At 40.3% G+C, this 60,948-nt stretch overlaps 3 protein-coding genes and 1 long non-coding RNA gene across 17 annotated transcripts; all 4 read right to left on the bottom strand.

The window, feature by feature from the left end:
• Window positions 1–4,612: 4,612 nt before the first annotated feature.
• On the bottom strand, window positions 4,613–39,569 carry LOC116336018 (von Willebrand factor A domain-containing protein 5A-like). Of its 5 annotated transcripts, none has more exons than XM_039598114.1 (24): window positions 39,434–39,551; window positions 34,769–34,859; window positions 34,558–34,605; window positions 34,192–34,394; window positions 33,880–34,102; window positions 33,122–33,288; window positions 32,924–33,038; window positions 15,354–15,529; window positions 15,185–15,273; window positions 14,116–14,260; window positions 13,539–13,618; window positions 13,273–13,387; window positions 12,992–13,150; window positions 12,805–12,908; window positions 11,869–12,089; window positions 11,470–11,511; window positions 9,322–9,357; window positions 8,634–8,666; window positions 7,826–7,855; window positions 7,043–7,063; window positions 6,666–6,692; window positions 5,676–5,830; window positions 5,181–5,304; window positions 4,613–5,090 (listed from the first exon to the last, which is right to left on the bottom strand). In XM_039598114.1, exons 2-24 carry the CDS (start codon window positions 34,797–34,799, stop codon window positions 5,011–5,013), a joined length of 2,424 nt encoding a protein of 807 aa, XP_039454048.1. In that variant the 5' UTR covers window positions 34,800–34,859; window positions 39,434–39,551; the 3' UTR covers window positions 4,613–5,010. The 5 variants fall into 5 exon arrangements, with proteins under 5 accessions (XP_039454048.1, XP_039454047.1, XP_039454049.1 ...); XM_039598113.1 differs by having other exon boundaries at window positions 4,614–5,090; window positions 34,769–34,863; window positions 39,434–39,556; XM_039598115.1 differs by lacking the exon at window positions 34,769–34,859 and having other exon boundaries at window positions 4,614–5,090; window positions 39,434–39,569.
• Window positions 18,301–21,713, bottom strand: LOC120432838. 5 transcript variants are annotated; one of them, XM_039598122.1, is made up of 3 exons: window positions 18,979–21,713; window positions 18,817–18,880; window positions 18,301–18,535 (listed from the first exon to the last, which is right to left on the bottom strand). In XM_039598122.1, exon 1 carries the CDS (start codon window positions 21,630–21,632, stop codon window positions 19,473–19,475), a length of 2,160 nt encoding a protein of 719 aa, XP_039454056.1. In that variant the 5' UTR covers window positions 21,633–21,713; the 3' UTR covers window positions 18,301–18,535; window positions 18,817–18,880; window positions 18,979–19,472. The 5 variants fall into 5 exon arrangements, with proteins under 5 accessions (XP_039454056.1, XP_039454055.1, XP_039454054.1 ...); XM_039598121.1 differs by having other exon boundaries at window positions 18,974–21,713; XM_039598120.1 differs by having other exon boundaries at window positions 18,301–18,880.
• A 1,569-nt stretch (window positions 39,570–41,138) lies between the features above and the next one.
• On the bottom strand, window positions 41,139–44,439 carry LOC120432840. Its single transcript, XR_005608125.1, has 3 exons — window positions 44,238–44,439; window positions 43,958–44,145; window positions 41,139–41,832 (listed from the first exon to the last, which is right to left on the bottom strand). It is a non-coding gene; the product is annotated as an uncharacterized LOC120432840 (long non-coding RNA).
• Window positions 44,440–47,085: 2,646 nt separating this feature from the next.
• Window positions 47,086–60,364, bottom strand: LOC116336019 (von Willebrand factor A domain-containing protein 5A-like). 6 transcript variants are annotated; one of them, XM_039598110.1, is made up of 22 exons: window positions 60,168–60,354; window positions 59,532–59,579; window positions 59,206–59,408; window positions 58,894–59,116; window positions 57,520–57,686; window positions 57,322–57,436; window positions 57,010–57,185; window positions 56,817–56,905; window positions 56,529–56,673; window positions 56,127–56,206; window positions 55,937–56,051; window positions 55,683–55,841; window positions 55,482–55,585; window positions 55,143–55,351; window positions 54,994–55,062; window positions 53,354–53,407; window positions 51,433–51,468; window positions 51,132–51,185; window positions 49,967–50,002; window positions 47,806–47,951; window positions 47,509–47,632; window positions 47,086–47,399 (listed from the first exon to the last, which is right to left on the bottom strand). In XM_039598110.1, the coding sequence occupies exons 2-22, from the start codon at window positions 59,569–59,571 to the stop codon at window positions 47,320–47,322; spliced, it is 2,424 nt and encodes an 807-aa protein (XP_039454044.1). In that variant the 5' UTR covers window positions 59,572–59,579; window positions 60,168–60,354; the 3' UTR covers window positions 47,086–47,319. The 6 variants fall into 6 exon arrangements, 4 of the variants coding, with proteins under 4 accessions (XP_039454044.1, XP_039454043.1, XP_039454046.1 ...); XM_039598109.1 differs by having other exon boundaries at window positions 51,433–51,471; window positions 60,168–60,353; XM_039598112.1 differs by lacking the exon at window positions 53,354–53,407 and having other exon boundaries at window positions 60,168–60,353.
• Window positions 60,365–60,948: the final 584 nt, after the last annotated feature.

The raw sequence follows: 60,948 nt of genomic DNA on the forward strand, positions 1-60,948 counted from the left end.
CTGACATAGCAAAAAGCTGCAGCCACGCTGAGCCTCTATTTCAGCCCACATTGAAAGTTCGGACTTCAAAGTTTTTAAATTTTAATTACAGGCCAGTAAATCCAGAGTTATGATAATATATATAAGCCATGCTTTTTTCTAAATACTGTCATCACGTTTTTGTGTGTGTGTGTTTTAAGCGTTTTCTAAGGACAGCGCGAAAACAGTAAAGAAAGGGAAAAAAGCCACCTCTTTCCTATCGGTGGAAAAATGTACCATGTCGACCAATTAGACAAAAGTCAACACGTGGGATTTGGTTGTTTAGGAAGAGGGGAGAGTTTTGGGAGTGAGGCAGAGCGAGCGAGTGAGAGAGAGAGAGAGAGAGAGTTTTTAGATGTGGGAGATTTGTGACGTTTAGTGTGGAGTGTATACTTAGTGTATTGTGTTGTCTTGTGTATCTGTTATGTTGTGTAGTCATTTTGTTTTGTGTGTCAGTGAGGGCACTAATGAATGTCACAAAGGCAGATTTGCAATGTAAACACTGTCACTAAGTAGAAAACCAGCGGAGTGATACACCTCCTGTTGTCAGGCCTGCAGGTTTATCCCTGTGCTGCTCTTCTGTCTTTTGGTGGACAAACTTTTTTTTTACTGGCACACATCATTTGTGGGACATCTTATTGCGAAACCTGATTGTTCTCTCATTTTAGTTTTAGTAATATTTTTAAATGGTTGTACAAAATGAAAAAAGCGGCAGGTGCATCAGCTGCATTTTTAGATAAATAGTTGTATATGTTTACAAAATGTACAATTTATATTTGCATTTCAAGTTATTAAAATGTACTCAACATGTTTGTGGGTTTTGTTTTTACAGTAAAAAATACTACTAGGATTGTAAGTTTTTTGTGTGATTTCAGATCAGTAATACTAATGCAGTGTGTCAGTGAAAAAACAACTAAATTCAGTTGAGCTTAAAAGAATGAAGCCAAACAAGGCAAGGGGGAAAAAAATAAAATGAATCAATCTGAGGGTGAAATACAAACGTAAACTCAAAAGGAGTCAAAAGTGGCCGGTTGTATTTCAGACCTCAGTGTTAATGAGGTTAATCCAACAAATCATGAAAAATTAGGTTTCAATTTTTGTTCATGACGGTGCAGATTTCTGACATTTTGTGTAATTTAAGCTGTAACAATGTGATTGTTTTCTAACAAAAAACAGTGTGAAACTTAAGTTAGACTTGTGTTTGTAAATGAACCGCCCCATGTTGTGTAGCTTTCTGGATTTTATACTTATTGGGCTACATATTTATTTATTATACAGGCTATACAGTACATAAAATCAAAACTCACATGTTTTATGTAACTAAAGTGTGTAATTATGTGGGCTACAGACAATAATTAAGTTATAGACTATATTTATATGAAAAATGTGTATACTTACTGCATTTGAATCATTTTAACCATATGTAACCACCTGCATATGTGTTCGGGGGGGGGGGGGGCTTTGATTTTGCCACCCCATTTGATTTCTTTGCCACCCTCATGCAAATTTCTCTAGATCCGCCCCTGCCTGTACACAGAGGGAAAACAACGTTAGGAGGAAGCTCTAGGAAATCACAAGAGATACTCAAAAGGCTAGGCTACACTGACGCTAGGTAGTGTGACGATCCAGCGAAAAATAAATAGGGACAACAAAAATGTCTAATTAGTTAAATATTTTATTGTATACTGTTCTGCTTGTGTGTGTATGTAAGACTGTTTTTTATTTTCATTTTATTGTTTCTGTTTAGTGAATCACAGACTTTTAAATTCTCCTGGTATATATGTTTTAATAATAATGAATAATATTTTAAACTTCTTTACTTAGGTAAATTATTTTGAAGGAACAGTCATTACATGAATACACACAGTAACAATAAACAATAGTATTTTACCTGACATCCTCTGCAATGTGTTCACCAAATCTTTCCTTGATGTGTTTCACGACAGTTTGGTTGTCCCAGGTCTTCTGGAATTCACAAACACTGAGGATGTGCCATGTTTGTGTAACCATAATTTTGAACCTTGTTTGCACACTACTCCCCATGATGGAGTTTGAAGTAGTATTACATCTTTGTTGAAATGGTCATGCTGCTGTGCCATAGCTCTGAAATATAAATATAACTATTAGATACCATAAACAACATCAAGTGATGACTAATAATACTGAGACGCAGGCAGCAGAACACTATCCAACCCCCTACACAGAATGCTTTCATAGACAAAATTGTTGTAGTTAGGCAAACATAAGTGGTTATTTTCATACTGTGTTGTGTTGTATTATATAAAATTATATAGTATCTTCCTTGGTGGGGTGATAATGAGTCTGTTATTAACTAAGATTGGAAACTTTGCCATTATAGAAATATGTTACACTAAGGTATTGCAGTATATAGAAGCCAGACTTACTAAGGCTTTGCGACAGCGAGTAAAAAAAAGAATAAAATAAAATACTGTTGTTATTTAAAAAGACAACGCAGTGACAAGATTGCGTGCAAGAGACGTAGAAATTTTTGCAACTGACCCTGTGACATGTGCATTTCTGGGAGTTCGTTTCTTAATGTACAAAATATTGAATGGGGTAAATCTGCTACACTGATGTGAGGGAAAGAGGGATGTTAAGTGACTATCCAATCCATCCACGCTGGTACCGGTTAATACCTTGCCCAAGGATATTTGGTATGCAGACTGGAGCAGAAAAATTAGTACGTAACCTGCTCTACCTCCTAAGCAACAGCCGTCCCCCCCATCTCCATGAAATTGTATTTATTAAGTGTTTACTGGTGATGTTTTACCTGGTTCTATCTGGAACTGAGTAGACCAAAGGACGTTATCTTTGTACCTATACACACCTAAATCAGCACTGAGATGTAACTTTCATTAAAATACAGCCAGACTAACACCAGAATAAAAACAAAATAAAACAAAGATAAAAGAAAAAAACCATAGAAATATTATATTTAGAAAAAACTTTGAAAGATATTTTTTATTGTTATGCGGGCAATCTGTATATTTTCAGATATTATTCTGACGGGGAATAAAATGGAAAAGACCCACCATGTGGAGACACTACGATCTATGAAGAAGGCTAATTTCGATCAAATATTCTGATGCGTCATCTTAACCTTCATAAAACACGTGGAATAAATGCCTACCTGTTACGACACTGACGTTGGTCCAGCAAATACTTTCCTACTGCTGTTTGTGACGTAAACGCGCTCGTTTCCAAAACAGTCGCAGTAAAAGGTCCAGCCGAAGACAGAGGTGTCCATTTGTGCTCCGCAGACAGCTGTGGAAAAAACACAGTGCTGAGGGCTGAGACAGTCAGGTGGGCGAGGCTTCAGCAGCCACCTGAAGCAAACAAGTGCATCTACCAGCTGCTGCTCACCACTGTGTCTTTAAGAGCCTCTCGTTTATCAGCGCAGTTAATATCAATTAAAGTCAGTGAGCAGAGAGGAAGCAACAGCCGCATAACAGCAACACAGTGCGGTGATAGAAAAAGTCACTGTGCCTTACATGAAGTTTTTCATGTACAAGAAAGGTAAATTTAAGGATGCAAATCCTGAAAGAGGAGCCACTTCATCAAAATCCTCAGAGGCCCACACTTCCTTCCATTTGTCTAACTGATCAAATTAAAGACATGCAGACGCTGAGGCCACAACTGGATCTAGCAGCCAGCATCCAGAAGCTGCAGGGGGCAGAACCTTTGCTATTGTTGAGCACTTGGTAGTGTTGCCCTACAAAGATACCGCATCCTCACTTCATCATGTATGTGCTCTCTTTGGTGCTCACATTGTTTGAAAATGTACATTTGAAAGACACAATTTAAAAAAATATCTATTTATTTTAAAACCAAATGCTTAGTTTTCTATTGAAGTGTTTGTGTTACATTTTCCACTGTGCAGAGTGGAGGAAATTGATGAAGACAAATAAATATGACATCATTTCATCCTTCCCTTTGTATTAATTTTCATGGTCAACCCCCTTATTTCCATGGAAAAAAGAAAATCAAAGTGTTAACACCCACCTAAAATCCCTCTTCCTTTACTTTTTACTGCCTGCTGAGAAACTCAGTTCAGATTAGCACCCATGGTCTCAGCTGTTTTCAGAGCAGGTTGCTATGATTCCTGGCTGTATGGAATATGCAGCATAACTTCTGGTGTCCATACCAAACTGACTGTATACAGGCACTAGGATGATGCAAAGAGTAAAACGGATGATGTAGTAAATCTGCATCTGTGTATTAATCATAAAGTCCAAGGATGTTTTATTGCACACTGTAACCCAACAGTTTATTTCTTGGCTTACACGCTCACACACACACACACACTTAAATTGGCATTAATCTTAACTGACCAACTGTAGCAACTCAGTATTACCACTCACTCAGGCTTACAGCCAGATATACAGATTTTTATCTATCACCCTCGATGAATCACTACTGTATCGTGGTGGGGGACTTTGCAGGGGCAAATAAGTCCTAGGTGAGAGACCAGACAAAGAGCAATTCAGAAGACACTGGCTACAAGACTAAGTGAAGAGTTCACCTCTAAATGCCACCATTTAAAGAGAAAATGAAGTGTTCATTCAGAAAAACACATACTGAAACTCTCCTCTCTTAAAGACTTTAATGCAGAGAACCAAGTTTGTGTTACCAAATCATGTGTTTTATTAGTGTTGAGTCAGCAACATTTGACAGGAGGTTATGTTAGTGAGAATGAAACAAGTCAATCACATCTAGTGGAAGAGAAAGAATGAACACACCTTCTGATTGAGCTTCTACAGTAGCTGTCAGAAAGTATATTTGGAGTATTCAGATAATTCTGCAGACACGTGTTACAGTGTTAAATCCAATGTTAAATACCAATTTGGATTCAAGGAAAATAATGATTTTATAACAATTAAAGGGTCAGACTAAAGACAGCAACACAGTATAGTGTAAGTCAGTATCCTTCTGCTTAACAGTGCTGAAGGTGAGGTCACTTTAAGAAATCCCTCAGAGTCCCAGAGCTTCTTTCTTCACGCTGCAACCCAGCAGGACATTTCCAGCATCCACACACTCTGACACACACGGTGCTAAAAACACAAAACACACAATGATTATAGAAATTGATATGGGGGGAAAAGCTGACTATATCATTTTATTTTCATTGTGATGATTACTACCTTTGTGAGCTTGGAGCCATGAGGCAGCCTTCACAGCCAGAAGCTCCCACTCGTCCTTTGCATCCATCTTGAAACCATGAAGCCAGATCAGAGCCAGGATGGTGGCCCACACTTCACTGCTGGCCTAATTCATCAAGTGAAAGACAATCAGATAAAACAGGAAACATGAAAATCATCATCTTAATTTCTGCAAATAATATAAATGTAACATAAGACAGTGATATACTTTAAGAACTTTTGATGATGAAAATGATTTTTGCTGCTTTGTGGTTACTGGACAATATCAGACTTTAGTGCAGCTCAGTGGTTGCTCATGAGTGTGAGTGTCTGATATACAGATGCTTATGTTCATGCAGCAAGAAGTTAGTTTGACTTCATTTCCATTTGTTTTATGTTGTGTTGTAATTGTAGTTTTCATTCAGATCATGCTATGGAATTTGTTATACAATATCTTACATTTGTGTTACTATTTCAACAGCCAAAGCAACAGCCCACCTTTTCAGGCTTTGACTTTTCCACCTCCTCGTCGGTCTTTCCCAGTGCAGCAGCCAGAGCTGGATCAAGCAGCCAGCAGCCAGACGCCTCCTGCAGGGAGACTAACTGCAGCAAAGGGTCTCTGGGTGGCTGTTCGGGCACAGCAGCTGGAAAATCTAAGATGAAATAAAGACAAAACCTGATTATGGTGCTAGATGAGACAACATAAAGTGTATATGACTAACCAATGCACAAACCATTACACCTGAAACTGTTATAAATAAAGCCTTATTTGATTCATTTGAATATCTGTCAAAAATTTAACTGTCACAGTCTGGCTGAGGCAGACTAGCACGGACACCCGGAGACACGACGTGGACTAGCAGACGACCTGAGAAGGAAAGACTTAAAACACACAGACCAAATACACACAGGAGGACAATGAGGGAAGTGACACATGGGGGAAACAGCTGACACACATGAACATAACGACGTCACAGGGGAAGAGTAAAACTAAACACATTGACCATAGAAACACAAGACCTCTTCAAAATAAAACAGGAAACATAATGGGACGCAGACATGAGAACATGAACATGACAACAAAAGACATGCAGCATGAAACACATCAATAGTGAGGGAAACTTAAGTACAGGGGTAGAAAACACAAATGAATTTAGAAAACCCAGTGAATTTAAACATAAAACATAAACATCAAAATAAACTGAAACTCAAAACGCTGGGTCAAAAGACCCAGGATCATGACAATAACGTTAAATATAATTACCAAAGCCATTCATGTGACAAATTGTGTATTTACAACAGCCTAAAAACGGACAACACCACACACCCCAGCATTAGACTTTGTGAACTGAACAGGCGGAAGTTAGTCGGACTTTAATGAATAACTTTTGAAAGTAATCAACCTGAGGTTTCTGTAAAAATGTTTCCACTGTCTCTTACTGTATTTACACACATCTTTGTTTCTTTTCTGTTTAGTGTTTCACTTACCTTGTGAAGCTTCTGACGAAAAACGTTCTAGATAAAAAAAAAGAGAAGAAATAAAGACATTACAACAAATCTTTATTATTATGAACTTGTTAAAATGTAAAGTTTTTAAAAATGCAACTTTTTACACACTGACTTAGAGCACATTACAAGTGTTTAAAATGAGTGAGTCATTTAAAACTATAATTAAAATCACAAAAAGATACAACTTTGAATATCAATGTTGGAACTGTATCCTCGCCCAGAAATTAAAATTCATGGTTTAAAAAAAACCAAAAAAAAAAAAAAACCAGAGTATGTATACATGTATACATTTGCGTCTGTGTTTTTGAGAATGCATGAAGATAAAGATGTTGTTCTGCCATTTAATTTTTACTTACTTTTATGCAGACGATCACCAACTGTGAAGTAAAAACAAAAAAGAAAGAAAGAAAAGGGAGTCAAGATATTTGATAAGAATTTGTTAAAAAGAACAATTAATGGACTGACTGTTACTAATTTATTTGGATGAAATACAAATACTGAAAATAGTATTTAAAATGTCCGATATCTTCCTCCATTCAGTCTGGTTGTTCCGTTTTCATGTCCTAACTCTTCAGTCATTACACAACTTGTTACTCTCACCTCCCTGACTCGTCTGCCAGTAGTTTCCTCACCACTCCTCGCCTGCATCCTGTTCTCTGATTGGTTGCTGAAGTATTTCTACCAGTTGCTCACCATCCTCGATTTGCACAATTGCCTATTTCCATTGTTTTCTAGTCTTAAGCTTTTTCCTGTTAGTTCTTTTCCTATTACTTGTCCATCCTGTCGGCCACATGTTTGATTTAGCAGTTAAGACGAGATGATTTGAAAACAAAATATAAATGAAGCTACCGGATTCTGATTTTACTGCAGTACCTTACAGCTCATTATAAGTAGTCTTTCAAGTCTATGTGGTGTTCAATAATATTCGGAATATATCAAAATGTTGTAAAAGTTCAACCTTCTTCAGTCACCACTTTAAGATACTCTCTGTTAATATGTTAATAATGGCAAACAAAAAAATACAGACGAAGCATTTTACTTTCAACATTTCAAATGTTCAAAGAGAAATGTGTTTGTTTGTTTACATTTATTTTTAAACATATGTGCTGTTCTGTCATCCAGCTTTTACTTATACTTACCCCACTGACTAAACTTCTGCAAGGTACCAACTGTGAAGTCAAGAGTTAAAAAAAATAAATTAGGGTTAAAACATTTAAGAAGAATTTGCTAAAATAACAACAAAAGTACAGATTTTTAATATTACTGTGGTGATACATAAATACAACACAAATATTACAAACAGTATTTTAGGTTTATCTTAGCAGTTTAGTTTTTACATCCTGCGAGGACCTGTAACTCATTCAGAAATTACATTCTCAAATACATTAAGAAGGCAAGTGGAGATAATGTCCCCAACTAATAAAAGCAAAATAGTTTACATAAAATGTAAAACACAATTTCATTTATTTGGACTTTTGACGTATCATAATCTTATTTGTGTTATTTTATAGCTCTGAAGTCCTGAATGTTGTAAACTGTAGGAAATAGTAAACACAGGCAAATCCTTCTATGAATAAGTGTAATCAAACTTTTGACACATAATGCAAATTTTTCTTCTACTCTCACTTATTGTTGCACACTCGTAGTATACAATAAATAATCTAAAATACTGGATTCTGATATTATGTGGTGCCTCAAAACTCATAAAAAAAATGTAAAATGTAAATCTGTTCAATTAAATTATAAATTTTGCAAAATGTTGTACGAACCTGATTTTCTGTATGTATGTAGCATACATCCTGTCTACCAAGGCAAGTACTGCAGCTACACTACATACAGTATTTAATATATAAAACTTCAAGTTAAAACAGAAATATGTTGGTTTCTGTGCCTTTATTTGCATGGCTGTGTATGTGTGTGTTGATTTGTTATTCAAATTTTACTTACTTATGGGCAATGGAGCACTCTTCTTCTTTATGCCTACAATGAAGTCAAGCCAAAAAAAAGGAAAAAGTCAGATTTTTCTGGTATTTGAAGTATAACAGCACTAAGTTGATGTTATTTTGGTGATATAACACAAAGGCAAATACTACAGTTGGGTTTTAGAGCTTCCTCTTTTCAGTCTGGCTGTTCTGTTTTCATCTCCTAACTCTTGTGTCATTTCAAGACTTTTCCCTTTCACAGTTCTCTCATCTCTAATTGGTCACTGCAGTATTTATACGACTTGCTCATTACACTTTTTTGGGGTCAGATTTGTCAGATTACCAAGTTCTATTGTTCAACAGTATTTCGTTTTCTTCCCCGAGTTTATCTTGATTCCTTGAATCATGTGTTTAGTAGTATATATCATGTTTTGTTTAACTGCCATCCCTTTTAAGGAGTCATACTTTCGGATCCACTGAGCTGACTCTAGTATATTCTGCTCTTCACTATATCAAAAAATTGGTATTCAAAATAAAACAAAAACCTGCAGACTGTTATAATATAACACAGTACACTCTTATGCTTTTCTACTCTTAACATTTTCATTGTGCTGATTTCACTCACAGTCAGGTAGATGTTTAAATCTGAGGGACACAAGCACACCTCCATGCACACACAGTTCCCATCACCTTTCACTCAGCTTTTTACTTACATGCTTTATATGTAACATAGGATTCTGAACAGGAATCTAATGAAATTGTAAGATGAAAAAAGGAGATAGAGTATGAGTTCAGGACAGGTTAGTATCTATAGACATGCATAGATGTATCTTGTACTACCATTAATGTTTTTTACTTTCTAATGCTACTGACATGTGCATTAGAAATGTGCTTTGAACCATCTCTGATGTTGTCCTAATCATGATAATATTCCTTTTATTTATGATCAGTCATCTTTATCTTCAGAGTTGTGGGTGACACTTTTAGTGTTTGCTTTAAAAAAACAAAAACCTCACAGGGTGTTGGAAGATTTCTCTGCACAAGAGGTCCAAGAGGAGCATTGCTTTCAGCTTAATGACGCTTTCATTTACTGCATCGGTTCATTCTAGTTTGTTCGAAGTAGCTCTCAAGTGGATCAAGTACTCTTGCGCTGTTCGGCAAAAATTTGCTGAACCACAACATTAAACCTAGGAAGGAACAAAGTGCAGCCATGTCCTTTAGTGCAGGAGCTTCAGAGATGGCAGTCAGGTGGACTGGGTGAGGACACAAGCCCTTCTTTGAAATGACCTCCGAGGTGCGTCTCCCCGAATGAACTTTTACTGGAATAGATCTGCGGACCAACATCCTTCAGAGGCCTGAGAACAGCCTGTAGGCATTCATTGTGTTCTTCTTTAATGCGTCCATTATTACGCTTTTATTAGGTTCCCCTAGATACACGCAAAGTCTCAAGTTGCCCTTATGTTTTCTTGCCACCACTAGAGGACTCAGCCATTCAGATGTGTCCACTGGTACAATAATGCCTGCTTGGAGCAGATGTTTCAGTTCGGCTGACACCTCTTTGCATATGCTGAGTAGCAGATGCCTCAGTTTTTACTTCATTGTTAACCTGAACTTTGTGAATGAACCCTTTAACACATCCAAGATGGCAGAAGCAGAATCAATGTTGTTCCCCATGCATGTCTGTTTAAACTTTTCCATCTATAATATTAATTTTGAGTGCTTTATATGATCTTTAACTATGTAGAATAATCCTGGCACTTTTTTGTCATCATTTGTCAGCACTCTCTTCTTCATCTGCCTAAATAAATACTGATCCATATGCGATGGGTTATGGTACACATCCATTTTTAAAAGTCCCCCATTACTGATGGTGTGGCAGAGGTGTGGCCTGTGGCTCAGCTGCAGCTGCAGGGGAGGGGTGGGGCAGTGAGCTCAAGGCGGAGGTGCCAGGGAGGCTGGAGGGACAGGTGGTGATGATTGTCCTATGGAGGCTTTTCCTTTTTATAGTGAAGCCGGAGACCAGAGAAGGAGGAGTGTGTGCAGGAAGCCAACTGGAAAGTTGGTGGACGGGGTGCCGAACTGTAAAAACTATATGTGTGCAACTTCAATAAACACTCCTGAAAGTGGTCCCAGTAACAGTGTGTTGGGTCCCAGTCTTTACAGATGGAAATCTCAGTCCAAGTCTAGCCGCCCTAAGATTTGATTTTCAGCCAGGTGTCACCCACACACCTATACCAGTGGCCCAGTGGTGTTCCAGGGCAGAATGACAGACACTTCTTTTACACTTCCTCAATATAAAAATGGGCCGCAGTGGGTGAAAGTGGGGGACCCATGTTTCTTCCTGTAGTAGTGACGCTTGTATGCGAATCCATAATGACATCTTTCACCTTAAAAAAAAATCCAAGGAGTTCTGGATGCGGTGTGGCTGTGGTGTTTAGAGCTGTCTACCAACGGGTTGAAGACCAAAGCCAGAAACTATGAGGCTGAGTTGATTATACAGATAGTGGGTCTTAAAGATACACCTGTTTATGTATCTTCTTTGAACCCTACAGGTTCTACCGGGTATCACCTGCAATATGAGGTCAATGAGCTTTCTGGGATTTCTTTATCTGGATGACTAAGCATGCATCAAGATCTTTTTAATAAAATTCAAAATAATAAAAACCTAATTTAAAAAAAGATTGCTGATTTTTATAAAACACACAACCCTTTTGTGTCTCTCTGCACTTTACATTACCATTGTGGTGATGTCATTCACACTCACCTATATGTACAATATAAATCTATTAAATCTCAGAGACACAAGCATGCCTCCATGCAAAAAATAGTTTCCACTGCCATTCATTCAGGTTTGTACTTACGTGTTCTATATGCTGCGGATGATATAAAGCAATCCATTGCCACTATATAGGATGAAAAAGAGGCGATATCATTGGCAGGCAGATGTGTGTTGTACTTCCATTCAGCTTTTTACTTTCTAACGCTCTGTGGCGAACACAGTAGCCCGTAGGCATCTACTGCCTCATTAACTTGTTCACCAATAAGTTGTGCTTTGGTGTTCCCTGGACTAACTCTGATATTCTCCTCATAGCATCATACTAGTATTCCTTTCGTTGATGCTCAGCTATTTTTAGCTTCAGATGTTGGTGACAGTTTTAGTTTTGCTTTTTAAAAAAATAAACTGGACGGGGTTTCTCATTGTTATTCTGATTCAGTAAAAGGACTAGCTGTTAGAATCCCTGACAATGAAAAAAACTCACAGGCTGTTGGAATATTTCTCTGGACAAGAGGTCCTTGGATCGCCTCTCTGTTGTCTTTGTTGACAGCAATGAAGGCAGTGAAAGAACTGCTCACTCCTGATTGGACACTGAGCTGCACCACCTTCTCCTTCATTCCTCCATGTTGCTCTTCTCTGTTTTCTCTCTCCTCCATCTCCAGGGAACGAATCAGAGTCCGAGCACCCAACCTGTGGACTGTTAGTCTGCAGATAAGAAGGAAAACACACAGAATTCTAATGCTTGTCATTGTGAATACCATATTATTATAGTATATTAGTTTACCAGTAATTTTAATTTGCTTTTAACACCAATGTGTCCTCTTCAGGGTCACACAGTGATGAACATGTAAAAAGGCAGCTGATGCAGTCAAAGCAGTCCCTCAGTTGCAGTTTAGAGTCCGGACTGGAATCTTTCTTTTTGGCTGATTAATAAGTGGGAACCAAGTGAATCGTACAGCGATCTGATAAAAAAAACGATTAGCTTCTCTGATAGTGCCGTATGTTTACATTTGTTCTCATCTTGTCGGATACTGGAAGTTATTAATTGACTCAGTCAAAGGACATTTACTAAAATCTCCCCAAAAAACAGTGGTTCCATTGGAGCATATGCTAGAACATCTATAACCATAAAGATATCTTGAAAAAGTTCAGAGTAAATATTTCAAGCCTTTTTTGCTTTAGCTCATGAAAATCAGAAAACCAGTAGTTTGTGACACTGAACTCTCGCCTCCAGCCACGCACCAACTACAGGAGGAGAGAGGTTAATCAGCAGAGCTGTGCTGTTCTTCACAGGTGGCACTGCACCTGAAACCATTCTGCTCCACCTCTCCATCCTACCAACCACACACTGTGCTGCAATTAGTTTCAATTCATGGTCATGACCCACAGAGCACTGTGCTCTACATTAAACATGTTTTACCCAGTGTCCTCTGCAGGTCTGAGACTGAAGTGCAGCTGGTTCTCAGAGCGATGACCTGCCAGGCTGTACTTCAGCATCACACAGCCCTCTGCTGCCTCTGAGCTCTGACACAGAATTACAGTGTTAGAAGTCACGTTAATTACTGTCATCAAATACCTAAACAGCAACATGAGGCTGCTGCTCCTACCTGTCCAGTGAGCTGGGCATAAATCAGTGACCTCTGACCCTGGAAAAGTGCTGTGATTGGTGCAGAGAGGACAGTGACAGACACTTCCTTTGGTAAATCCCATGTGACTGAGATGTTGACCACAGCCGGCTGCAGAGCAAATCGCAGCGACTGCATCACCTGACAACAACAAGAATTAGAAAAAAATTATTCATTTTTGTTTTTTTGAAATTATGTCTTCTGTCCAAATATCAACACCATGTTGCCTTTTTAATAATTATTATTATGACTTAATGTCTTACTTTTGGTTGCATCCTGTCAGTCCCCGTGATGAACTGAGCGTGACCTCCTCCTTCCTTGGCCATCCCATTGATGAGAGCAGAGCTGGCCCCTTCCCCAATCCCAAAAGAGAAACACCTGCAATACAACAGTTTTCGTTGTGTACATGGACATTCTGGAAACTGTGTAGATATAGTTGTGTTTTTTTTGGTTTGTGAGAATACAACAGCTGTTTTTAAAACACCAGGCTTGGTACGCAGCACATGTCATCATCATTTTGCTGTTTCACCTGTGGGAGCCTGAGTTCTTCTTCACCAGATCGATCACTTCTTTGGTGTTCTCCACCTCTCCATCAGTAAAGACAAACAGCTAGAGAGGAGAGTTTACAGACAAGGTCAAATTACACAAGCTGAAAGTAACACATATACACCAATCAGACATAACATTATGACCACCTGCCTAATATTGTGCTGGTCCCTCTTTTTTCTACCAAAATAGCCCTGACCCATCAAGGCATTGAGTCCACTAGATCCCTGAAGGTGACGTGATATCTTTAAGATCCTTTAAGTCCTGTAAGTTGGGAGGTCGCGCCTCTGTGGATCGGACTTGTTTGTCCCACAAATGCTCAATTGGATTGAGATCTGTCAAATTTGGAGACCATATTTTAACCATATTTGCTTTGTGGCAGACCAGGAACACCCAACAATGGTTGCAAATATCATGGTGAATACATAATCAGTGTTATTTAATTTACCTATCAGTTTATTAATATAAACTCACAAACTCTCTGTGTGTGTGTGTGTGTGTGTGTGTGTGTGTGTGTGTGTGTGTGTGTGTGTGTGTGTGTGTGTGTGTGTGTGTGTTACCTGTCTAGGCTGATTTTGAATGCAGGGCTGGCTGTAAATATGTTTGAGGGGCTCCAGGATCTCCGTTCCTCCAAGATCAGCCTTCATCTCCTCAACTTTCTTCAGAGCCTCCTCCATGGTCTTCTGGCTGTACTCCACACTCTTACTGCCATGAGATACACATAAGTGTCACAGTACTGGCTCTCTGACCCAGTGTTTGTGTTTCAGTTCTTGGTTTAATATTCTTTTATTGTTATTCCTGGTTTTGGTTATCTTTCGTTTGTGCTTAGTGATCTTAGTTCTTCCTCCCTTTGTATGTTTCTTGGTCTGTGTTTAGTCTCTGCCCCCATGTTTTCTCTGTGCCTGTCCTAGTCCCCAGTCGCATGTCTAATCACCCTTGTCTCCTTGTTCCCTCTGTTACCGAGTCAGTCATCTCTGTGTGAAGCCCGTGTCTCTGAGTCTGTGTCTTTGCTTATGTGCCGTGTTACCTCTTTCCTGCCGTGTTTAGTCTGTGTCCTATGTCAGTGTATCCTGCTTTGCTTCCTGTGTCTTGTTATGTCGGATTAGCCCCACCTGTGCTTCTCTCTTGTTTTCCCGTTCCCTCGTTACTCCCCGGTGTATATAAGCCGTATTTTTCTCTGTTAGTTGTCGTTTCCTCCGCATTAGCTGTGTGTCATGTTTGTTATGTCATGCACTCCCAGTTTAGGTCATTCTTCCTAGTCTGAGTTTTTGTTTTGTTTCTAGTGCTTATATATTGTGTTTCTCAGTTTGCTTTTGCCTGTAAGTTAAATACTCCATCTTAGAGTCCTGTGTTTGGGTCCAACCACTACCTGCCACACAGCAAGCCTTGACAATAAGTGATTGATGGCTGTTTAGCACTGCCAAATTCTACACTGTAATTTAATGAGTTTCACTCATGCGCTTTCAAAACTGCCTTTTAGAACCATAACATAACAGCAGCTCACCTAAATGAGCTGTAAGTATTCTAGAAATGAATTATCTGGTGTAACTAGGGCAGATATCTTATTACACACTTACACACAAATGGCATCATTGACTGAAGCACAGTTTTATGGACTGAGTCACTCACGAGAAGATGTGTTCATAACTAGACCCAAAACTGTAAATGTTGAAATAGCAGCCCATTGGTAAGCTCTTCAACAGGAGCAGCAGAGTATCCTTCAGGGAAGAGGGAGAAGATGATGAGGCCACTGTGTCAGAGGAAAGGTTTTATAACTCTAACACCACATCATAAATACCCTGGCACTGCTGATCCGAGATTCCCCCTGCTCACTGTTATTGGTAGCACAGTCCATACTTCCAGATCGATCCACTAAGAACACAAACTCTCCACATGAAGCAGTTGAAGACATCACAGACTGGGGGAACTCAGGGTACAGACTCACCATCACCACTGGATCACCCATCAGAGAGCCTGAAAAACACGAAAAGGACAGAAAAATGTCAAGTTTACAATTTTTAATATATTCCACTGTTGGGGTACCTGACAGTGTTTTCAGTATTGTACCTTTATTTTGTGTTCTCATCTTGGTTTACGACTGTGGGGGTTTTGGTTTCTGTTTTACATTTCTATTCCTCCAGTTTATCTTGGTTTGTGATTTTGTAGTCTTAAGCTTTGGTTCCAGACTCCCTCTGTTCTGTGTCCAGTCTGTGTCTGCCCCGGTCCCACATCTATGTGTTCCCTCTGTTGCAGTCCCAGATTGTGAGTCTGTGTCTGTAAGTTCAGTCAGGGTTTCCTGTTTTACTTTGAAGGTCCGTGTCTTATGTTAATGTGTCTTGTTTTGCTTCCTGTGTCTTGTTAGGCCTGATTTGTCCCAGCTGTGTCTCTCCCTCCTGTCTTCCATTCCCTGATTGCCCCCTCTGCGGGGGGGGTTGAGGGTGAAATGAGAATGCAGTCATCTTTGGTGACATTATTTTTGACTTTCTCTAATTCACACAAGGTCAAAATTATGCGAACAGGCTCAGATATGACCAGTTTAACCCTCTGGGCTTGTTCAAAATCACTACCCTTTCAGCTTGTTCGTGGCCAAAAGATTAACCAACAGATTAGGTCTGTAATTTTTATTATTTTTATGTTTTTTTTGCCATTTATTCTGCATAAAGCTTTTAACTAACTTCAGTTCTTTTCATAAATATAAAATAGTTATTACTTTTTAAATTTTTAACCCTTTAAACACCAGTTTGTTTGTCCATTGCACTAGCTGTAAGACAACCTCAAATCTCGCAATTTTATATAATTGCATTGCTACTGAAATTTCTTGTATTATTAATAGTAGAGTCTGGGGCATGTAATTGATTCACATCAACATTGATTATAATGCATTGTTATTTTTGTGCAGGGAGAGCAAAAACATAAAAACTCCCTCTCAGCTTGTTCGTGGCCAAAAATGGCCATCCCTTGTTTACGTTTACAAAATGCTATAAAATTCATATATATTAAGAAAAAATTCCACTTTTTTTGACTTGATTTTTTTGATTAGCATCAGTGCTGTTCATCAAGACCAAAATTTCAATCAAATCCAGAATTTTAACCCTTTAAATACCAGTTAAATCACATAATTTTAATGATTTACGTAGGGATAAAAGCATAAAATCCCCCTTTTTTTCTAAATAATACATGCAAACTGATTTATTTTCTAACCATGATGGAGGTTAGATGCGTAGCAATAATTAAAAGTATCAATGAGTTTTATGCATCTTTGTTTTTTTGCGCAGTGACAGAAAAACAAAAAAACTCCCTCTCAGCTTGTTCGTGGCCAAAAATGGTGTTAAAATCCGGGTTCAATTTATTGAGGGAGAGCACAAAAAACAACAACTGGTCCAGAAGAGTCGGTCAAACAATGATTTTAATGAACACACGCGCGTGGGAGATGTACGCTGCAACATCAGCTGTAAATCTCAAAATGGTGGAGCATTGCTCAAACTCTCATAGCCTAGTGGCCCCCACCTAGTCATAAAAGCCTAAACATTCACATTCTTTCTCTCACACGGCGCCTAAGTTATGACCTTGGCTCCCTGTTTATCTGCTCCTCCTGAGATGGGGCACAAAACCTCTCCGGTATGTTCTGTTCTCTTCTAATCAGACGAATAAGGCCGTGACTCTCTAAACACAATATTTCTTCTAACTCAGCAGTATAATGCATCATAAAACAATATCATTCATTCACAATAAATCAGCAGTCCAATGTAATACAAATCAGTTTAACAAATGTAATAGTTATCACCTTCTTCTAATTCAGGAGAATAATGCAAACTAAACCTACATAATATTTTCACCATCTTTAATTAGGGGTATAACATGGGATAAGGTAATATTATAATCCCACAATGGCCACCCCCTGTTTACGTTTACAAAATGCTATAAAATTAATATATATTAAAACATTTTTCTACTTTCATTGACTTGATTTTTTAAATTAGCGCCAGTCCTAGTCATGAAAACCAAAATATAATTCAAATTCAGATATTATACCCTTTGAATACCAGTCAGATTATGTATTATTATATTAAAAATAGTAATAAAGTATAGAAATAGTAATAAAGTTCACATTTTTTAGCATATGAATGATGAAACCTAATATTTCTTTTTATCATCATTGCAGGTCAGTAACAGTAACAGTAACAATGATTTATTTTTACTTTTTTTTTTAGGGGGGCGGGGTGTGTGTGTGTGTGTGTGTGTGTGAATGAATGGTGTAACACAGTAAGAGGAATTGTTGAAAAGAATATATAAATGGGCCAATAGGTTCGACTATAGGAGCACAGGGGTGTGTTTAAATGAGACACAGAGACAAGAATGTAACTCAAAAGAACCAGCCAACTTTAGTGAAATAAACCATAAGGTTGACAAGCACAGGTTAAAGACACTTTACAATGGTAGAAAGGAAACTTACAAAAAATGAAAGAAAAGTAAAACACATAAACTACTAAAACAATGACTTGGCCAAGTGTTACTTTTGTTTTTCAATGTTCGGGTTTCAATGCTCGGGTTTCAATGTTCGGGTTTCAATGTTCGGGTGCACCCTAGTAATCTGACTCCTTAATTCTTATAGAAACAGATTACACAAATCCAATGTACATTCAAATGAAAATCTCACACTCTTTTCACATGTGGAGAATGTTCTACACAACAGCTTATTATTTAAAGTCCCAAATAAAAAATGTCCAAGGGTAAAGTCCAAAAATTCCCAGGGTGTGAAAGAAAATAGGGGTGAGAGAATGTCAGTCAGTGGTCTTATGTATAACCAGCTGTATGTGAAAGCGTGAGTGATACAGTCCTACCACACCGCAAGGTGCAGCAGATCATCAAGAGGAAAAGAAGCGAATCTCAGTCTCTCTAAGTCCAGGTGGGAAGGCTCGCCATCTATTTCACCGGAGGAATCCACCTCAGGAACAATTCAGCATACAAAAAAAACCTGACCTGTCAACAGACAGGGTCAGAAGAGCAATTCAAATATTAATTATGCTGTTCTAGCTATAATTCACAACTTAGAATTTTGTTGACGTCATGTCCGACATCAATTTGCAATTAAAATACTCAAATTTGCAAAAATAAAACATCTCTCTTACACAAACTATGCATTACACCAAGTAAAGTCAGTGCATATGTGACAACTATTAAACAATTCAGATAAATTCAGTTTCTCAACGATAAAATGTGAAACAGACGTGAACTAACTGAGACATACAACATGCGCTCACCGATCTCAGTGCATCACGGCCGAAGACCATGGTATGGTGTCTCTCGGTCGGAAAATACGGGGCTCTAAATAACGTAACAGGACATGTTGTTTTTTCTCTTTCATAACAGTAATACGACGTGAAGGAAAATAAACATAAATTGCGCTTCAAGTGTTACCTTACTTCTGGAAGCAGATTAAGATGAACTTTCAGGCAGTTGATAGCAACCAGAGCTAACAAAGGCTAACAGTTTAGCTCCACGCGGTACTTTCTAAAGTCGCCAGAAAAATGCAGCATTCGCCTGTTTACTCACTGTGGCTACTTTTAACATGAACGGTAGCTGATAACCAGCGAACTTATGTGCAGCACAGTTGGTTGCAACTTATATCTAATACTTTTTCCAGCTCAAAAGCTTCAGTCTCTCTTTTCTCCTGCCAGCACGCGACTACCTCCACACATAGCAGCGAACACAGAGCAGGTGGGTGGGACATACAGCGGCAGGCTGCTTTCCCATTGGCCAAAGCATACTGGGACCTGTGCATTTCGATTGGTTGGGCAGGCTGTCCATCTCTCCTCATATCTATCACTCCTTAAAGTGGTACCCTAATTTTATGTGGGTTACACCCTCCCCTCTTGATGGTATGCCCGTCCCTGGGCATCTGCAATGTGGCACTGAGTTACACTGCTTTGACCTTTCCAACATAATTGCTAGTTGGATCCTCAAATCCATTTAAAGAGCTAGTCAATGCCTCACTAAGGCCTTGGAAAAGAGAATTCACCACCGTTATCAGGGGATTCCCAAGTTTTACATAATGCAATCTCTTGGGCTTTGCATGCATTCTGTTAGAACGACGAAGAGGAAGAGATGGCTCATCATCTTGAAATCCGTTATTTTGGATCATCACAGGTTCAGGCTGTTCAGTAACAGGTCTGTTCACATCACTCAATCCTTCATCACATGCTGCATCAGAGCTTGCCTCATCATCTGGAGGTGCTTCCTCAGACTGCTGCAATTCTGAACTTTGAGGAAGTCCTTTGGCTGAGTCAAGCCCAGGCAATATGTTTGATTCAGGTGAGTTGTCACATTCAGGTGAGTTGTCATGTTCAGGTACATCCTGAATCACTCCTTCACCTTCCTCTACTACAAGGGATTCAGTGGCAGGAGGATCAGGTGGAAGTGGAACTGTAGGCACCTCTGGTTCTGCTGATAGTCTGACCACACAAGGAGGTTGACTCAACTTGTGAGTTTCATGAACTGGGACATATACGTCGGGCTTTGATGTAATGAGAGGGCGAAACGTCCAATCAGGTACATCGTCCAGATCAGAGGGAATTTCATCTTCGCTCTCAACAACGGAACACTGCCTTGTTCTGGGTCTCCTGTTTGGATGGGTTTTGACTGTCTCGGGTTCTGCAGCTGCTGACAGAAATCCACATGGGAGAAGCAAGTCACGATGTAGAGTCCGCACAGGTCCATCTTTACCCTCAGGTTTAACTGTGTAGACCGGCATTTCTCCAGCTCGCTTTAGGACAATGTAAACATCCTCTTCCCACTTATCTGCCAGCTTATGTTTTCCACGGAGCTTCACATTTCGTACAAGAACTCTGTCTCCAGTCTGCAATGTTGATTCAACAACTCGTCGGTCAAATCTGGCTTTGTTGCGACCTGCATTCTTTTGTGCATTACTGGTGGCAATCCGATAACTTTCTTCCAAACGAGATTTTAGATTACCGACGTACTGGGAATGAGTCTGCTTAGTAGCATTAGTGGGCAACCTAAAGATAAGGTCGATGGGCAGTCTTGGTTGCCTCCCAAACATCAATTCATAGGGGGAAAATCCAGTCACGTCACTCTTCGTACAATTATAAGCATGTACCAGAGGTTTGACGAAGTCTCTCCAGTGGAGTTTATCTGACCGATCCAGTGTCCCAAGCATCTGGAGAAGAGTGCGGTTGAATCTCTCAACCGGATTCCCTCTAGGGTGGTAAGGGGTTGTACGCACTTTCTTCATGCCAGTAAGTTCACAGAGTTCCTTAATGGTCTTTGATTCAAAGTCAGGACCCTGATCACTAAGAAGCTTTTCGGGAAAACCATAATGGACAATGAAGTTGTCCCAGAGACACTTTGCTACAGTCCGTGCTCGTTGATTTGGAGTTGGCACTGCTACTGCATACTTTGTAAAATGGTCAGTTATGACCAATACATCTTTTGTGTTTGAGCGATCTGGCTCTATTGATAAAAAGTCCATGCACACTAGTTCGAGAGGTCTGCAGGTCTTAATGTTTATCAATGGAGCAGCTTTCTCTGGAGGCGTTTTTCGACGGATACATCGCTCACAAGATTTGACCATTTTTTCTATGGTCATGTGCATTTTCGGCCAATAAAATCTGGCCCTTGCCAAGTCTACTGTTCGTTCGACTCCAAGATGGCCCATATCATGATGAAGGCTTGTAAGTGCTGTGGCTCTTAGCTCCTCAGGGAGCACAAGCTGATATGAGGTGTTGGGACCATCTTGCCGTTTACGATAAAGCACTCCATTCTGCATCTCAAACCGATTTAACTCCCTAAGTAACAGGGGAAGTTCGGGTAGCTCTAACCTAAGGCTGGGAGGGGGAGTTTCGCCAGTCTCCAAGAGTACAATCACTGCATTAATAGCAGGGTCCAATGTCTGCTTTTGCCTCAACTCCTCCTCAGAAATTGAGTGGACAATGGGAAGCCCATCCACCTGCTCCTGTTGGAAGCAGTCGGGAATAGCTGTGGACTGGTGAGTGAGGGATTCAACTAAGGTCAACCCAGAAGTGGTAGATTCAACATTTGCTACGGCTGAGGTGACCATATGGCGTTCACAAATGGCCTGAATTACATCCGAGGGAACAGTCTCTGGACTGTCAGGGTTGCTCAGATGGTACAGTGTGAACTGCCGGATTCTCTCACTCCTTCTTAGATGCATAATCATCCTCTGGTGGACTGTGAGGACGGCGCGAGCGCATCAGCATCCAGATTTTGTTTTCCCGCTCTGTACTGAAGACTAAATGAATAGGTGGAAAGACTGGACAACCACCTATACCCTGTTGCATCAAGCTTTGCAGAGGTCAAAATGTACGTAAGAGGGTTGCTGTCAGTCACTACTACAAAGTCTGTACCATATAGGTAGTCAGAGAATTTTTCCGTGACTGCCCACTTAAGGGCCAAGAACTCCAGCTTATGGGCTGGGTACTTCCTCTCACTCTTTGAAAGACCACGACTTGCAAAAGCTATGACCCTGGGCTGTCCATCTTGTACCTGGTACAATGCAGCACCAAGGCCAATGGTACTGGCGTCCGTATGTAAAACATATGGAAGCTGGGGGTCTGCAAATCCCAAGATTGGAGCTGAGGTTAGCTTTGCTATTATTTGGTCAAAGGCTTCCTGACATTGAGGTGTCCAACGCTGACCAAAGGGTTCCTTTGGGTTGTGATACTCTGAATTTGTGTTTGTCCTTGGCTTGTTGTTCCGCTTCCTCATTGGTGGATAGCCTGAGGTTAGTTTGTTAAGTGGTCTGACAATGACAGAGTACCCCTGAATAAACCTTCGGTAATATCCAGCAAATCCTAAAAAGGACTGAAGTTCCTTAAGATTTGTGGGGATCGGCCAGGTCTTTAAGGCCTCAACTTTGTCAGGGTCAGTCTCTACCCCTCTTGCGGAAACAATGTGACCAAGGTATTTTACCGAGGTCTGAAAGAATTTGCACTTTTCTGGTGCCAGTTTCAAGCCATATGACATCAGTCGTTGCAGGACACACTTCAAGCGCTGTTCATGTTCCTCCAGGGATGATGAGAAGACAATCAGGTCATCAATGAACACCAGGACCTCTTTGAGATTCATATCTCCCACACACTTCTCCATCAATCTCTGGAACGTCGAAGGCGCATTTGTGATTCCCTGGGGCATCCTATTAAATTCCCAAAATCCAAGTGGGCAAACAAATGCGGTCTTATGCTTGTCTGCTTCTTCCATCTCGACCTGGTAGTATCCAGACTTAAGGTCTAGAACCGAAAACCACTTAGAACCCGCAAGAGCGCTGAATGCATCTTCCAATTTTGGAAGGGCATAGGCATCTTTGATGGTCTGCAGGTTCAGCTTTCTGTAGTCCACACACAGACGAACAGAACCATTCTTTTTGCGAACGACAACAATGGGGGAAGCAAATGGAGACTCAGATTCTCGTATGACACCAGAATCAAGGAGTTCCTGTAGATGTTGTCTCACAGCATCCACATCATTGGGATGTATGGGACGCGCTCTTTGTTTAAAGGGTGTCTCATCACTGAGTTTGATATGGTGTTTGACTTTGTCAGTGTGCCCAAAGTCCAATTCGTTTTGAGAGAAGACATTTGGCATGTCGTTTAACATGTTTGTAATTCGCTCCTTCCATTCAGTGGGTAAGGGCGAATCTCCAAAATCAAAGCTCAGTTCTGAGGAAGACTTAGCTTGAAATTTAGAGCAGTCTGGTTCTCTGACAGTTTGCTCTTTGTGTAGCACTTGCACTATGGCATTAACATCTGCCACAGGTGTTTTGGGGGGTATGACAATGTCATGGTTGGTTTCATTTCTCACTACAACAGGGAGAAGACACTGACGTTTGCGTGGTAAAGTGACTGCAATTGCTGAAACTAGCAAGCCATTTGGTAGTGAAGAAGCTGAAGGATGTTCAAGGACAACATCCCTTTGCATGTTCACAGGATTTACATTGACAGAGGCCTCCAGGACAACTGTCTGCCCTGCAAGAACGACTGCAGGCATCTTACCTGTTAGTTTTGCACAACCAAGGCTACCAGAGTTAAAGTTTCTTTGTCGTATCTCAAGTATTTTGAGAACTGCTTGATACCCATTAAACAAAGGCTGAAAGGGTGAAAGCTTCTGGTAATCAGCATAGAGGACATCAAGGGTGTTTGTGCCTATGAGAACCTGCTCATGGGCTGTAGAGCGGAGATGGGGAATAACCAAGGCCAGAGTGTGCACATCAATATCAGAGCCTACAAACTCTTTAGGAAAGGTGATGGTAAGCTCAACATATCCTAAGTAGGGGACAGACTGGCCATTGGCACCCTCCACTTCAAGCAGCTCATTTAAGGGATGAATGGTCAGATCTGCAAGATGTTCTTCATAGAAAGACTGGGGTACAGTTGTGACTTGTGAACCCGTGTCCAAAAGACAGTTTGTATCTCTTCCTGCAACAGTTACTTGAGCTGTGGTCTTAGTTCCTACAAGGCCATGTGGAAATTTTGATCTTTCCACTTTAATGTTTTTAATGGCAGATTTCAGGATTTTGGGACTGACACCGTGAGACTCCACTCCCATATGTCCCTCTATGGGAGTAGACTTCAGTTTAAATGTGTCTCACTTCGAGAAGCATTAGAGGCTTCCCAAGCAGCCTGTTTTTCTTTCAGCTGTTTTTTCTTAGCTGCTACAAGCGAAGGATTTGGCGCTTTATCACAAACTGAGACAACATGGCCATCCTCCCACACTGGAAACAGTACCATGGACGTGGTCTGCTGTTGATTTTAAATGCGGAGGAATGCTGACTGGCCACTTTTGGTCTCACACCGTGGGTGTCAGGTGTGACACACAGAGGGACGGACCTCGCTTTTTGCTGCTTAGGTTGTTTCGGCTTATGATTCTCAGATACAAGACTCTTAAGCTGAACGCTTAGGTCAGCAACTTGTTGCTTTAGTGTCTCAAGATCAGACTTGTCCACCAGATTATTGGTGGTGTGTGCGAGTTGCACGTGTGACATGGCGTGCTGCTTGCTAGAGTTTTGGGCAGACTTAGCATGACTAAAATGCTGCCTCATGCGACTCAATTTTGCCGCCTGTTTATCTTCTTCTGTCCTAAGAAGAAGCAGCAGCTCTGCAAAGGAAGGTGGGTTTTCTTTTTTTTGTTCTAGTTGAAGATCGATTATTAATGTATTCTCCCAACAACCTCGAATGAACTGCTTTAAGAGCTGTTGGTCAAAATCATGAGCAGACACACCACCACGTCTCATGGTTCTACTTAATGCAGTGTGCAGCCTCTGCAGGAAAACGGAAGCTCTCTCTCCATCATTTTGAAATGTGCTCATGAACCTAGCGTACAGCTCATCACCATCTTCGACTGTTCCGTAGGCAGAATCAAGCAACTCAAGATAAGCAGAGGGTCTAGACTGTGGACTCAGATGTTTAATCATCTCGGAAGCAGGAGGAAGCAGACTGTCTAGTACACGATGTGTGCAGTGCAGATCAGACACAGAAGGATCCCTAATAAGGATTTCAACACTAGCTCGCCACGTATCATAATCTGCCTCATGGCTAGGACGTGGGCTCTTGCCTGAAAAAGCCCTGAGTCTACCAGATGAAGCGAACTGGGGTGAGCTCTCATTGTTGCGCACTACATGTTCAACAACCACTCGCTGAACAGCAGTTGGGTTAACATCGATTATGGGGCTAGTAGTGGCCCCAGAAGAGACTGGAAGAGTCTGTGAGGGGCTGAAATCAGTCAGGTTTTCACTGAAATTGGGAGAAGTAAGAGGCTTTACTTGCGTTATTTGGTGATGTCAAAACTGTGGAGTCTAGAGGTGCAACTGATTGAGGGTTCTCAGAAAATGAAACGTCTCCCTTGCTGGTTAAGTCTTTCTGTGGAAGTGGGCTCTGTACAGTTGAGGATTCTGGACCAGTTTGAGGTGATTGGGAAATAGCACTTCCTGTAGATGAAACCAGATTTTTAAGCTCTTCCTTCAACATCTCCTCTAATGAATTTCCACTCAGTTTGGCAATTTCACGGAGCTGTTCCATGTACATTTTAGTGGCTTTGTTTCTGGCATCAAGGGTATAAACACTTCCTAAGGCCTTTAACTCATACACAATGCCTGCTTGGGCTGTGCTTGGAAGCCGCAGAGGTAACAGTGGCTCCAATGTGTGCATGGCAGTCTCATGGGTAAACTCGATGATCATGTGCTTATGGTAATCCGACTCAGGTTCGTCTAGACGAAAGTAACGGTTGATGGAACCATATTTTTGGAGGAATATGGACACTTCCTCATCAGTCTCTAATCCTGTAAGGCCACTAACCACTACAGAATTGGGAATTCTGACAGATTCACGTAGTACAACATCCATTTTCTCTCTAAAAGTTGTAGCTCAGATTAAGCACTTTTAAACACCACACACAAATTGTTTGGCACTTAAACACACACATCCATGCTCCTGGCTGGCTCGCCAGAGCTCTCACTGTAACACAGTAAGGGGAATTGTTCAAAAGAATATATAAATGGGCCAATAGGTTCGACTATAGGAGCACAGGGGTGTGTTTAAATGAGACACAGAGACAAGAATGTAACTCAAAAGAACCAGCCAACTTTAGTGAAATAAACCATAAGGTTGACAAGCACAGGTTAAAGACACTTTACAATGGTAGAAAGGAAACTTACAAAAAATGAAAGAAAAGTAAAACACATAAACTACTAAAACAATGACTTGGCCAAGTGTTACTTTTGTTTTTCAATGTTCGGGTTTCAATGCTCGGGTTTCAATGTTCGGGTTTCAATGTTCGGGTGCACCCTAGTAATCTGACTCCTTAATTCTTATAGAAACAGATTACACAAATCCAATGTACATTCAAATGAAAATCTCACACTCTTTTCACATGTGGAGAATGTTCTACACAACAGCTTATTATTTAAAGTCCCAAATAAAAAATGTCCAAGGGTAAAGTCCAAAAATTCCCAGGGTGTGAAAGAAAATAGGGGTGAGAGAATGTCAGTCAGTGGTCTTATGTATAACCAGCTGTATGTGAAAGCGTGAGTGATACAGTCCTACCACACCGCAAGGTGCAGCAGATCATCAAGAGGAAAAGAAGCGAATCTCAGTCTCTCTAAGTCCAGGTGGGAAGGCTCGCCATCTATTTCACCGGAGGAATCCACCTCAGGAACAATTCAGCATACAAAAAAAACCTGACCTGTCAACAGACAGGGTCAGAAGAGCAATTCAAATATTAATTATGCTGTTCTAGCTATAATTCACAACTTAGAATTTTGTTGACGTCATGTCCGACATCAATTTGCAATTAAAATACTCAAATTTGCAAAAATAAAACATCTCTCTTACACAAACTATGCATTACACCAAGTAAAGTCAGTGCATATGTGACAACTATTAATCAAACAATTCAGATAAATTCAGTTTCTCAACGATAAAATGTGAAACAGACGTGAACTAACTGAGACATACAACATGCGCTCACCGATCTCAGTGCATCACGGCCGAAGACCATGGTATGGTGTCTCGGTCGGAAAATACGGGCTCTAAATAACGTAACAGGACATGTTGTTTTTTCTCTTTCATAACAGTAATACGACGTGAAGGAAAATAAACATAAATTGCGCTTCAAGTGTTACCTTACTTCTGGAAGCAGATTAAGATGAACTTTCAGGCAGTTGATAGCAACCAGAGCTAACAAAGGCTAACAGTTTAGCTCCACGCGGTACTTTCTAAAGTCGCCAGAAAAATGCAGCATTCGCCTGTTTACTCACTGTAGCTACTTTTAACATGAACGGTAGCTGATAACCAGCGAACTTATGTGCAGCACAGTTGGTTGCAACTTATATCTAATACTTTTTCCAGCTCAAAAGCTTCAGTCTCTCTTTTCTCCTGCCAGCACGCGACTACCTCCACACATAGCAGCGAACACAGAGCAGGTGGGTGGGACATACAGCGGCAGGCTGCTTTCCCATTGGCCAAAGCATACTGGGACCTGTGCATTTCGATTGGTTGGGCAGGCTGTCCATCTCTCCTCATATCTATCACTCCTTAAAGTGGTACCCTAATTTTATGTGGGTTACAATGGCCAAAAAGAAAATCACAAATGGTGTGTTAGTGGCCAGAAAGGCAATTTAATGACCAAATAACCACTGAAATGACCAATAAAATGATCAAAATTTATATTCCAGTGTGTGCTTCTGTGTGCATCCTCATTAGCAACAAGATATACTAACCACAGTAGAGTGGTTTTTGTAGGCACACTTTCTACACCTGGAGGTGCGCCTTTTGCACCTTCTTCTCATTTTGTTGGTGGGGTGTGAGTCACACTCTGGTTCAGACTACTGTATCTTGAGATCAATGGCAGAAGTGGCTGAGAATCAGGGACAAGGGTGTCTTGCCGTTGTTGAGGTCACCAGCATGTGTCCCAGCTCTCCCAGGATCACTCTTCATTTGTAGGTTGTAGAGGACTCCCCCACTTCAGTGAAGTTGTTTCCGGCGGGACAAAGGCATCGTTCCCAAGACATCCAGGAGATTGGAGAAAAGAGCCAGCAGCCATCAGTTAGTTTTCCTTCTACAACACCATCTAAGTTATCCAAGCAATATTTGTGCCTATTGTAGTCCAGGATTGCTTCTTGCTTTCACGCATCCTCTATTCCCCATCACTGACTGCTGGTTCCTTGTGTGTTGCTGTCAAAAGAAGCACATTCCTCTGTTGCTTTGGCATGTGGGATATCGCCGTGGTAGTTTTGGTGAAGTCAAAGACAGACAACAAAATCTTCCTCTGTTGCAACTGGAGGAGCTGGGGAGGAAGCTCTGGGTTCTTTCCCCTGTGCCAGTTTTCATCTGAGGAGTTCCTCTGCCAAGGTGACCGAAGGAAAGACGTTGTCCTCGGAGCTCCTCTGTCAGTTGGAGTCTGAACCCCTTTCCCTTTTTTACTTCCTGAGAACTTCCAGTGTTGTCATCCAACATGCTATGTATTGCTTTATTCTGGTTTAGGCTCACATCTCCACTTCATCTATAATCCTCCAATCCTCACACCTTTGCCTCCCATGCAGGTCTATAAGGGTGCACAGCAGCTAAAAGATCTCTTTGTTATAAAAAAGTCAAAAGTAGATCTCAGGCTACTAATGCAGGAAACTGCATATAAGGTGACCCCTGGTTTGATACCAGTGGGTACTGGATTGTAGAGCAGTCTCTCTTCAGTGGTGGGCCCACATGGTTTTCCTTTCATGAGGGATCCACTCAGTCACCGGCTCCTCGGTCTCAGAAAATGCTCCTATGTTCTTTTCCATCAGCTGCTCGGCCTCCACCTCCATGCCCCCCAACCACAATCCTCCCCCAAAGAAGAGGATTCAGGCACTGGCAATACTCAACATCAGTGGTGATGCAGTGAGCCTCTTTGGAGATTGTCCCCTCATCTTTTGGAGAGGAAGTTTCTTCATCTTGGGCGGATGTCTTTTCTTCAAGGGCAGATGACTGCTTGCTGTCTGACCAGATCATACAGACAGTGCGTGAAGCAGTGATGACCTTCTTGCCATATTGCCAGAATAAATGATCTGGAAGCTGTTAGGCTTGCTTACAGCAGTAGCACTGTCTGCACCTGCATAAACTCCAGGACACGTTTACAAACAGTGTTTGTTGTTGTTTGCGCTGCAGCTGCAGCTGCAGGTTTGAACTCTGCAAAGTGTCCTGTGATTGGGGGTTTTTTTTGTTTTTGTTTTTGTTTCTAGAGTTAATATTTTGGGTATGTTATCTTTTTATGAAAAATACAAGAGTAAAAGTGCTTTTAACATGTGCTTCAAAGCTAAATTTGACTGGGAACCTCAAAGCTCAATAGCCTGCATCGAAAGAAATTCACTGTAGCCTATGTAATATTTGATGCGTCATTATTTATTCCAGTCTATCTTGCAAATACATGTTTGTGCTGCAATGTCATGCACAAACACAAACTATTAGATCCTTAAGATCAAACCTATGTCAAAATTGTTTCATTATTTTGGTCCATTGGAGTGAGGTAAGCTATCAAAGGCCGCTACTAGAAACTCGGAATATTACATGAAATTGCTTGCTTGGCCAAAAATGGGTAAATGATGTAATTTGATAAAAAACATGAAAAACTACAATTTTCATGTGTTGAGTTTAGAATGAAAGCAATTTTACCTAAATTGCATGATATAGTACTGTCAATAAGAAGGAATCAAAAAAGGTGGTTATAATGGGTTTCAATTGGCCAAAAATGGCCACGATAGAGTCAAGAGGAACAATTTGGTGTATAGTGAATATTATTGACATTATTAAGGAGAATACTAAATACTAAAAAGATCCATTTGCATTAACAGAACAAAAATGGTTGAAAAAAGAAAAGTGAAGTGGCCACAAATGGCCAGGATAGAGCCCAGAGGGTTAAGCATGATGTTACCACCACAATGCTCGACAGCTGGTACATTGTTATTAAATTTGAAAGCCTCTCCTTCACTCCTGTAAATTTAAGTCAAATGTAAGGGGCTTTTTTTTTTGTTGCAAAAATTTAAAGTTTATGTTACACTTTAGAATTACTGATACTTGGGTTGTTCCTGAAGCTCTCAACCAATTTCTTAAAATTAAGAGTTTGGGTCTTTCTTTGAACTTATTAAAGTGGTGACACATCCAAAAAAACTTTTACATACATGCAGTTGTTTGAACCTAGAATTTGCAGGTGTTTTGTTTATGCAAATCTAAAATTCTCCTCCTTAGATTTTCACTGACTTTCTTTGATTTTTTTTCCATTGTTATGATTATTGGTCAGGCCAATGAGTGCTGTCGCAACAAATAACTTGATGAGAAAGAGTAACTACAGACGTGGACAAAATTGTTGGTACCCTTTGGTCAATGAAAGAAAAACTCACAATGGTCACAGAAATAACTTTAATCTGACAAAAGTAATAATAAATAAAAAATTCTATAAATCCTAACCAATGAAAGTCAGACATTGCTTTTTAACCATGCTTCAACTGAATTATTTAAAAAAAAAAAATGCATCAAACAGGCCTGGACAAAAATGATGGTACCCACATCTTAATATTTTGTTGCACAACCTTTTGAGGCAATCACTGCAGTCAAACAATTCCTGTAACTGTCAATGAGACTTCTGCACCTCTCAGCAGGTATTTTGGCCCACTCTTCATGAGCAAACTGCTCCAGTTGTTTCCGGTTTGAAGGGCGCCTTTTCCAGACAGCATGTTTCAGCTCCTTCCAAAGATGCTCAATAGTATTGAGGTCATGGCTCATAGAAGGCCACTTTAAAATAGTCCAATGTTTTCCTCTTAGCCATTCTTGGGTGTTTTTAGCTGTGTGTTTTGGGTCATTGTCCTGTTGTAAGACCCATGACCTGCGACTGAGACCAAGCTTTCTGACACTGGCCAGCACATTTCTCTCTAGAATCCATTGATAGTCTTGAGATTTCATTGTACCCTGCACAGATTCAAGACACCCTGTGTCAGATGCAGCAAAGCAGCCCCAGAATATAACCGAGCCTCCCCCATGTTTCACAGTTGGGACAGTGTTCTCTTCTTGATATGCTTCATTTTTCCATCTGTGAACATAGAGCTGATGTGCCTTGGCAAAAAGTTCAATTTTTGTCTCATCTGTCCACAGGACATTCTCCCATAAGCTTTGTGGCTTGTCAACATATAGTTTGGCATATTCCAGTCTGGCTTTTTTATGATTTGTTTTCAACAATGGTGTCCTCCTTGGTCGTCTCCCATGTAGTCCACTTTGGCTCAAACAACGACAGATGGTGCGATCTGACACTGATGTTCCTTGAGCATGAAGTTCAGCTTGGATCTCTTTAGAAGTCTTTCTGGGCTCTTTTGTAACCATTCGGATTATCCGTCTCTTTGAGCTGTCATCAATTTTCCTCCACATCCAGGGAGGTTGGCTACAGTCCTATGGATCTTAAATTTCTGAATGACATGTGCAACTGTAGTCACAGGAGCATCTAGCTGTTTGGAGATGTTCTTAAAGCCTTTACCTTTAAGATGCTTGTCTATGATTTTCTTTTTAATTTTCTGAGAAAACTCTTTCCTTTGCTTCCTCTGGTCCATGTTGAGTGTGGTACACACCATGTCACCAAACAACACAGTGACTACCTGGAGTCCTATATATAGGCCCACTGGCTGATTACAAGATTGTAGACATCTGTGATGCTGATTAGTGGACACACCTTGGATTAACATGTCCCTTTGGTCACGTTATTTTCATTCTTTTCTAGGGGTACCGTCATTTTTGTCCAGGCCTGTTTCATGTATTTATTTTTTAAATAATTCAGTTGAAGCATGGTTGAAAAGCAGTGTCTGACTTTCATTGGTTAAGATTTATAGAATTTTTTATTTATTATTACTTTTGTCAGATTAAAGTTATTTCTGTTACCATTGTGAGTTTTTCTTTCATTGACCAAAGGGTCCCAACAATTTTGTCCATGTCTGTACCAGTTGTAGTCAAACATGATCACAAATGAGAAGTTAACAGGTCTTGGCTTTGTCAAGTTAAAAGAAATTGCAGAACCTTAAGCACCACTCAAAAATGGCATTCACAGGAAAGTTCAAGGAGAAAGCCACTGCTGACAAAAAACAACACAAAGGCTCACTGTGGTAAATGGAACCATGAATTCTGCTGTCTACTAAAACATCCTGAAGGAGAACGTCTGGACATCTGTTCGTGACCTCAAGCTGAAACACGCTTGAGGTTCTGCAGCAGGACAATGATCCAAAACACAACAGCAAGTCCACCTCTGAATGGCTTAAGGAAAAAAAATGAAGACTCTGGAGTGGCCTAGTCAAAGTCCTGACCTAAATCTGATTGAAATGCTGTGACATGACCTTAAAACGTCAGTCAATCACTTTATCACACAGGGCGAGGTAGGTTTGGATTTTTTTCCCTTTCATATAAAACACGTTCATTTAGAAACTATATTTTTTGTTTACTTCTGTTGTCTTTGTCTAATATTTCAATTAGTTTGATGACCTGAAAGCGTGACAATCTAAAAAATCTAAAAAAAAATGGGAAATCAGGAAGAGGGCAAACACTTTTTTACACCACTGTAAACTTTGAACCATGTATGGATTAGAGAAAATCCAAAATACATTCAAACTTATGCAAGCTTAACAATTCTTATTTTTCAAATTCATTAAAGATCTATGCTGGACAATAAATCCACTCTGGAAAAAAAACCCAGTTTAAAGATCATTAAAAGGCGCAAATTACCTTGACATTCATACCCACAACGTTTCTGATCAGAACTATAACTCTTGAGCTGAAGAATATGGATAATGATATTTTTTACTAAAAAGCTAATAACAACACTAATGTTACTCACCCGGCTCAGCAGAGGCCTGTCCTGCCTCCACCACAGCAGTGGGCTGGTGGGCGTCTTTGTAATAAATCAGCAGTTCAACATCTCTGTCAAACTTGTGTCCTGCAGCCAGCTTGACCTGCACACCACAAACACATTCATATTTATTCCTCAGTAATAAGTAACAACCACACACAGCAGACACATCAGCACTCTACCTACCGTGGCCTGGGTTTGATCAGTGTTGAGGTACTGCAGAGGGTCCAGGGAACAGTTGGACTCTACTTTAGAGATTGGACGAGGAGAGGACACTCGGGCAGAAAAAGACAGACTGTAGGGCACCAGAGAGGCTGGAACAGAAGTCACCTGGACACCTGCACCTTCACTACCTGTACACAACATCAGGTAAAATAAATCAAATTCAAATTCAAATTCTAATTTTTATTTGTCACATACACAGTCATACACAGTACGATATGCAGTGAAATGCTTACGCAACTGCTCGTGACCTAAGGAAAAAGAAAAGGCTATGAATAAGATAGGAAATAAATATGAAAATTAAAAAGGGTAAATTTAACTAGGAAGGAATAAAATAAAATATATATATGAATTTGTTGAAAATAAAATAACTGTACAACACAAATTAGAATGAAGGGTAAATTTGCCATAATATGCTGTAATTAATAAGGCTGCTTACACTGAAATCCTTTACGTTACTAAGAACCTCAAAACAGTTACCTCAAAGTGCTTTATACTCTAAATGCTGCAATAACACAGAGAAAACCCAACAATCACATGACCCGATATGAGCAATAATTTGGCAACAGTGAGAATGAAAAATGTACTTTCAACAGAAAACCTCCAACAGAACCAGTTTCAGGAAGGGCAGCCATCTGCCATGACTCATTGGTGTTGTAGTGTTTGGCTGTCAAAAGTGTCATTGAAGCATTTCTGGTCCAAGTATTCTGAAGTTGTCCTACCCTGAGGTTGGTATCGAGGGTTGAGCACAGCAGGCAGACAGAACCTCAGACCATCATCAGCCTGCACAGCCAGCTCAGTGACGTACTCCAACCTGATGGAGGCGCTCTCTCCTGGAGGCAGACTGCCCACACTCAGAGAGAATATATCTGGACTCTCATCACTCTCCTCCAATAGGAAGGCCTGCTGACCGGAGCTCAGAGCATCATCATACTCCTCACGAGCCTGAAGCACAGGTGACACATGTCAGTGACATTCACTGTGTTTATTCTGAAGCTCACTTATAATCAGGTTATATTTACTGTCCAGCTCACCTTCTGTTTCTCCTTCACCTCAGCTACAATCTGTGTCTGTCCAACCTGAGCACTGAAATGACAGACAGCAGCATCTCCAGGCAGAGGGAAGACAAAAACAGCCTCTAATGGTTTGTCCTCCTTGTTCTCGTAGTTCAGAGTGGAGACCACTGTAGCCACATGGTCCCTCACCTCCAGCTCCACCTCAATGCTCTTCAGAGGAACTGACAGACAAACAGAATTGTGATACAAACACAGCCCATATATTCTAGTCAGAAATTTCACATTGTAGCCACATCAAACTGTTTTAAGAAATAAGTATACATGAAGATTTTAATAATGAAGTGAGGCTCTAGTGAATACAGTCTCTTAATTTTCTATCAGTACCTGGTTCCTTCTGGAGTGTTAGCAGACCACAACAGTTCATCATCACACCTGTGAAACAAAAACATTTAAGGAAATGGTGATGCAAACACTTTTATAGCTGCTGTACCATCTTCCCCATGAAACTCATCAGATAATGTAATCAGATCAATGAATGTGGTTATCTTTACTATTCATATAATAATATTATTACTATTATTACTACTATGCTCACAGGAAGAATATCGTAGGTTTGAATCCACCATCTGGCCAGGGCCCTTGTGATTGAGTTTGCATTCTCTCGTGTCTGCGTGGGTTGTCAACAGCTTCCTTCCACAAGGAGACAACCAGTTAGTGGGGTTAGGTTAGTCAGTGTCAATGATTATCTGCAGCCCTGCGACAAACCTGCGAGGTGTCATACCCGGAATTGAATAAGCGGAAGAGAAGAGATGGATGGATCGATGGATTAGTATCATTAGTAGTACTAGATTGGACATAGTGATGGTGGTGATGATGATGATGATGATGATGATCACTAGTATTCTTATGCTGTTGGCCACCCCCCCCCCCAACCAGACTGGCCACCCCAGGTGCCACCCCGAAGCTAAAACAATAAAATTCAATGAAATATCAAATGTACGATTATTTTTTCACAGTGAAGCTCAGATATCCGAGTGTAAGTGAATGCAGCATCGGCTTCTGTGCTCTGAGCATTAGTGATGGTAAATTCGATTCTTTTTACTGAATCGAGTTTTAATGAGTCATTCACCAAAGTGAATCGGGTTTCTTGAGTCATTTGAGTCACTGAGTCAGTTGACCAGAGTCCAAAAATGTATATTTTCACTCAAACTTAATTTGTTTCTCTTTTAATGTAAATCCTACTGCTAAGATGAATGATTATAAAAGAAAACAACTATTTTTTTAGAGCAAAAAAAATTCTAAAGGGAACATTTATTTATTTTTATTTTATTTTATTGGTATTTTCCTTAAATGTGTCAAATATATATTTTCTCATCTAAATGTCCACTGAGCTGTGAGGCAGGGGGCAGTAAAGCGCTTTAACATTGGTTGCCAACCAAGAAGAAGAAGAAGCTGTGAGCCAGAAGGGAGGGGGTGAGTGAGTGAGTGGTCGTGTCCAAATTCATGGGCTGCATCCTCCTGAGGACCCGGCCTTCGCGGTCTACGTGGGCCGGGTCCTCAGAAGGTCGGGTAGGCCGGAAGTAAACGGCTGTGAAATTGGACGGTCTAGACTTCTGATTAACGTCACCGCTGTCTCGGTGGAGTTTAATAAACTCAGCCGTCTGCTCCTTGCTATGTAAAATATAACAGGACACTGGCATAAATTCTCGACCATCTCACACTTCTGTTTAATCAGTTTTCTGTTTGACGTTTATTCAGCTGTGTGAAAACCACCCGGGGCATTAATAAAGTTTTATTTTATCTAATCTAATCTAATATCTTTAATCTCAGCCAAACCGATTTACTCACGAACAAATAAAACACTGAAAAAAGCCAAACAATATCCTTTTTAGGTTGTCTAAGTGACTTATATATTACGTTTAACCTGAGTAGCGAAAGTCCACGGTGATCTGAAAATGATGTGCCGGGAGTTGTGCCGTTCTCGGCGGCTTCAGTGACCCTCTAGCTCTCGGCTAGCTATCGAGCTGGTGGGTAACAGACGTCTCCGAAAACGTCGAACCACTTTTGCAAATATGCAATACCTTGATAAACCGAGCAGATATTTGAAGTTTACACAGCTACATTCTCGCCTGAAAATATGTTAAAAGTTTATTTTGTGACCCAGAAAGACTAATAAAAGTAATTTTAAAACTTAGTAGCTGCCGCCATTGCCGGAAACTGGAGTTTGGCTGGGACGCGCTATGAATTCTGGGATATGGTGGGCCACGAAGGACACACCCGACCCATCCTTCAAATTCGGGGAAAAGGAGGACGCATTTGTCGGCTGCATTCGGAGGAGTCTACGAATTTGGACAGCCTTCGGCGCGTCGCTGTGACGTAATCGGTCTACATATGCGGCCTCAGGAGGATGCAGCCCATGAATTTGGACACGACCAGTGAGTGATTCGTAACAGGAAGGGAGGGGGTGAGTGAGTCAGTGATTCGTTCAACTCGTTTGAGCTGTGAGCCAGGAGGGAGGGGGTTAGTGAGTCCTGAGTGATTCGCTTATGCTATGATTCAGCACAGCAAGGGAAGGGGTGAGTAACTCAAACGTGCTGTTAGCATGCTAGCTGAGCGATGCTACTGTGAACCGAGGAGCTATTGTCTTGATGTGAGCTTCTACTCCGGGGTTTTTCTTCCAGTTCAGAGCAGAAATGTTTTTGTTAAGAAACTGGCTGTTGTTTTTTTCCCCACAATTTTAATTATAAGCTAGATATATTTCTACTAATGGAATTAGCTTGCTAACAGCAACAGGGATGAGTCAGTGAGTCAGTTGCGCTTGTGAATTATGATTCACGAGTCAGTAAAGTGATTGTCGAGTATTGAACGATTCATTCACGAATCGAACATCACTACTGAGCATCATGTTAGCAAAGGTAGGAGAGCCAAGCACGAAAGACAGCACCGCAGAAAACAATTTTTCGGCGAAAGATTAACAGTTTAACATAGCTGGACTGGCCATCGAGCATACCGGGCATTTGCCCGGTGGGCTGATGACCTATTTATTTATTTTTTTTGTAACGGCATGAACAATGAGAGGTGGTGGATTGGCCAGATGCTGGCCGATGAGTAAAAATAACTCAGTTGTTTGGTGGTGGCTATGGCGGAGCTTCCACAGCGGCCAGCAGGTGGATGAGGGAAGGGGAGGCAGGGGGAGGAGAGACCCAAGGCAGCCGCCGGTCCGAGTGTCAGGTGAACTGAACTTCAGGTAAGAAGTTATGACCTGCAGTCTATCTGGGTCAGATATAAACCAAGTTTAGGTGGAGTTTATTTTTGTTGCGCTGACTTTTTACAGTCAGTTACAATAACTCGTACTGCGTGCTAGCTAGCATGACGGAGTTTCTATACAGCTGGGTGGGTGCTGTGATGTTAGTGATAGTGAACTTTATTTTATTCATAAGTTTAGTTAGTAGAGTTGCCAACGGCTCCTTAAAAAATGGAATGGTCCCTCATTCAGAGAAAATATTACGCGTTTCGTATTGAGCTGAGAGAGACGCAGTTTGTCCCGTACTTAAGCTAGAATGAAAAAAAAGACGCAAAGCTGGAGTTATTCTGTCTTTACGCTGCAGCTGCCTCTTCTTCTCTCATTCTCTCCCCTTCTTCTCCTGTTGCTACTTCAATCATGAAACTGATCAATGATCAGCTGATCGGCTTTTCTCTTGTTTGTTTATCGCCCACTTTGCGCCAGAAAGAGGAAACCAGCGGATGTCGTGCTAAACAACAGCAGCACCTTTAAGCTTGATCAACTGTTGTTAGAATTTATTTAATATTAATTTCTAGTATCAGCTGAGGTTTGCTGGAGCCTCAGCTGTAAAGCTGCTGGTCATGATGTCGGTTTGTATATCTGGTGAGAGGGAAACATGAAGATGCAACCAGGAGATGTCCTTACTGAATCATCAGAGCTGAACAGGTGATGGAGAAACAGGTCTACCTTTTAGGTGACATGAATGAGTTGAAGGGAAGTTATGAACTGTTTCTGAGAGACAAATAACACCAGGATCCTTTGTAGCTGACAGCTGGTAACTGTGCAGGGGCGGGTCTAGCAAAGTTTTGCCAGGGGGCCAGGTAGGGCATTAACAGGGAAAAGGGGGCACAAAGAAATACTTTTCTTACTTATTCTCATTTAAAATATCTAGCTTTTATTAAATAATTATCTGAATCTTGCGAACAAAGTTTTTATCTGACGTAAAATTTATAGAAATCATACATATGACAAAAAGACAGTGTACATCACTGTCACAACAGCGACTGTTTTCATTCAAAGGCTTTATGGCTTTAATACCTGGTGGGCCGGTCTGTAGTCAAAATGCCCACTTTTTTGTCCCAGTCCAGCGCTGCAGTTTAATACTGGCAGTGTCACCATGCCAGCTGACTGTATTTCATCATCAGCCAGTGTTGTTCTTTATACATCAATATTACCATAAGTTTACCATAAGGCAGCATAGAAAGTATTTACTTGCTTTCAGGTTTGATTCAAATGTTAGTCTTTTCAGTTGTTTCCCCACTTTTTTCCTGTTTCAAAATCAAACACCAGTTTGTGAGAAGATTATCTTCTTTTTTTAATAGGCAGATAAAGTTTTGCATTGGCATTGTCTAATTTGCCAATTGTATGTTAAAAATGTTCGTATTTTAATATTCAAAAATGTTTTTGCCCAAAACATATGTGCACTATATGTTAGTAAAAATACTATGCAAATATTGCTGTCCTTGAATGCTGAATAAACACTGACAAAGCACTGATTGTATCTCTTGTACTTTATCAACGCAGTATCTAAAAACTTTGCACTGTAGTGGTTAAAACCTCATTCTAATAAGAGTCAAAAGCTAATTCAGTTATTAGGTTTATAGGGTTATTGAATTATGGTTAACGGTTGGTAGAATTTTTTTAACATTATCTGCCACCCTTCTCCAAATCTGTGCCCCTACCTGGCCCCCCCAACAAAAATTTTCTAGACACGCCACTGTTCTTATGGATACGGCTGACAGTGCGACCAGTGCCACGCCCCTCCAACCATGACTTTCACTTTCCTGTGGTCTGCGGCACGGAGTTTAAAAACAGCACAAATGTCTCATCACCACATGGATCTATTTCATTTTATAATAGAAACACAGCTCGTAGAGAACTTTACTGTGACAGCACCCAGATTGTTGTCATACATGTTAAAGTTGTCATGTCAGTGAGCTGTTGAGCTGCTTAAACAGACGCACACTGGGAACTTACCTCTAAGAACAGACTGTAAGAACTGTGTCGCTTCACTGGAGTCCTGTCTTGTAAATACGTGGAGAATATTCTGCAAGCACGAAGCGCTTCAGCCCACACAGCGACTTTCCCGAAACAGGATGACTTGCGGGTGTGCTCGATTCTTTAGTAAGAGAGCACCGGGTGGGTGGAGCTTTACGCTGCGGTTTGAGATTCGGATGTCTTTTTTTTTTTTTTAAATATATCTGAAAAGCTAGAAACTCTCGCACTTGTAAAATTATACTGTATTTGTATTTTGCTGTTCTCAAAAAAACGCTGCATCTACCAGAATGGAACAAGCAACAGAGTTTTCATTCAAGTCACATCCAATCTAATCACAGTCATTTCCTTTTGGTGATGAGTGTATTATGCTGGGTAGATGTATTATGTATTATGTTGAAGCTGAAGCTTTGGACTGTATCGCTTTCATCTGACACTAAAACTATCCCCATCAATATATATTTTTCCTTCATAGTGCATCCGTCTTGGATCTGATAGAACAGGCAATATCAAGATATGAGGCTGGTTTTTTTGTCTTTCTATTTTATGGTATGGTATAATTTTGTAGGTGGCATAGGTTCCTGTGGGTTAACTTTTCACAAATATCTGTCCATACGAGGTATGAGTGCTTCAGATTATTGACTTGTGCAGAAAAATGATCAAATTGAGCTATTCTTGGAAAGTGGATGGTTTATTGTTTGTTCAAGAGCGAGTCAACACAGCACTATTCCCTAAATGTCTCCTCTTAAAGCCAAAAATGCAGTGAACCAAGTCTTGCTGTTTGAAAGCATTAGAAAGCAGCTGAGACAGTAAATATAGTTCCATTTTTAGATTGTGTCTTACTTATTCTTTAGAAACTGAAGGATCGTGTGCTGCTGTGGGACCTTTAAGGAACGATCAGCAAACATTAGCAGAATACAAGCATTTTATTGACAAAACTGCCTAGAAGCTGGAGTTAGTTCCTTTCACTGTCTCATGAGCATCCTGAACTGAAGAAAGTGGAATGACTCCTGAAATTGGCTTTGGTTTGTGAAACAAGTCAAAAGTCACAAAGTATGAACATCATCACCATCTAGTGGCAGAGAAAAAGAATGGACACACACACAGACACACACACCTACAGACACAGACACACACACACACACACAGACACACACACACACACACACACACAGTAGCTGTCCAATCTTTACTGTGTATTATGAGTATTCAGATAACTCTGAAAACACTTTTACAGCATTAAAGACAAATTGGGTTCAAATTTAAAACAACAGTTTATAATCCAAAAGTAATTCTGATTTTATAAAAAATTATAAAAGGCAGCACTTAGTCAAAGGCAGTATGGTGCAAGTAGAAATGCTTCTGTTCACCAATCCACTTTAAGAAAACACTCAGAGTCCCAGAGCTTCTTTCTTCACGCTGCAACCCAACAGGACATTTCCAGCTTCCACACTGACACACACGGTGCTAAAAATCACAAAACACACAATGATTATAAGAATGAATATAGGGGAAAAGTTGATTTTAGCATGTTATCTGTTACTATCATTGATTCATGGTCAACTTACATGTTGGAGTAATGAATGAGAAAAAAGAAGGACTAAAGAATGACATCATTAAAGTGTGTGTGTGTGTGTGTGTGTGTGTGTGTGTGTGTGTGTGTGTGTGTGTGTGTGTGTGTGTGTCTGTCTGGGCTGAGTGGGAATGCAGGGCTGGCTGTAAATATGTTTGAGGGGCTCCAGGATTTCTGTTCCTCCAAGATTAGCCTCCATTTGCTCAACTTTCTTCAGAGCCTCCTCCATGGTCTTCTCACCATACTCTACACTCTTACTGCCATGAGATACACACAAGTGAGATCAAACATAACCTGGAGTTTTGCAGAATCATCCAAAGGCAACATGGTGTTTAACAACAGGGACGACATCTTATAAGATCAGATAAGATAAGATAAGATAAGATAACCTTTATTAGTCCCACACATGGGAAATTTGTTATTACACATTTACAGTGATATCACTGTAAGTCACTGAGATCACATGAATACAAGTCACGGGAAGATGTGTTCATAACTAGACCCCAAACTGTAAATGTTTGAATAGCAACCCATCGGTAAACTCTCCAACAGGAGCAGAGGAGTGTCCTGAAGGGAAGAGGGAAAAGAAGGTGAGGCCACTGTGTGAGAGGAACAATTTGAGGAAAGATATTGTAACTCTAACACCACTTTATGAATACCCTGGCACTGCTGTTGCGAGTATTACTCACATTTTCAGAATTATTCACTACCAACACAAACTCTCCACATGAAGCCATTGAACACATCACAGACTGGGGGAACTCAGGGTACAGACTCACCATCACCACTGGATCACCCATCAGAGAGCCTGAAACACATGAAAAGGACAGAAAAATGTCAAATTGAACATTTCCTAATGTATTCCAACACAATTAACTTCCAGGTTGAAGAATGGGGATAATTTTTATTTGCAAACTTATGACTTCACTTATTTTTCACTCACCCTGCTCAGCAGAGGAAACTCACAATGCACTGAGCATCGCTGGAGTCAAGGTGCTAGCTTACTCATGACATGAAGATATAAAGATATTACCTGATGAAACTTCAGCCAAACTTGCTCTGGCCTGCTACATTCTCGTTTTCTTACGATTCGACATTTATATATCTCAGTGCTTTTTCTTCTAAAACAAGATCGGTTTAAAAAACAAAAGGAGAACAGGTTTCTTTTTTTTTTTAACCAGTTTCAGATTTATTTTGTAACCGCTCAGCAGAGATGCTTCTACTCGGCAGCCATCTTGGAATCTCCCCCGCCCTGACTGTTTTGTTACAATGACTGTAGAAATTCTCCGCATTTACTTAGAAACTAAAGTGTTGATTAAAACTGCATCTCTCTGCAGAGCTCATGGAAAGGCCATCATAAAAGACCTGATCAAACAGAGGAAATTCAGAAAGATGTGGGAAGAAAGCGTCTCGGATAAATCCCGCTGTGAGGTGGAAAGAAGACTCAGAGACGTATTTCAGAAATAGCAGACACAGGTAAGCCACACAGCATACATGAGCAGCCTTCAAATTAAGTAACCACTTTGAAGGCTGCTCATTTCTGTGTGGCATTTTCAGAAATTTCCCACATCATGTCTGCTTCAGGTAAGTATATATGTCATTTAAATATTTAATATAACATGCACAGTAAGTAAATATGTAATATGCACAAAAAACACTCACTTATCCACCAACCGGTCGAGGCAGATGGCCGCCCTCCCTGAGCCTGGTTCTGCCAGAGGTTTCTTCCTGTTAAAAGGGAGTTTTTCCTCTCCACGGTCGCTCATAGGGATCAATTGGATACAATAACTTTGTTGCTTTTTGGTCCGTCACATTGACCAAAAACCAACATGTTCTTAATAGAGTGGTAAGTGAGTGTTTTACATTTTCCATCTGTGAACGGTAGCTTCTACCGCTCATTTATTGATTTGGCACCAATTTGGCACAAAATAAAGAAAACTTTAAAAGACAACAAATGTTCTTGTCTTTCTTCAAGTTATTTTCAATAAAGAAATTCGGTAAATCAAATTGCATTCAGAGTTATTCTTGTATTTCCTCGCGTAATATAAGGACATTAGTAGCTATCTAGTCAGTAGCCTAAAGTGCAATATGTTGGCTACTAATAATATCTTTGTATTGTTTTTGTTTGGACCGATGCTCACAGGCTTGCTCCTGTTTGTAGTTGTGGAAAAATAATTTAAACATTGAAACCAAACCGATTTTCTGAGATTTACTGAAAGAAAGTTCAAACCTCTGCAAAGGGATCAATAAAGCCGTCGTGTGGATACAATCTTGTCTATTCAGTGGTTGGGAGTGAAATTCTCACCTTCATGTAGGAACCAGCTTGATAATTAAGTGCGTCAGCAAGACCAGGTATTTAAGGAGCGGCTGTGGCAGCAGCCAAAGTAACCGCTGTTTCCCTTTCAAGCTGCCTAGTTTTTCCTGGAGTTCAGCCTTCAAGTTGATTCTTCCCTCCCTTAATTCAGTTTACTTATTTGTAAGCTACATGTATGCTCACTAACAAAGCTAAATGAGCTAAATCTAATGGTGCACTTTAAATTTGAAGAAAAGGCAGTTCACTTTCTTTTCTCATCAGTCCTCTCGATTGTGTCTTGTAGCAGGTTTTTGGCTTTAACACATCAACGATCTGTTGGGTTGAGTTGGCCATAAGGCTTGTCAAAGTTTCATGTTGGTGGCTTTTTGGGAAAAACAGTCCTGACAAAGTCAATCAGCCCCTCATCCCAAACATTAATGGATGATGCATGCATGAATACTCAGCAAACATCATCCATAAAAAAGGATCTTTGGCTTTTAAAGGATTCCTTCAAAAGCAAATATTGCATTTCCTCACTTGGACCATGACTATATATATAGTGTAACAGAGGGAAAGCTTGGTTAACAATGGGCAGGAGACACTGGAAGCAAAGGTGAAGCACAACAACTGATTTTCTTACTTGTTTAGCAGGACGGTGAAGGAGAGAACTGTGCTGAGAATGATCCAAGAGGCTGATTGTGACCTTTTGCAGGGTTTTAAGATGAGCAGAGAGGCAGGAAGGGCAATGGGCTCAAAGGAGCGGGTTTGTTGTATTGGAAACATGAAACATCGGGTGGATGTGAAGGAATGAAGGTAGCTTGAGTTTTACTAGAGAAGGGCAGATGTTGTAGTCGATTTTATGAGGTCCAATGAGACGTGCCAAAGATTTTTAAGGGTATGTCCTTAGCTGAGAGCCATACCTTTTTCCCAGGCTCGTAGTCCAGGGCAGAGGACCTAATCCGCCAGCTCCGTTGTACATGATGCTGAATGGATGGCATGGTGAGGTTGGCTTAGATCAGGGGTGGGCACCGAGGGCCGGTGTCCCTGCAGGTTTTACATGTGTCCTTGAACCAACACAGCTGATTTAAATGGCTAAATTATCTCCTCAACATGTCCTGATGTTCTCCAGAGGCCTGGTAACGAACTAATCATGTGATTCAGGTGTGTTGACCCAAGGTGAGATCTAAAACCTGCAGGGACACCGGCCCTCGGGGCCTGGAATTGCCCACCCCTGGCTTAGATGGATTGGAAGAGTGGTGGCTGGTACCCTAGAAATCCTTCAAAGGGAGATAGGCCTGTAGTGGAGGAGGTGAGAGAGTTAAAGTTAGGTACATAAATATTTGGACAGAGACAATTTTTTTCTAATTTTGTTCTGTACATTACAACAATGAATTTTAAATGAAACATCTCAGATGCAGTGAGATTTGGATTTGAGCAGATAGTATGTCTCTGAACACCTCATAATTAATTTAGCTGCTTCTGTCCTATCCTGTGTCACATCATCATCAATAAACACTAAGTCTCAGGGCCACTGGCAGGCATGCCCACACTGCCTCTCAGGAGTACCAAAGTGTAGAATTTGCCACTCCTAATATTGTAGCCGTTTCTTTTTGTTTTTTTCTGTTTTGGCAGCTTAAGCATGGCTTGTTTCACCTGCATAGAGAGTGTTAGGAATAAAAGAAATATTTTAATGTGTATCTGCTCATTATATTGTTTTATGTACTTTAATAATGAAGGCTTGTAGAGCAAGGCCACCTTTGACTCACAAATAAGTGCTCAGCCAGACTGAAAAACAGGAAGTTGTAGTGCACAAGGCATATTAATAAATCAAGACACAGAAAAGAGGAACTTTCCATATAAGCAATGTGTGAGACTGTGTGACGTGTAAAGTACCGAAATAACACCATATAAGACAGCTTATGATTCTAATGTTAGAGAGCTCTTGCAACTGGCGTCTGAGCTGTGCAGAGGTCTCTCTCTTCCGGAAGATGATTAAATAAAGAAATAGAACTGTTTTAACACACTACGAGTCGGTTTTCTCTGTTTTGTCATGGGGAAAAGGAATCGGGTTTAATGAGAGCTCTTTTGACCCCATGTTGTCTATTCACAGCAAAACCTTCTAAATGCAAGCACCACACCTCAAATTGACTCTAGAAGGAGATCGCTGTACCTCCTGTGCACCTCGATCACTGCTGCAGGGTTTGGAGGCAGACGAAATCAGCCCTCCTTCACATTGCTCAACACAACCAGCGCCTTGCTGACAAAAAGGGGTCCTCAGCTCTGTTTCACAGTAGGTCAGAGGTTCTGGCTGTCCTCTAGGGACGTTGCTTTGAAGTGCATGTCTAAGAAACCGGCTCCCTGATTCCCAGGTCCCTTTGAGACTGAAAACATCATCAGTTCTGTTGTTGTACGGTTAAAGTTGCCTGCTGCCGAGATCCATTCCACTTTCCATGTTTTTCAGTTTAAGCCAGTGCCTTCTAGTCCTTTGTCCTGTTTAATCTTTTTTTGTGTGTTGAAAATAAACATTTTAATGTTCTTATTGCTTGTCTGGGTCTGCTTTCTGGGTCCAGCTTGAGCCTTGGTTATGATAAATACCATATGTCAAGGGAAGTGTTTGTACTCCTGGTGCTTCATGGAACCTGACATGACAGGTTTATCCTGTGTGGGATAAAAGGTTCAGTTGAGTGGTAGCTGTTGGATAGAAGCTGTTCTTTCATCTGGCAGTGGGTGAATTCAGTAACCTGTACTGTATCCCAGATGGGGGCAGAGGGAACCAGTAGATGTCCTTCAGAGGCGGCAGAGGCTGGCCAGTGATGTCCTGAGCAGTTTTTATCACCCTCTGGAGAGTTTCTCTGTCTGCTGCTGAGCTGTTCCCAAACCAGACAGTTATACAGTGCAACAGGATGCTTTATATTGAGAGTAGAAATGCTCTAATAGATTTGCAGACAGGTGGGCCTTCTTCAGTATTCTGAGGAAATAAAGTCTCTGTTGTGCCTGTTTTATACGAGGAGCACTGTTCTTTGTCCATTTAAGGACCTCATTGATGGCAACTCCCAGAAATATAAAGCAAGCACCCCCTCAACCTCCTCACCTCCAGATTCCAGTGGCCTGAGCGCCCCTCTCTGTCACCTGAAATCAATGACTTCTTTTGGTTTTTTAAAATTTAGGGAAAGGTTTTTATAAGAGCACCAATCAGATACTGACTGGATGTCAGATGGGTTTTTTTTTTTTTAAATTATTTTGTGGACATCAGATATCTGATATCAGCAGAGATGGGAATTAACAACCTAAAAACATTCAAGGTCAAGCAGTGATTCTTTTTTCTGTTTAAAATCAACACTTTGTGAGTTTTTATTTCAAATAATAGCTGATGAGCTTCATCTCCATATTCTACCAGTTGGTGGTAGTAATGCATCATCATTTTAATGTACTAATAACAGATTTGCAGCAACTGAACATACAATTATTCAGCACACATTTATTTAACTCAGCTTTTTAACTAAGCATTACTCCATTACCAATTGATTAAATTGTATAAATTGTAAATATTATAAATTAAAAAATGAAGGACATGCATTGGAATAAGGAAGAATTTTGCTTTATCATGACTTTGAATATAAGCTGCATATTTTCCTCAACCATGATTAAAAAAAATGTGTTGAAAGACAGAACTGGCCAGGTGTGTTGGTCTTTTTAAATATTTTAAAATTAAAGTATTTATTTTTTTCATGGTGACTCATTAGAAGGAATGACGGGTCCAAACTCCTGTGTGTTTTTATTTGTTTAATATTTGACGCTTTCAAGCAAACAGCAACATTAAAAGTAGGATACAAAAGCAATAATCTCCGGTCCTCCTACAAAGCTGACTCTGGACAGATGCAGCATAAAATAAGGCACATTAGATAATAAAGTTGGACGATGCAAAGATTAATGTGGATGAAGTATGGAGTAAATCTGCTTCTGTGTAATAATCGTAAAGAAGTTGTTAGTTTAATAAAAACCTCAGAGGTCAAGGGCAGTTTTTTGCACACTGCAACCCAACAATATATTTCCGGCTTCCACACACTCTGTCACAGATGGTGCTGGAAAAAAACAGCAACACACAAAACAAAATAACCAATTAGCATCTTAATAACTGACCGACTGTAGCAACTCAGTATAACCATCACAAACTGAATGCTTATTTACTACCTTTTTGCGCACTGAGCCATGATACAGCCTTTGCAGCCAGAAGCTCCCACTCGTCCTTTGCATCCATCTTGAAACCATGAAGCCAGATCAGAGCCAGAATGGTGGCCCACACTTCACTGCTGGCCTAGTGTATAGAATCAGCAGTCATGTAGTTAAATAATAAATTAAGTGAGGCAGCATGCAGATGTTCGTTAACATGAGTGTGTAATTTTGAAAATTCACTTTTGAAACCATTTTAATGAATACGTTACAAACACCCACTATTACTGTGTCTTATTATTCTTTTGAATAACCCACCTTTTCAGGCTTTGACTTTTCCACCTCCTCGTTGGTCTTTCCCAGTGCAGCAGCCAGAGCTGGATCAAGCAGCCAGCAGCCAGACGCCTTCTGGAGGGAGACTAACTGCAGCAAAGGGTCTCTGGGTGGCTGCTCAGGCACAGCAGCTGGAAAATCAAAGATGAAACAAAAACAAAACCTGATTATGGTGCTAGATGACAAAACAGAACTCTACATGATAACCCAGAGCATAAAACACCGCACTGTAAACTATGCAACAGATAAATATTATTTTATTCATTTGAAAATTACATCTTAAAGTTGTAATAATTACATAAGAGCTCCACATCAAAAATCAAATGTTTACAACAGTCTGAACTTATTAAAGAAAACTAAAATTGGCAGCACCACACCATCAGTTAAAGTGGTTGAAATTGAATGAAGAGCGAGCCATTTGGCTGGTAGCAAGAGATACACATGAAACTATAAAGACTATGAAAAACAAAGAAACTATGACTTTATACTATGACATATGCTATGATTTAAACTATGACTAGACGTGGAAACACAGACGCTCTGACAAAGACAGAATAGAACACAGACTAAATACACAGAAGGAGAGATCGGGGGAAGTGGAAACACATGAGGAAACAGCTGACACAAATGCACATCATGACACACTGGGGAGGTGTAAAACTAAGCACGCCGACCAAGGGAAACACAGGACCTTTACTAAATAAAACAGGAAACGTAGACAAGACAATACCAGCTTAACAGACTTGGCACACATGAAAAACTAGACAAGAACCCAAACACAGAAACTATGGAGACAATGACTAAATAATGGCTGACTTTATCCTCAACTAAAACCTAATTGAAAACCACACAAACAATAACTGTCATGGTCCCGGGACTTCTACCTGGTATTTTGTGTTTCTTGTATTGTTGTCATTTGATGTTATTATGTTTTAGGTCCACTGTTTATTCTAAGGGTTGCTAGGTTGTTCTGTTAAGGTGTTTCCTTATTAGATTTCCCTCGTGACCTTACCCCATGTGTCCCCTCCACGTATCCGAGTCCCCATGCCTCGTTTCTCCTTCTTGTGTTTTATTCCATGTTTTCCCCAGCCCGTTATGTCTGTGCTCTCCCGTGTTCTCTCCTCCCTCCTGTCTGCGCCTCTGTGTACTTCCTGTTTTACTTTGACAGTCTCCCGTCAGTATGCGTCATGTTGTGTTTGCTCCTGCCCTGTCTCGTTATGATTATCTGTGTCAGCTGTGTTCCCCGTGTGTTCCCATGTCCCTCGTTATCCTTCTGTGTATTTATGTCCGCGTCTCCCTCCATTCGGTGTCGCCTCCTCCCTCATGACTGTGTGCCCCTCCATGTGTTTCCTCGTGAGTCAGTTCCTCTAGAATCTCCCAATTTGGTTTTGTATTACTTTGTATCGTCTTTCCCTTCTGTCAGCAATAAAGCTGTATTTTAAGTTCAGTCCTGTTTCCCGTGAGTTTGCGTTTGGGTCCAATTCCTGCCTGCATACAGCCTGATCATGACAATAATCACAAATCTAACATAAGACAAATACAAACTACACTCAGAGCGCTGTGTCAGAGACCCAGCCTGTGACAAATAGAATATGTGTCCAGAATTATTTGTTACATCAACATTAATGTTAGCCTGATGTTATTAGAGAATGGTAAGATTAACATTAAAGTGTTGTTCCACATTTTTTATTTTTATTATTCTTTTTTTTTAAAGAAAATTAAATGTCCACTTTATTTGAGAAAAACACAAACAAAACAAACAAAAATAAAACTGCAGGTTTACAGTAAAAATGATCGGATTAGTGAGCTGAATCGTTTATGCACAATTAATAAATTGTGCATAAACGATCAGTATTTATTCAGGTTTGTTTTGTATGCATTTGTAAAATAATTTTAGGTGTGGTCAGATTGCTTTGTGTGTAGATTGAAGCACACAAATCATTTTACACATTTGTAAAGATTCATTTACGCTTTGGGATCATATCGTACAAATTTGCAACCCTTTTGAGACACATTTCTCTACATACATATGTTAATACTTATACACATACATGTATGGAGGACCACACTATGTGATTACTACCATATGAATAAAAATGCATTTAATGCAATTAAATGCAACTTTAATTTTGACTAAGTGTTTTACCTTTGTTTCGTACAAGTCCTCCTCCAAAGCAGAGTCCTGCATCACGATGTTAAAATCATAAAAGAAAAGAGTATGGCATGAGATGAAGACATTTGAATTATTTAAGAAGAAATATTAACTTTCTTAGCAGGCGAAAATTCTTCATCCAACAGTGCTAAAGGGGAAATTTAAATACAAGTACATTCATAAAGTTTTTTATGCTGATCACTCTCCTTCTATTTAGTTAATAAAATCATCTTAATTGGGGGGAATTAACAGAGCACAATTTTAGAAAAAGATTTTAGTTAATTAAGAAAATAGTTCCATTGATTTGGTTAGCACCCACATGTTGTAATATTTTTTTCCTCACATACAAGGTGTTGAATAATCGAGCTCCACCTTATCTTAAAGACTTTATAGTATTGTAGCAGCTGCTCTCTGACTGAGCTGTACTTGTGTTTAACTCCTGTGGAACCAGCTCCCAGTTTGGATTTGGGTGACAGACACCCTCTGTACTTTTAAGACTATGTTTAAAACTTCCCTTTTTGATAAAGCATATAGTTAGGGCTGGATCAGGTGACCCTAATTCCTTCCTTAGTTATGCTGCAATATGTCTAGACTGCTGGGAGATTCCCATGATGCATTGAGTATTTCTTCTTCAGTCACCTTCTTCACTCCCTATGTGTTTATACACCTCTCTGCATTGAATTATTCTTCCTCTCTGGCTCTCTTCCACAGTGTGTCTTTTGTCCTGTCTTCCTACCCTCATCCCAACCCCATGGCCGCCCCTCCCTGAGCCTGGTTCTGCTGGAGATTTCTTCCTGCTAAAAGGAAGTTTTTCCTTCCCACAGTCACCAAAGCGCTTGCTCACAGGGGGTCATATGATTGTTGGAGTTCTCTCTTTTTTGTTTTACTGTATACAAAAGATATTTTATGAATTTCACCAGGTTCTGTACTAGGACCAATACTTCTTATGTTACACCTGTTTAGGCAGTATTATTAGAAAACACTGCATACATTTGCATTGCTTTGCAGATGACTCTCAACTTTATATACCCATGAAACCAGATGACACAAAACTAATTAAACTACAGGAATGTCTTAAAGATATTAAGGTCTAGATGACTTTTAATGTCCAACTAAAGATAAAGGTGTCTATCTAAAGCAAAGAAGTCAAAACAGATACCTCTGTCACTGCACGCGTCGTCGAACAAACCAAAGCCTCCATCATCATCAGACTCTTTTTCAAAGGAAATTCCACACTGAGCACACACACTTGAAGTTGTAATCAAAATTAAAACATTTTTCCCTCATTGCAGACTGAATGTAGTAGCATGCTCAACACTTAATTATAACAAAATGTAAACCTTTCTTTATTAAAAATTTTAAAGTTAAAATTAATAGTAGAAAAATCCAAATTACACTTGGAAAAGAATCAGTACATATTCAAGTGTGTCCATTTAAAGCAAAGAAGTCACAACAAATACCTTCACAGTCATCCGTTGCATAACAGTACCGTACACCTGCTTTTTCAAAGGAAATACAACAGTGAGCACACACACTTATAATTCTACTCCCAATGAAAACACAATTAAACATTTGTCTTTCATTGCACACAAAATTTAGTAGAAGCTTAACTGATGTGGGATCGCATTTTACTTGTCTGACGGGAATTTGTCAGCATGAGCAAATCATCTGACGTTATATAACTCAGACTAACTCGGTCTGTGTCAGCAATCCCAAAACTAACTACCAGGAGACAAAAACCCACCCCAGACTGAAGAAGTGACTTGGATGAGTGATGAAACATTACTCTCACTGAAAACGCTTCATCCAGTGAACTTTACCGTATTTTCCGCAATCTAAGGCGCACTTAAAATCTTTTAATTTTTTCAAAAATTGGCAGTGCGCCTTATAATCCGGCGTGCCTTGTGTATGAATTCTGGTTGTGCTTACTGACCTTGTACTGATTTTACACGGCGCTCAAAAATCTGTCAAAAATGTCTCAGTGCGACATTGGTAAGCTACAAAGCCACACTGGTTGATGGATTGTCGTACCATTAGGGATACCGTAGTCAGGAGCCTCGCGGAGTAATCTGGGTCCAAAACTCTGTCCCCTCAGGTCCCAAAGTCAAACGAACACTGCGGCATCACTGAGAGTTAAAAACTGTCTCAATTCTTTCATCTTTAATAAAATGATCAGCGTTGCTGCTTTACCAGATGTAACAATTAAGTTTAACATCCAGGCATCCATGAAAACATAATTTATGAAATTTAACTGAGTTATCAGTTAGCAAGAAGTTAGCTCCACCTAAAGATGATATACCATTTTCTGACAGATTTCTGAAAAATTAAAATGTACAGCTCTGCTATCACTTCCAATATAAATGAAGACAGAAAACTAAACAGCAGTGACGTTTGTAGGGTTACTGAAGTTGGACTAGCTGGTATATAATGATGTGCTAAGTGATCGCTAGTGACGCAGCTATGTTAGCATAATATAAACACAGAATTACTTAATGCACCTTATAATGCGGTTCGCCTTATTGTCCAAAAAATACGTTGCTTTCAAGCTCCCAGGCCTCTGGTAGAGGACGCGAGCTTGAAGGACAGACTGCCCGCAGGGGCAAGAGGTGAATATTTTGTATATTTTGTGTGTGTGCATGTGTGTGTGTGTACTTTTACTGAGTTTGTAATGGTAACAAAACTTGTACTCACTGCTGTAGGCTTTGAGACAGCAGCAACCTCTTTAAGTATGCTGCAATAAGTCTAGACTGCTGAGGGATTCCCATGATACTTCTTCCCATGATACCTTTTTCACTTACTATGTGTTTATACACCTCTCTGCGTTTAATTATTCTTCAAGCACCTTGAGGCAACTGCTGTTGTGATTTGGCGCTATATAAATAAAATTGAATTGAATTGAATTGACTCTCTGGCTCTCTTCCACAGCATATCTTGGTCCTGTCTTCCTACCCTCATCCCAACCTGTTGCAGCAGATGGCCGCCCCTCCCTGAGCTTGGTTCTGCTGGAGATTTCTTCCTGCTAAAAGGGAGTTTTTCCTTCCCACAGTCACCAAAACGCTTCCTCATAGGGGGTCATATGATTGTTGGAGTTCTCTCTTTTTTGTTTTACTGTATACAAAAGATATTTTATGAATTTCACCAAGTTCTGTACTAGGACCAATACTTCTTATGTTACACCTGTTTAGGCAGTATTATTATAAAACACTGCATACATTTGCATTGCTTTGCAGGTGACTCTCAACTTTATATACCCATGAAACCAGATGACACAAAACTAATTAAACTACAGGAATGTCTTAAAGATATTAAGGTCTAGATGACTTTTGATGTCCAACTAAAGATAAACGTCTCTATCTAAAGCAAAGAAGTCAAAACAGATACCTCTGTCAAAGCACGCGTCGTCGAACAAACCAAAGCCTCCATCATCATCAGAATCTTTTTCAAAGGAAATTCCACAGTGAGCACACACACTTGAAGTTGTAATCAAAATTAAAACATTTTTCGCTCATTGCACACTGAATGTAGTAGCATGCTCAACACTTAATTATAACAAAATGTAAACCTTTCTTTATTAAAAATTTTAAAGTTAAAATTAATAGTAGAAAAATCCAAATTACACTTGGAAAAGAATCAGTACATATTCAAGTGTGTCCATTTAAAGCAAAGAAGTCACAACAAATACCTTCACGGTCATCCGTTGCATAACAGTACCGTACACTAGAGCTGGGCGATATATCGAGTTTTTTAAAAATATCGATATATTTTTATACGAGATATAAGATGTGACAATATCCTTTATATCGATATAGTCTGTGTTACGTTATAATTATAGTTGCGGAGCCGCAAGTTTGCCTCTCTTTCGTCCACTTTTGTCTCTATGCAATGTTACTCGACCTCGCCTCTCCTTCACTGAACACAACTCCCGCAATCTGTCAAAAATGTTTTAGTTCGACTTTGGTAAGCTACGGAGCTGCACCGCTTGATGGATTGTCGGAGCATTACGGCTACCGAGGAGCCTCGCGGAGTGATACGTACTGTGCTTCAACGTAATATTACCGTATTGTGTGTGTATAAGGACCATAAATGGCACCTGTCCAGAGACCTGGTTACGAAGCGGATTTCAAACTCCAGGCTGTCAGTCACGCAATAGAAGTTGGGAACAGAGCAGCTGTGAAATCTGTCTTTGTTATTATGCTCAGCGTCTTTTAGTTTACATTTTGACTGCACAATTGTGAGCTCTTTGTTATGCACAAAACAACATAGTTTTCTTTTATTTATAGAGCATCATTATTTAATAAATGCTCATAATTTGTGTGCATGTGTGTGTGTGTACTTTTACTGAGTTTGTAATGGTAACAAAACTTGTACTCACTGCTGTAGGCTTCGAGACAGCAGCAACCTCTTTAAGTATGCTGCAATAAGTCTAGACTGCTGAGGGATTCCCATGATACTTCTTCCCATGATACCTTTTTCACTTACTATGTGTTTATACACCTCTCTGCGTTTAATTATTCTTCAAGCACCTTGAGGCAACTGCTGTTGTGATTTGGCGCTATATAAATAAAATTGAATTGAATTGAATTGAATCGAATCTCTGGCTCTCTTCCACAGCATATCTTGGTCCTGTCTTCCTACCCTCATCCCAACCTGTTGCAGCAGATGGCCGCCCCTCCCTGAGCTTGGTTCTGCTGGAGATTTCTTCCTGCTAAAAGGGAGTTTTTCCTTCCCACAGTCACCAAAACGCTTCCTCATAGGGGGTCATATGATTGTTGGAGTTCTCTCACTTTTTTGTATGATTGTATACAAAAGGTATTTAAAAGAAGTCCATTGAAGTGGTTTGAGTCATATGTATCTAATAGTCTCTAATTTGTCCTTATAACAAATTATTCTTTTTTCACACACACACACACACACACACACACACACACACACACACACACACACACACACACACACACACACACCTGTATTTGTAGAAGTACTCACACTGTGTTTGCAAAGGTAATAAACCTTGTACTCACCGCGCGAAAAAGAGGAACTATAAGCTGCCAGACAGCAAGGGGTAGCAGCACATTTCATTAGACCAGCCACTAATAAGATAAGATAAGATAAGATAAGAATGCCCCAAGAACAATATGAAGTAGATAGGATTGCTAATTATTCTTGTTACTTGGAATATCTCGGTGCAGAAGAGGTCCTTGAATCTCCTTGTTGTTGTCTGTATTGACAACAATGAAAGCAGTGAAAGAACTGCTCACTCCCGATTGGACACTCAGCTGCACCACCTTCTTTTTACTTCTTCTTTTTTCCTCATTGTTTTCTGCTTCCATCTCTAGCAAGCAAATAAGAGTCCGAGCAGCTAACCTGTGGACTATTAAGCTACAGACAAGAGAAAATATTGGTATGGTGACATGGTCACAATTACCATGTTTTAGATCATACAGACATACAAAGTAAACTTTTGTAAAGTAAATATGTAATTGTACCAGTGGATTAACAGCTCATTTACCCAGAGTTCTCTGCAGGTCTGAGACTGAAGTGCAGCTGGTTCTCAGAGGGATGACCTGCCAGGCTGTACTTCACCGTCACACAGCCCTCTGCTGCCTCTGAGCTCTGACACAGAATTACAGTGTTAAACCAATTTCATTTTATTTCAAAACATGACAAGCATAAACACAGATTGTTCACTGTGAGAAGATGCTGCTCCTACCTGTCCAGTGAGCTGTGCATAAATCAATGACCTTTTACCCTGGAAAATGGTTGTGATTGGTGGAGAGAGGACAGTGACAGTTGATCCCTTTGGTAAATCCCATGTAACAGAAACATCTTCCACTGCTGGTTGCAGAGAAAATCGCAGCGACTGCATCACCTGATGAGTACAAAAACTGTATCTTCTATCCAAATAAAATAAAAAACAAACACTAATATTTTTTTAACTGTAATTGTTATGTCTCATTGTCTTACTTTTGGTTGCATCCTGTCAGTCCCTGTGATGAACTGAGCGTGACCTCCTCCTTCCTTGGCCATCCCGTTGATGAGAGCAGAGCTGGCCCCTTCCCCAATCCCAAAAGAGAAACACCTGCAATACAACAGCCGTTTTTAAAACACACAGGTTTGGTACGCAGCACATGTCATCATCATTTTGTTGTTTTACCTGTGAGAACCTGAATTCTTTTTCACCAGATCAATCACTTCTTTGGTGTTCCCCACCTCTCCATCAGTAAAGACAAACAGCTAGAGAGGAGAGTTTACACACATCTACACAAGCTGAAACACAACTCTCTGACAGGTATACAAGTATGCTGTCAGTAAACAGTTTTAATCAGTAAAAAAAAGAAAAGAAGAAGCTTTAAGCAAGAGTGAGAGGAACAGTAGGAGCCACTCAACAGATCAACTCATGTATAATTAGCAGATTATATGAGACTGATACAGGGCTTGGTTCATGGTCAACTTACATGTTGGAGTAATGAATGAGAAAAAAGGAAGGACTAAAGGATGACATCATTAAGGCGTGTGTGTGTGTGTGTGTGTGTGTGTGTGTGTGTGTGTGTGTTACCTGTCTGGGCTGATTTTGAATGCAGGGTTGGCTGTAAATATGTTTGAGGGGCTCCAGGATTTCTGTTCCTCCAAGATCAGCCTCCATTTTCTCAACTTTCTTCAGAGCCTCCTCCATGGTCTTCTCACCATACTCTACACTCTTACTGCCATGAGAAACACACAAGTGAGATCAAACATAACCTGGAGTTTTGCAGAATCATCCAAAGGCAACATGTTGTCTAACAGCAGGGAAGATATCTTATTACACATTTACAGTAATATCACTGATCATATGAATACAACTCACGAGAAGATGTGTTCATAACTAGACCCAAAACTGTAAATGTTGAAATAGCAGCCCATTGGTAAGCTCTTCAACAGGAGCAGCAGAGTATCCTGAAGGGAAGAGGGAAAAGATGGTGAGGCCACTGTGTGAGAGGAACAATTTAAGGAAAGATTTGAGGAAATATTTCATAACTATAACACCACATCATAAATACCCTGGCACTGCTGATCCGAGTTTCCTGCTGCTCACTGTTATTCGTAGCACAGTCCATACTTCCAGATCGATCCACTAAGAACACAAACTCTCCACATGAAGCCTTTGAAGACATCACAGACTGGGGGAACTCAGGGTACAGACTCACCATCACCACTGGATCACCCATCAGAGAGCCTGAAACACATGAAAAGGACAGAAAAATGTCAAGTTTACATTTTATAATAGCTCCAAAAAAATTAACTTTTAGGTTGAAGAACGGGGATCAATAATTTTTATTTGCAAACTAATGACTTCACATATTTTCACTCACCCGGCTCAGCAGAGGCCTGTCCTGCCTCCACCACAGCAGTGGGCTGGTGGGCGTCTTTGTAATAAATCAGCAGTTCAACATCTCTGTCAAACTTGTGTCCTGCAGCCAGCTTGACCTGCACACCACAAACACATTCATATTTATTCCTCAGTAATAAGTAACAACCACACACAGCAGACACATCAGCACTCTACCTACCGTGGCCTGGGTTTGATCAGTGTTGAGGTACTGCAGAGGGTCCAGGGAACAGTTGGACTCTACTTTAGAGATCGGACGAGGAGAGGACACTCGGGCAGAAAAAGACAGACTGTAGGGCACCAGAGAGGCTGGAACAGAAGTCACCTGGACACCTGCACCTTCACTACCTGTACACAACATCAGGTTAGAAATGATGTAATTAATGAGGCATAATACAATCAAATAATTTAGGCTGTAAAGAGTCTCTGGTCCACATGATGGTACAGATAAAATGAGGAAAATAAGCATTTTGCTCAGGAAAAACAAAACTACTTTACAGCTGTTTTAATTCAAAACAATGAAAAAGTGACAGAAAAGGAATAACTTGACTTTTATGACCTACGGATGGTATAATGAACCATATTGGTATGATGAGGAAAACCAAACCATTTCTTGCTTATTCCTTCTTCAGAAAAACCAAAAAATCTTTTAGGGTGATATAAAATTTAATGTCAGCGAGAATTAATCAGTGTTAAGTATATAAACCTCTTTATGATCTAACTTTTGGCAAAATAAGGGAAACTCCATATACACACACTTAGTTAAAACCATTTACTGATATAAAATCATGACGAGAGGGAGAGTCTGTGTTTGCACACAGCATCAACCTACTTCCAAAAAAAATTATAATCTGACAAATGCAGTCCTGTCAAAACTAAACACACCAGTCCCAACAAGTTTTTATGAGGTGTTTGTGCTGATACAGTGGGGTTGGTTTTCTCTGATTGTGATGCTATGCATTACGGTCAAATATCTCCAGTTTTGGGTTTGTTTGTCAGAAGGGCATCTTTCAAGAAGTCTTGTGATTGGTTCAGGTCCAACTTTGAAAACATAAGCCATGCTGCCAATTTCTTTTTGAGACAAGAAGTTTTCTCCTGCAACCCCTGCAAAATAAGCCAAACTTGTTCAGTCTTATTCCAATGCCTCGAAATCTAACATTTGATATGCTAGCTGAGGCCTGTAGAGTCTGAGATACAGCTTTTGGGCTTTTTGCAATTTCTCTGAGGATGCACTAAATCTATTCACTGGACTGAAACAATTCTTTTTCACAGCTTGTTATATTTGGCAATCACAATGTGATGAGAAGTGAATCATTTGTCTTCCAGAAAATCAAGTTGAAACTTGACCCAATTATCTTCCAGATTTTTCTCACTGTATGTGGCAACAGTTGCATATCTGGTTCTGTGTTCACACCTTACAGTAACTGGCAAAGTTTGAAGATGTTTTTTTTAACATTTTGTGTTCTGTCAGTGATGTGAAAGTTGGAAGGTGGTTCAACACTTTCACTGATATAGTTGAAGCATTTCTGGTCCAAGTATTCTGAAGTTGTCCTACCCTGAGGTTGGTATCGAGGGTTGAGCACAGCAGGCAGACAGAACCTCAGACCATCATCAGCCTGCACAGCCAGCTCAATGACGTACTCCAACCTGATGGAGGCGCTCTCTCCTGGAGGCAGACTGCCCACACGCAGAGAGAATATATCTGGACTCTCATCACTCTCCTCCAATAGGAAGGCCTGCTGACCGGAGCTCAGAGCATCATCATACTCCTCACGAGCCTAAAGCACAGGTGACACATGTCAGTGACATTCACTGTGTTTATTTTGAATCTCACTTATAATCAGGTTATATTTACTGTCCAGCTCACCTTCTGTTTCTCCTTCACCTCAGCTACAATCTGTGTCTGTCCAATCTGAGCACTGAAATGACAGACAGCAGCATCTCCAGGCAGAGGGAAGACAAAAACAGCCTCTAATGGTTTGTCCTCCTTGTTCTCGTAGTTCAGAGTGGAGACCACTGTAGCCACATGGTCCCTCACCTCCAGCTCCACCTCAATGCTCTTCAGAGGAACTGATAGAAAAATAATATTAGAATAAATACAAAACATACATCAGGGTATTATTATGTGCCATTACAACAACAAAAAAATCTACATTTGAAGTTGTTTTTAATTAACTTCTTTTCCATCAGTACCTGGTTCCTTCTGAAGAGTTAGCAGACCACAGCAATCCATTATCTTACCTGTAAAAGAAGAACACTTAATACTGAAACTATACATTTTACACTTTACAAATACGGAACATTCAAAACATATAGCCCCAGTCAGAGATAACGGGTATGTCGACCGTGGGAATAAACGTTCTCCGTTAACTACTTTGTTCTTTAGGCTCTGTGCCTAAACAAACATTTAGTAAATAAAAGAATCACTGTAAACATGGTGGTTCTAGTCGATTTTTAACCGAAATTCGTAACACAAATTGCTCCTGACCGATTTATGTTTTGAGTACAAGTTACTTTGGTGATGTAAGCAGCTAAAAAGGGAGTCACTGCCGGGAACAGCTCGCTGACGCATTAATCAGGGTTTTTTGTACAGGCCTCGGGTTTTGTTGCAGCCTTGTATAACCAGCCAAGTGTCCCTCTGACCGTGACTTTCACTTTCACATTAAAACATGCCGTCTGTTGTATAACCCTGTGGACTTTCTTTACTGCATGACAGTATACACACATAAACAGTTAGTGCGGAACGTCTGTGTGACAGCACCCACATAACAGCGATAAGCTTTCAGGTTTTCCTGTCAGTCCAGCTGCTTAAATAACGGACAGACTTACCTCAAAGAATGGACTGATGTTTCCGGTACAGTTTTACTGCAGCCCCCTCCTCAATATGTGAAGAATGGTGTTAAAACACGTAATGTTTTCGCTAACAACCTAACTGAAACAAGACTGCCACCGGGTATGCTCGATTTTCTTGTACGAGAGCACCCAGTGGTGTAGTGATGTGTCGGTCGCGAACGAAACGGCTCTTAGAGCCGACTCTTTGAAGTGAACGACGCGAGACGACTCCTTGTTGGGATCGCATTTTTTTTTCCGCTTCACTCAGCACGCGAGCCTTGTGCTTTGCGCTGGGAAGAGGGGGGAGGGGCGGCAATAGCACAGGAACAGAGTCAGAGGGAAAGAGAGAGAATGAGAGCCAGGGACAACAAGGTCACATTAGAAAGGTATAGTGAGCATCCACAACTATTTTCAGTTGCGGATGATAAAGGATTCAGAAAGTTTATTCATGCAGGCCCATATGACAGAGAATGTGCATCTTCTTTTTATTTTCACATTTTAATTTATATTTAATTGTGTTGTGGTTTGCAGTGTTTTGTGTTGTTTCATTTTAAATTTGTTTAAAAGGAAACAGCTGAAAATTTAAATAGTTAAAAGTTGAAATGTAAATAGTTGTTTTTTGTATTATATGATTTATTTATTACATTTTATGTGGAATGAATAAATATATTTACGGTGGCCCCTAGATACAAAGCACGTACAAACTCCAAAACACGTACGAACTCCAAAACACATACAAACTCCAAAACACGTACAAATCCTGAAGCACCAACAAACC

This window comes from Oreochromis aureus, linkage group 14 (genome assembly GCF_013358895.1).
Source record: "Oreochromis aureus strain Israel breed Guangdong linkage group 14, ZZ_aureus, whole genome shotgun sequence".
NCBI classification, from domain to species: Eukaryota; Metazoa; Chordata; class Actinopteri; order Cichliformes; family Cichlidae; genus Oreochromis; species Oreochromis aureus.

Bases quoted from the DNA above. Each gene is read 5' to 3' on its own strand.
- LOC116336018 (XM_039598114.1), bottom strand. From the start codon at position 34,799: ATGGTGGATTCAAACCTACGATATTCTTCCT. The intron at 15,274-15,353 runs GTATTTATGATG...TCTTCCCTGAAG, and splicing joins CTCGGATCAGCAGTGCCAGG to GATACTCTGCTGCTCCTGTT. The intron at 8,667-9,321 runs GTAAGTAAAAAG...ACTTCATTGTAG, and splicing joins CTATGTTACATATAAAGCAT to GCATAAAGAAGAAGAGTGCT.
- LOC116336019 (XM_039598109.1), bottom strand. From the start codon at position 59,571: ATGGATTGCTGTGGTCTGCTAACTCTTCAGAAGGAACCAG. The intron at 57,437-57,519 runs GTAGGTAGAGTG...TGTGGTGTGCAG, and splicing joins CTGATCAAACCCAGGCCACG to GTCAAGCTGGCTGCAGGACA. The intron at 47,633-47,805 runs GTGGGTTATTCA...TCTATACACTAG, and splicing joins AAAAGTCAAAGCCTGAAAAG to GCCAGCAGTGAAGTGTGGGC.
- LOC120432838 (XM_039598122.1), bottom strand. From the start codon at position 21,632: ATGGTCACCTCAGCCGTAGCAAATGTTGAATCTACCACTTCTGGGTTG.